The sequence below is a fragment of the Cucumis sativus genome, chromosome 3 (genome assembly GCF_000004075.3).
Source record: "Cucumis sativus cultivar 9930 chromosome 3, Cucumber_9930_V3, whole genome shotgun sequence".
NCBI classification, from domain to species: domain Eukaryota; kingdom Viridiplantae; phylum Streptophyta; class Magnoliopsida; order Cucurbitales; family Cucurbitaceae; genus Cucumis; species Cucumis sativus.
In genome coordinates, this window is record NC_026657.2 from 37,017,544 (window position 1) to 37,079,749 (window position 62,206).

At 31.6% G+C, this 62,206-nt stretch overlaps 6 protein-coding genes across 6 annotated transcripts; 3 read left to right on the plus strand and 3 right to left on the minus strand.

Moving 5' to 3' along the window:
* Positions 1–9,880: 9,880 nt before the first annotated feature.
* LOC101221326 (auxilin-like protein 1) lies at positions 9,881–16,245 on the plus strand. The gene is made up of 8 exons (XM_031882905.1): positions 9,881–10,528; positions 10,963–14,452; positions 14,548–14,614; positions 14,716–14,813; positions 14,896–14,961; positions 15,056–15,145; positions 15,230–15,406; positions 15,827–16,245. The coding sequence occupies exons 1-8, from the start codon at positions 10,179–10,181 to the stop codon at positions 15,860–15,862; spliced, it is 4,374 nt and encodes a 1,457-aa protein (XP_031738765.1). The 5' UTR covers positions 9,881–10,178; the 3' UTR covers positions 15,863–16,245.
* Positions 16,246–16,865: 620 nt separating this feature from the next.
* Positions 16,866–20,867, minus strand: LOC101222023 (ornithine carbamoyltransferase, chloroplastic). Its single transcript, XM_004147810.3, has 5 exons — positions 20,339–20,867; positions 19,583–19,917; positions 18,446–18,577; positions 18,066–18,341; positions 16,866–17,237 (listed from the first exon to the last, which is right to left on the minus strand). Exons 1-5 carry the CDS (start codon positions 20,547–20,549, stop codon positions 17,055–17,057), a joined length of 1,137 nt encoding a protein of 378 aa, XP_004147858.1. The 5' UTR covers positions 20,550–20,867; the 3' UTR covers positions 16,866–17,054.
* Positions 20,868–25,602: 4,735 nt separating this feature from the next.
* Positions 25,603–28,440, plus strand: LOC101221789 (mannan endo-1,4-beta-mannosidase 7). The gene is made up of 5 exons (XM_004147809.3): positions 25,603–26,075; positions 26,155–26,349; positions 27,153–27,275; positions 27,469–27,662; positions 27,754–28,440. The coding sequence occupies exons 1-5, from the start codon at positions 25,764–25,766 to the stop codon at positions 28,205–28,207; spliced, it is 1,278 nt and encodes a 425-aa protein (XP_004147857.3). The 5' UTR covers positions 25,603–25,763; the 3' UTR covers positions 28,208–28,440.
* LOC101221562 (glucose-1-phosphate adenylyltransferase large subunit 1) lies at positions 28,229–32,655 on the minus strand. The gene is made up of 14 exons (XM_004147808.3): positions 32,076–32,655; positions 31,875–31,997; positions 31,580–31,753; positions 31,356–31,448; positions 31,185–31,268; positions 31,032–31,087; positions 30,824–30,917; positions 30,468–30,653; positions 30,269–30,349; positions 29,830–29,916; positions 29,658–29,762; positions 29,278–29,384; positions 29,102–29,162; positions 28,229–28,655 (listed from the first exon to the last, which is right to left on the minus strand). The coding sequence occupies exons 1-14, from the start codon at positions 32,319–32,321 to the stop codon at positions 28,554–28,556; spliced, it is 1,599 nt and encodes a 532-aa protein (XP_004147856.1). The 5' UTR covers positions 32,322–32,655; the 3' UTR covers positions 28,229–28,553.
* Positions 32,656–39,141: 6,486 nt separating this feature from the next.
* LOC101221085 (50S ribosomal protein L31, chloroplastic) lies at positions 39,142–39,951 on the plus strand. The gene is made up of 2 exons (XM_004147806.3): positions 39,142–39,316; positions 39,411–39,951. The coding sequence occupies exons 1-2, from the start codon at positions 39,239–39,241 to the stop codon at positions 39,735–39,737; spliced, it is 405 nt and encodes a 134-aa protein (XP_004147854.2). The 5' UTR covers positions 39,142–39,238; the 3' UTR covers positions 39,738–39,951.
* A 5,039-nt stretch (positions 39,952–44,990) lies between these two features.
* LOC101220850 (jasmonate O-methyltransferase) lies at positions 44,991–46,863 on the minus strand. The gene is made up of 2 exons (XM_004147805.3): positions 46,048–46,863; positions 44,991–45,532 (listed from the first exon to the last, which is right to left on the minus strand). The coding sequence occupies exons 1-2, from the start codon at positions 46,816–46,818 to the stop codon at positions 45,176–45,178; spliced, it is 1,128 nt and encodes a 375-aa protein (XP_004147853.1). The 5' UTR covers positions 46,819–46,863; the 3' UTR covers positions 44,991–45,175.
* Positions 46,864–62,206: the final 15,343 nt, after the last annotated feature.

The window sequence follows — 62,206 nt, forward strand, 5'->3', positions numbered from 1 at the left end:
TATTTAAGCTCTCTACATTTTGATTTCCTTTTATTTATATTTTTAAAAGCAAGTTGTGTTTTTGCTAAAGGTTGCTATTTTGGAGCCCAAGCAATTTTGAAGAATTTTTGGGTTTATCTTTACTTGCAAAAGCGGACTTCTTTTACGTTTTTAAAATGTAAAAAACTATTATTCTTGGCAGCTGTCATTGAAGCTCTTCAATAATGTCAAACTTGTTAACGGTCGATATATTTATTAAGGAGTCAGAAGGTCACGTGCCTAAATTTTGCTTATGCTGTAGTAGTTGTGCCCACTGCACAACTTCTTGTAATAATTGTTCTTTTAAATATCAATAATTTTTTTCTTCAAATATCAAATTTCTTCCTAGTTATTACAAAATAGATTTTATTCAAAACATCAATAAATTTCTTTTCTCAAATATCAATAATTTGTTTTTCTAAATATCAAATTTCTTCCTAAATTTTAAATGATTTCCTAAAAGAAAGATATCAAATTTCATCCTAAATTTGAACGACTTTCTAAAAAGAAAATAATTTAATTTCATAAATGAAAGATAATTTGATTTCCTAAAAAAAGATAATTTGATTCCCTAAAAGGAATTTTTTTAAAAAAAAAGAGTAAAAAAACTCATATATAATTCTAACTTATCTCCTAGACCTTATTTGTTATCTAACACAAAAAATTAAAAAAATGCAACAAAATCAAAGATCCAAACTTTCACTCCTCACCAATATTCCATGAAAAATGTATTATTGTTTCTTTTTTCTTTTCTTTTTTGTATGCAAATTTTAAATTCACATATTTACATTACAAAAAAAATCGCGTGAAAATTGTCAGTCTTTCTTTATTGCTACAAATGTAGTTAATGTTATTGGAGCATTAGTGAAACGTCGAGATAGTATTTTAACATTTTTAGTGTGTTTATTATATAGTGCCCGATGCTCCTCTATGTAAAATTTCTAGATCCGTCACTGATGTTAACGTTTTATAAACGTTAAGGATACAAATTTTCATGACAGTTAAAAACCGTCAAGAGTATGAATATTCATAACAATTTAAAACCGTAAAAATTATGAGTGTTTATGACATGATGTACTTTTTTATGACATTTGAAAACCGTCAAACATGTTTTGATTTTTTTTAAAAAAATTATAATTCAATTATATTTTTGTTCGTGTATTGTGCTCTCATAGTCTTGTATAATGGTCAAATAACAGTTTCATAAATATATATGAACAACGATATTCATCAAATATACCTTCAAAACTCAAACATATATAAATAAAACCTTTTTACATATATATGAATATTTCACATCATTTACAAAAATAATATAAATAATTTCATCAGTTGCCATGAATTCAACTCAACATCCTAATTAACTTAACTTATCTCAAAACTATCTAGCTATAATAAATCTAATCTCAAAAGTATACTAATTATAAACATTTTTTGGAGCTTGATTGACACCTCTTGTTTCACCTTCCCATCGACGATGACGACAATGTTATCATTTGGCTTCAACCATTTTTCGATCTACATATTCAAGCATTTCAAGATTTGGATTGAATTTTGAAAACACTTTCTAAGATATAGACAACAAAACATATAAATTAATATGTGGAAGTGATGTTTATAGACTAATTTTCAAAATCCAAAAAAAAAAAATGGTTAATTACCAAACTTTTCACTTATAAAAAGTACATAGAAGGCGAGGTCTAAAATTATTAGATTGTGCAACTACTAGCAAAAATTTGCAAAAGCTTAACAACTTTAAAGGTCCGTATTTGTGAGGAACTGAAAGCATGAGTTTCTCATTCCAAACTAGATTCAAGTTACTCTTTATCATCGTTGTTTTAGTAGTCTTTCAACAACAAAAATAATTGACATATGTAAATCTATGTGATTAAGAAGTTTTTTTTTGCTATCATATAGATTTTTATTGTGTTTTCTAAATCGTCTTCATGTTCACTAATTACTACCACACTTCGAGGAAAATCTAAAGTGACGATCAATCACTAATTATCGGATCTCACACCCCTCCAAGAGGCGCTATTAGACAATAAGTTTTTTCGTGTATTAAAATTTTAAAATTGCAAAAATTAATAAATGGTTTAGTAACTTATATGGTCAAATTCCTTCCCTAAATGATAATTTTTTATTATTATAATTAGAATAAAAAAAGTTAAGGCTTTTAATTAGTTTCAATATAAAATGGAAAAACTCTTAGGCTTCTGGTGGGGATTTTATTAATAAAGTTGAACAAACAATAAGACTAAATTTTAAATTATGTGAACCAAAAATTTTCATTTAACCAAGAATTAAAAAAGGTTGAATTGTTGAACAAAAATTCATGAAATTGTCAATTATTTGGGTGTTGCTTCTTAGTGGGAAAGTTTCCATTTTCTATGTGAAAAGCAGGATAAGGTCCCTCACTTTCAACTTCTTTATAAAATAGAAAAAATATCTAATGCTTCTTCTCTCCATTTTCTATGGTCACATAATAATCCAATGTGATATATAGTATTCCAATTATTGACCTAAATAAGAAAATACATTTTATGAAACAGACACCAAAACCATTTCTCAATTGTATCTTCCTTTATATTAAGATTCTCCATTCCTCATGTTTACTTTTGAAAATTATTTTTAAAGTTATCCCATCTAATTATCCAAAAAAAGAAAATTTTGAGAAACAAAACCCAAAATATGAAGAAAGTTAATTAGTGAGATAAAATTTGAGTAAGTCCATACTTAGAATGGACACGTACTGTAAAACATTATCCTTTTACAAAAATATGTCTTTCACTTGCATTCACTATTTTGGCACTCCACCTCCTAATACTGCTTAAAAAAAATAAGAAAAGCTTGTGTGTTGCACTTTATTATACTTGCAAAAAAAGAAAATATTTCAACTCCACAAAACTTGTATTTGAATTGGTTTTAGAAAGTTAAATTGTATTCTGTAGGAGGGCGGTTAAAAAAAAGTCATTCCATGTGATTGTGTAAGATGCATACATTTTACCAATTTGTTATGCTTTAGTATACGTGTTTGTTAAATTTTATTTTATTTTACCGAAAAAGGGGTTAAATTTTGGTTATAATCACTCTCGTGCTCCTAAAATCAATCCAAAAAGCAGCCGAGTATAGACTTGTTAGTGTTGATTCCGAAAACAGTTGGGCCTAGGGGCCCATCCAACATTCTAAGTGCCCAGTCATGGGCTCGGCCCTAAACATTGGACTACAACACCCATGTAGGTCAGTAGGTGTTACCTTAGCGAAAAGGAAACCCACATTTTTATAATGAATAATAACATAAGAATAAACTACACCAATCTTTTATTCCACTAATTATTAGCATAGGGCTCTCCATGAATAAAATACACCCTCATGATTAACAAATAATAATAACAATAATCTCAGGTCTCTCTCTCTCATAAGCATCTGTTGAAAGACTATATGAACAAAAGAAACAACTCCAAAAGAACATATTCATTCTCACCCTAATTGACATACTCAAAAGGAGAAAGATAAAGATATTGAAGAATTTTTTTTGTCTTGAATGATAAAACTTAAAAGGTTGTGTCTTTACTTAAAGCTGTCACCTAATTGGCTGCTGAAATCCCAATGAAAGCCATTGGATGCATATATCTATGGTGTGTGTATGAGTGCAAAATGATGGTCAAATAAAACATGTCACTTTCATATTCAATACCTTTGTAAAGTTAAACACACACAAAAATATGGAAGTATGATAACAAAAGGTTGAAAATTTGAAGAAGGTCTTAAATCACCAAATCAGTCCAAAAACATAAGGTAATGGATAATGATAGATTTAGTATAATACATAACACTCCCTATCACCCCCAAATTTGAGATACAAAAGAAGAGTTAAGTAAGTATAAATCAAAATGGAAAGAAAACAAGAAATGCAAGAGTTTGAACATATGACTAATAATTAATTCCCCTCCTTCCTCCTTCCTCCTTCTCATCATTATTTTCTTCCTCTTTCACCATTTCCAATTTCCGTTCTTTTCCTTTTTCTTTTTTCACGATTAGATGTTAATTAAGAGTTAAGAGTTAGAAATAATAATGGAAGAGAAAAGAGGGACAAAAGCTGATTCAGTCATCCCGAGTCCCCACCCACCACCGCCGCTGCCTTTTTTTCCCCTTAATTTCCTTTTCCTTTTAAATAGAAATAGAAAAAGAAAAACATATAAAGGGTTTAAAATTAAAATATATAATTTAGTTGAAATAAGGTATTTTAAAATTGATGGTGAGGTCAGGGGCTATGGCCGACCCCATCCCCTACTGGCTACTCCCCACCAAGTTCTCTTTATCAAATATGTCATTTTTTTTTTCATTTAAATATTATGACGACATTTTGTTCCACTCTCTATTTTACACCATTAAATTAATTTAAAGTTTTTTAATTTTAATTTATTAATAGAATAAAAGTAAGGGGTGCAATAGCATGGAGCACGCAGTTAGAGAAGAGGTGGCATTATATTGATTGTGAAAGAAAGTATAATATGAAATGATTGGTGATTTGGAATGAGAAGGAGGATGGCAAAAGTTTGGTATAATTGAAGCATTGATAACTATTTTGAACACGGTCTCTGGGTCCCTTTTGTTTGTCTTTCCAGATGTCCAATTATTGTGTTTCCATGGCTTCCTCCTCTCAGATTCATCTCCACTCATAAACCTTATCAAATTTATGTATCCCATCCCAAACACTTCTTATCACTCTTTATATCCACCCTTTCTTATCTCATCCCCAAACACCCTATATCTCTCTTTTAATTTTGAAAATAAGTCTGATTGGAAAAATTAGGATCCTCACGTAGATAACTTTTTCAAAACCAATCTTTATAAAAATAAGTTAGTTTAGGATAAACACTTTAAATGTTTGATGTACTACCACTTACTAACATGTATAATTCTTAAAATGGTTAAAATACTTTCAAAAGTTATCTACCTCACTTTTGTTATGTGTTGTTGTGACTACCACTGCCCTTCAATAGTCCCCCTTGACCTCTATCACAAGCGGTTACCTTACCTTCTCTTCACAAACTTTAACTTTAACCATACGAACTCCAATGACTAATATTATTTTAAAATACCTAGTTCATAACATTTTATAATTTTCCTTTACACTAATTTGACATTAATCTTCAGACGAGGGTTTATCTCAAGCCTTAGCCTCTCTTGTCCTCAAATTGCTCATAATGATCTCATTGATGACCACTTTCTCGTCGTGCCGGTAGGAAGTGTCCTTTTTCATGGATTTCACTCTAGCAAATGACTAGGTCATCACTGGTAGGAGGTTGGAGAAAACATATGGAGTTGGGTTGGTTCACCAAGCCTTTGATAGGGTCTTTTGCAGCTTTTTGTTTCTTGTGACAGTATCATACTCGAGTCATGTGTGGTCATGTACTTCAATGGTGGCTTCCCTCATTAAGTTTGAACTCTCCATTGCCTACCTCGGCTCCCTTGTATTGGGCTTTAGGTTGTGTGTAGTTTCATCCTCCTCATTTAGGTTTTTCCATTTGAATGCACATCTTGGAGCCATCAATAAGGTAGGATTCATTTATGTGGCACACATGCTTAGCCTAGTTGGTTATTGTCAACCTCAGTAGCTTTAAGTTGACAACTGTTCCCTGTAGATGACACCAAATGTTGGCACTCGAATCTTGCATGTTCCTCACATTGTCACGAACCCCTTGTGGGGCTTCATCTCAGACTTGTTTTTTTTCCAGTCTAGTTTGGTTCTTGCTTTCTAAGCTACCTGTATGAAAGATTCTTACACTGGTGTGTTGTTGAGCCCTATACTTTGATACTTGTATTAGTACAAGAAGAACTCAAGTAAATACACTAAAGAGTAAGATCATAGCTCTCATTTGGAGATTACTTGTGTTTTTTTTTTTTCATTTTGGTTGGGGTTGGTGAATAAGTGTGTTTATAATTATGACATTCCTTTGATAGTTTTATAGCATTCAAAGCTACAAGAGACTATTCCTTTGATAGTTTTATAGCATTCAAAGCTACAAGAGACTAGAGTGACACATCTCATTAATTTACTTTCTTTTGATATCTATTTATTAGTTCTACTGGTCAACCTAATTTCTGAGACTCTAACTTTTCCTTTTTGGAACACACGTTCTCCTATGTCACCTCCTAGTTTTCCTTAGGCTTGGGTCACTCTCGTGGATTTTGAGTTATATGTCTAAACCAGCCCTCAGAATACTTTGTCACCCTCAATCCTTCACCTATATAACAATTTTATGGTAATAGAATTTTCTTTCAAAATTAAATTTAGGTTAATGTAAGCAAACCTTTTAATTCATTCAAAATGTCATAGAAGGTTGTTGTCTTTATTTATGTCTTTTTCGTTTCTTGAGAATAATGGAATACATAAATTGTGCAAATTATGATTTACGAGGTTGAAGCTTAACTTTACAATAATACTTATCAGGGCAAAGTGCACTCTTGGTCTCTTAAGTTTCAAATTGATATCTATTTAGTACTTGATGTTTCAAAAGATACAATTTAGATAAAAAATACATCATCATGTTATTCAACATGAAGAAGATGAAAACAATTAAACGTCGAATTAAAGAATTCAAATAGATTGAATCCAACAATAGCCTACTTCCATGTTTAATTTAATCCAAAACTAAAATTTGGACGATTATTATTATTTGTGTTTTTTTGGTTAGTCTTTTGAATGAACTCTATTGATTGGATTTGGAATGGAATTGGTGTGATGCAAAATTTTATCTCTTCTCCCCTTCGATAAAATCTACCAATTTTGGATCTCAGTTCTAAAAGTTTCCTCAACCACTAACAAAAAATTGTATAAGCTAAGTGATTTCTGGTTCAAAAGTCCATATTTGATGTGTTAGCAGAAAAGTGGTAAGTGCTTGTCCAAGAAGCAAATAACATGGATGAAGCCAAAGGGGAAGATGAGGTGACATTGTCGATAGCAATGCGATGGCGGATGAGCGTATGCGTTGGAACACGATTCGAATTTGGGACTAAATATTTTTAATTATTTAACTTTTAATAGATTACTTTTGCTGTAAATGACAAAGGAATTTTGGGGTTCCTTTTTCTTCATCTTATTTTGATCCATTAAGAAGGTATATATAACCAACTTAAATCCCACAATTAGAGGAATTTATAAAATTGAAAAGTAAATTATACAACGGTTAGATTCCTAAAGTTCACATACAAATTGAAAATGCTCGACTTGGTCTAGTAGAAACTCAAACTGCTTCCTTAATTGCATCTCAAACAAAATGACAATCAACTTCAATGTGTTTGGTGTGTTCATGAAACACTGAATTGTGCGCCATATGTAATATAAACTTGCTATCACAAAAAAGAAGAATCACTTTCAACTATTTTAATTCACATGTAATGGAAGTCATAGAACGATATTTGACCTCGACAAAAGAACGAGCGACCGTATGTTGTTTCTTAGCCTTCCATGAAATTGAGGATTTGCCTAAAAACACAAACCAACAACTGATGGATCATGCTACCCAATCCGATCACACCAACCAGTTAGAGCCAACTCATGGTTGAAACGTAATAGAATTCTTTGGCCTAGAGATTTCTTCAAATTCCAAACAACTGATCATAAAGCAACATCTCAATGATCTTGCCTTGGTTGTTGCAAACGTTCACCAAGTAAGCTAAGTTCGAACGCGTGACTTCCAAATAAATTAAATGGCCAACCATTCGATGATAGGGCTCAATATCCGAGAGACAAGATCCTGTAGCACATGCAACTAACCTAATAATCCAGTTTCTTATATGACATCAAGAGCATATTTTCAATCACATAAAAACATACTAGAAGGTGCATACATATAGCAACTTCAATACCAAAAAAATATTTGAGCTCGTTGAGATCCTTCGTATGGAAGCACTTGCTTAAATATGACTTGAAATTTGTTACCGCAGAAGAATCATTACCAGAAATTATTAAAGCATTAGTAAACACTAAAACATTTAGTTGTATGGTCCTTTTAGTAGAAGTGAATAGTGAATAGTGAATAATCAAAATAGAACTGAACCAGAGAATCATACCCTTTTAAAGATGACACAAGCTTTGTGAGCTAATACGGAGGAGCTTCGCATAAACCATTTAATGATTTACAAAGACATCAAACTATAGTGGAATTAGTAGAATCCATAAGAGAGTTTCATATATACTTTTTCATCTAAGTCACTAGGAAGAAAAGCATTATGAACATGCATCTATAGTTAGAAAAGTTCAACATCTATAGTTAGAAAATTTTAAACTGTCACCAATTTTGCAACGGGAGCATTTTTTTCATTATACTCAATCCCTTCAACTTGATGATTTCCAAAAATAACTAATGTAGCCTTGAATCTCTCAAAGACTTCCATCCGAGTTATATTTAATCTTGTATACCCATCTACTTCCAAGAGCTTTCTTATCATAAGAAATTTTTTTCGTGGCCCCAAGTGCCGTTATCTTCTAAAGCACGAATTTTTGTTTGCATTGCAGTACGCCATCTAACATCCTTCATAGCATTTTTTGAGGATAATGGTTCAACACTTGTAGATAAATGTGCAAGGAAAACTTGGTCTTGTACTGTAAATTTGTCACAACTAACATAATGTGCTATAGGAAAAGGAACACTCGAGGGAGCATGATAATTATGTGGTGAGAGTGAAGTGAGAGATGGACTTTTCTTGATAATTGTATGCAATAATCTTGCAATTTTAAATTTAACATTAGTTTTAACAAGAACCTCATCAACCAACTGTGCCTCGTTAACATTAGTATCATTAGTAACCTCATCAGTCAATTGTGCCTCATTAACTTTACTATCAATAGTAACCTCACCAACCCCCTCGAAAGATATGGAAGGAAGTTCCATATCTATTTTGTCACTGTCGGCCATGGTGGATATTTTATACCGTATAGAACAATTCTATAAACGAAAAAAGTCCATAGCCCACAATGAAAAATGATTATTTCGATCATGGACTTTTGCATTTTGTTACACGAGACATAAATATTTTACGAGTTTGTTACATTTATGAAAATGACTGCATTATGAAATTGGCAACCTAAAACAGATTTTAAATGTTCGAATTCAAATATTAAAATTTTAAATTGGAACAAAACAAGTTATAGAATACATAAAAAAAAAAAAATCATTTTTGTTTTCTATCAAATTCTTTGTCTTGTAAACCAAAATTTGGATGACAAACAAAATTTATAAAATTTTGGGTTAATAATTACTTTGGCCAAAAAGAAGTATATGTTGATTGTAGTTAGTTAATTAGGAAAGTTTTATAATAAATATAAAAGGGTATAATAAAAAATAAATAGATTTTGAAAATAGGAAACAATAATAAAAGCAATGAATGGTGGTATGGTTTCGCCGTTTGGGTATTTATTTTTTATGACTTTGGTTGTGGTATGTGAAGATATAGAAATTAACACCAATATCCATTTCAATTTTCAAAACAACCCCACATCCCCTCTTACTATACCCTAATTTAATTATTATTCTCATTATTTTATATTCAAATGCATAATTTCTTTCTCTAATGTTTTCTCTTTTTCTTAAAAGAAAACAAAATATTAATTTTGTTCCAAAATACTAATTGGTAATACGGCATCGTTTGGTGAGTTGTTGTTTTTCTTTTTTGACAGCTATGGATGAGTTGGAAGTAAGAGAGTAAAATTGTGAGGTTTCCAAAAAGGTTCGAAAGTGATAATTGTAATTACAATTGTGCCACTGTGTGTATCGATTTGCGTGAATTTGGTACACGTTCCACAGGAACAAACATCCACGGTGAATCTTCACAGTACAAAAGCCCAATTAAATTCCACTTAATGACGTTTACTACCTCCGCCTGCCCACCACCTCCCACCTCCCACGCCCACCGCCGCTCACCATCCACCCCTTCCCTTCTTTACTCACCAACTACGTGGCCTCTTCACCCTCAGACCACATTTCCTTTCCCCCCCCCACTTTCTTGGCAACTTCTCTCTCCCTCCCTCTCGCTTTCTTCACTCTCTCTTCTTTGACTATGTAAACTCTGCTGCACAGTAACACCCGAGGGAGAAGAATTTCAGGAACTCGAATATCTCATCGGACCCGACCTTCCACCTTCTGCCTTCCTCTATGGACTATCGAGCCTCCTCAACTGTCTACAACAAGTTTTCTAATGCTCGTAGTTTCAACGATAAATCGGCCTACGATGGCGTCTTTGCTGCTCCGTCGAAGCACGGAGCTCCGGTCTTCTCTGCTCGAGTTGAGGACTACAGAGAGATTTTTGGCGGTTCCCGAGTTTCTTCGATTCCGATTCTCGATGTTCCGGCACTGAGCGATAAGAAGTTTCCGGTTGATGTTCGTACTTCGAAAGTTGAATATTCGAAGATTTTTGGTGGCTTTGATGAGTTAAATTTCGCCATACCTTATGAGGAGCTTCTGGTGGAGGCAAACAAAACAAATTCGTTTTCTCAGAAAACTCGGTAAGCTTCTGTTTTCTTTCTTAATATGCAAGCTATTTTGAAAATGAGGAACTTAACCTTTAGCAGAATGCTTTCCATTTAATTACCTGTTTGTCCTTCAATTCATTCATTTAATTTCCAAAATTGTTTCGTTTTGTTGAGGGAGTAGGTAGAGAGTGAGATTTAATTAGATATGCTTAGGCTATATCGTGCAAATAGAGAATTAATACAAAGAATTGTTGGATCAAACTGTACTTTGTGTTTTAAGTTCGAGAGAATTGGTTTGGAGTTCTTGGAACGATATTTTTTTCCCCAATTTTTGTTGGTGGGTTTTGATACCATTTCTTTCTGTTGCCCTCACTTCCAAGGACAAGAGAAAACAAACCATTAAAGAACAATGAACATGGTGATTTTATTTGTATTAGTGAAGTTTCTTCATTGTTGCTATAACGTAGGATCTCTGCTGGAAGAGGATCCACGGCAGCTGAAAATTCTTCTCAGTATGAAAAGGAAAGTAACTTTTCCACCCGTGAAGCTTCATCTCAACCACTTGATAGAATGGAGAAATTCAGCGTGTCATATCAAAAGATCAACCAAGGAAACAAAAGTTATTCTGCCGAGACAGCTCATGTAGCTCTTCCCCATGCCATTCCAGGTTTTTCATGTGTAATTGATCAACAATCTCCTGTACAGATGTCTGGAACTGGTATGCCATCGTCCGAAAAATTGAATAATATTCGCCCAGAAAACATTGGGAATACTGAAGCGGCAGATAAGTCTTATCTTCCAATTTCTGGTGATAGTGAACAGGTATTTAAGTCTAGTAATCCAACCAATTCCCAGAGCAGAACTGGGTGGTTTAGATCAGATTCAGCTGATAAGTTATTCAATGGGTATGAGGTGGATCAAGGGGTTCAGAATCCTGACACTCCACCAAAATGTAATTTTCTGCCTAAGTTTGGTATAGATGCGGGATTTTCAGGGAGAACAACTGGTTTAAAGTCTGAAGCTTTTGAACATTCTAAAGATCCTTGCGACGGTTCTTCACCGCCATATTTTGGTGAGGATGTGGAGGTGAATCCAGTTGCTGCTGCCTCTGTTGCAGCTTTGAGAAAAGCAATTGACGCTGCTCAGGAAAGTATAAAAATTGCCAAGGAGTCGATGGAAAGAAGGAAAACTGCCGGACTTCAAAAACATAAAAAAGCAAGTTCTTCTAGGAGGCTAACCTCTGAAGAGAAAAGGGTAGTAAAAACTTCAAACAATTCGGGCACATGCCAAGAGAAGGTGGCTGGGGAAACTTGTCGAAAAGTGGATACTTTGGAGCAAGCGGTTGCTGAAATCAGGAGACAGAATTCAACTACAGAATGTCCTGTCACTCAAAGTGCAGTGAGGGAAAATTTAAATGCCTCAGGAACAAATAATATGGAATTTAAGATGACAGAAGTTGAATGTAGGGAGGAAGAGGGTGAAGAATTAGATGCAGAAGAACAATTTTATGAACCTAGGTCTTTTGGTGAAGACGAGGCAGAAGAACTGGAACCTGTCAAGGAAGACAATGCAGATGGATATGAATGGCAAGGAAACAATGGATTGAAGAAAACATTTGAGAATCCTGGAGAGTCTGGTGATAGCTTGGTTGTGGTCAAAGAGGCTGGACCGGAGGAAGGTGGCATAAACTTAAGTGTAGTCAAAGGCATCCTTATGAGCAAATTAAAGTCAGTTCTAGGTGTCGTTGAGCATGTAGAAGATAAAATGAAATTTGGCCAAAACCAAAATCAGCTAGAAACGAACATGAAAGTTGAATCATCAATGGAGCATAAGAAATGTGTGGAATTGCTGGAAGAACTTAAAGTAACAAAAGATCACGAGGAGTTCGCAAACAGGGAGATGGAGGAAGAGAATGATATGGAGACCCATTTTAAGGCCCATCAATGGGGGGTGGAGGAAGTAAGACATATCTGCCAACAAGAAGAAAAGGAGATGGAAACAAATACTGTGCAAATTGAAAATAATGTTGAAAAGATATTAGACAAAACTAATGAAGACGAAAGAAATATAAATTTGATTGATGACTTCCATGATGATGGCAAAGATTCTCATGTCATGGAAGAAAGTGGCGAATTGAAACTAAGCAGCCTTCAAGAAAACAAACAGGATGATGAGATAATTGAAGGGATTTCCTTTCATTTGTTCAATCATGAGATTGAACATGTTCTTAGACAAATAAACATTGGTGAATGTGGAGTACCAGAGAGCATTGTAAAAGCAACGCTAGACAATCGGAATACCGAGAGTAAAATTGAATTACAAGATGGTTCATGTAAGCAGGATGAGGTTAGCAAACTCTCAGAAGATCAGGAAGCTAGTGATTTTATAGAAAGTATGGAAGAAGTGGAAGTGATTCTTGACCAACCTGCATACCGAGACATTGATAATTCAAAAGATGTAGAAAAAGTTTCCTTTGAATTTGAAAGTAATGAATCTGAGACAATTACAGAGGGTGACATGGAGGATAGGTTGCCTTTTGAATTGTTTTCCCTGGCCGAGGATGCACTTAAACGTAGAGAATTTAAAATTAGGATGGATCATTCACACATAAGCCCTGTTATAATCCAAAATGGGGTGGATTTTGGTGTGATCGATATTAAATTGGGGCAGAAATATAAAGAAGCTTTGGCTCCAGAATTTAGAGAAATTGAGAGAAATATAGAGGAAATTGAATTCTCAACAAACAAAGAAAATGATGACAACAATTCAAATGAAGAAGTGACGTTCCGAACTGCAAATAATATCAATATTGAAGCAAGCAATGAGCCTAGTACATCTGAAGATAACAAGAAAGTCAGTGAAGAGGCAATGGAGGAAATGGTCACGAGAATAATTGCTGAAGCAACTCAGGAGAACTATCAAGCAACCATCAAAGTAGAAGAAAGTGAAACTGATTATGTATTGAAAAAGGAAATGCAGTTAGACTCGAATGAGAACAATAATAGAGCAGGTAGCCAATCTGGCACGATTGAAATAGATTCAGGAATAATTCATATGATCAAAACAAGTCAAAGTTCAAGAGAAAGTGAGGAGAGTTATCACGTGACAGAGGATGAAATGGAAGCTAGTGATTCCTCTGACGAAGAGTTGGAATATGCAGCTCACTTGGAAAATTTAGAAGTTAATTCGTCTGGAAGTTCTGAAAGTAAAGAAAATTTAGCTGACATGGAACAGGAAATTAGTACTAGCCAAAAGGTTACAAATAATGAGGATCATCAAACGACCCCAATCCTGGGTGAAACTGAAACTAATGCTGACATGCAGACAAGAGAAGCAGGGGTTGAATCCAAATTCAACAGTGAGACAGCAGCTCGTGGTTTGTCTCAAGCTAAAGAGGTAGTAGAGAAATTAGCTGAGAATTTGGCAAATCAAAGTATCTTAGAAACTGGGGAGAATGATCAAGCGACCCATTTAATGGAGGAGGAGAATGTATTCCATGAAACATTTGAGAAAGAAGCTGAAGTGATCAAGGGACGGCAGAGAAAAATTGATGAAGCCAAAGAAAAGGAGAAAGAGAGAGAGAGATTAGCTGTAGAAAGAGCAATTCGTGAGGCCCGTGAAAGGGCATTTGTAGAAGCCCGAGAGAGGGCCGCTGCCGGGAGAGCTTCTGCTGACACCCGTAGAAGAGTAATGGCTGAGGCACGTGATCGCTCAGGGAAGGTTTCCATAGAGACCAATCATAAGCCTTCTGCTGATAAGGTTTCAAAGGAAGCCAAATTAAAAGCTCAACGTGCTGCTGTTGAAATGGCTACTGCTGAGGCTAGGGAGCGTGCTTTAGAAAAAGCTATGTCTGAGAAGGCCATTTCTGAGGCACGAAATCTTGCTGACAAGATTGTTGCCGAAAAATTACATGGTGCCGCTGGAGATAGCAGAGTAAAGAAGAGTTTTTCATTTAGTGTGAGTACTATTTTTACACTGCGTTTTTTATATTGTTCACAAACAGTTAAAAGGGCACCTAGTAGTGATTAACGTTGAAAAGCACTTATGTTCAGGACTCTCAGCCAAAAGGCCCAGGTTCTTCCAACAATTTCAGGCATGCGAATTCATTTAACCTTGGAGGTGAGTATGCACCAATTACTTTTTTTAGCAACGCTGCCTAAAGATTTCACTATTATAACAATAAAAACTTATTCTTCTGAACAATTTGTCACTTGATAAAGGCGCTGACTCTTCAGAGAGAGAGGTGGGATCTTCTGGGGAATCAGCTCAAAGATGTAAAGCCAGGTTGGAGAGGCATCAACGAACCGTTGAGCGTGTGGTAAGTCCTGTTCAAGTTGTGATCTATTCAAAATTTTGACTGCAGAAACCACATTTCATGCTATTTTCCTTTTCCATTTCAGGCAAAAGCTCTTGCAGAGAAGAACATTCGTGACATTCTTGCACAAAAAGAACAGGAAGAGAGAAATGTAAATTACACGTTTTTTTAACAGTTTGAAGGAGTAAGTTTAGCTTCTCATTAGATAGTTCGTTTAACAGTTCCAAATCTTTTAACTGGAACAGAGACTTGCGGAATCTCTAGATGCTGAAGTTAAACGGTGGTCAAGTGGGAAGGAGGGAAATCTGCGTGCATTGCTCTCAACTCTTCAATATGTAAGCTAACATTTTGTGCCTTGTTATTGTTCTTCTCTCATTTGGATATTATAATCAGAACTTAATTGTTTATTATATCGACAGATTCTTGGGCCTGACAGTGGGTGGCAGGCAGTCCCTCTAACAGATATCATCACGACTGCTGCTGTCAAGAAAGCTTACCGTAGAGCAACTCTTTCCGTTCATCCTGACAAATTGCAACAACGTGGTGCAACCATTCAACAAAAGTACATATGCGAAAAGGTTTTTGATCTTTTGAAGGTATGCACTAAATTTATCACATTAATGAATTTATGCTGGCATTTAGGTTAAGTTAATTTTTTTTATTAGGAATTTGGTAAAAAGTTAATGAACTATACAACAAAAGGTGATTAATTGTCACCTTTATACGCCAAAACCCTTAAACCTCAAGTGGCCTTTTTAGGAGTGAGTTTCTCTTGCTCTCACGTCTACTGTCCAAAAAATTTAACAACTTAGGGTCTGTGTTTGTTATCAGTAGACTTGAAATGATTTTAGAACATGTTAGATCTCCGAATTACACACCATATCAATTATTATGGGGCTTGGAATGATGTATTATTGAATTTGGTGTTCTTTTTTTTAAGTTGATTGGAGTTTATTTTTGGACCAAATGAAATAAGTTGTCCAAATTTTGATGAACTTGGAATGTGTTGTGAACAGGCTGCATGGAACAGGTTCAACGTGGAGGAAAGATAGCAACATGATCGGTCGAGTTACTTCCTAAATTTCATTTTAATTGCATCATTATTCATTGTTATGCCTACTAACCATAGCGTATTCTTTGAAGGCAGTTACAATGGGAAACGAAATGCAACACAATTCTTTCAATTTGTAATCTATATCTGTTAGTGACCATTTGGTCATATGGTGGAGGAGGGGAGATAGGGTGACATTTCTCTTTAGTTTAAATCATTTTAGTGGAAAGAATCCGGTGGTGGTTGTTCATCACTTACATTTGCCACTCAAATTTTATTTTAGATGGTTGGCATGCCAATTGAGCTCTATTTGCTTTGGTTTCATAATGAAAGTTAGTTGATGTAAAATATCGTTTTATTGCTAATATAATCAATATTTTTATATTTTAAATGTTAATATATGTATTTATATATATATACCCATTAAATTGTTTATTAAACTCATTTTTTTAAATCACATTTTTGAAATTAGATGTTGAAAGAGATTAATTAGATGGTTAAGCAATGAATTTTGAATATTGTCCACATTTCTTTAGGTGTAAAGATGCTATAAAATAATGTTTTGGCCAATAAACACTACTGAAGATGGCTGCCAATTAGCACAACAAAATGTTAAACATCATGGCATTGAAGGGACTACCATTATTTTACGCATAATCCATATAGAATGAAAGATAATCGATGAAACAGACATGAGTTTGGATATCAAACAGACAGCAATGTCCAAAATTAGTTTGGTTATTGATACTGACGTGAGATATTTGAGACTCATTGTCAATACCTCAGTGCAATTCGATGAGTCATGGATTCTCTCAAAAGGCCACAATTGCTCAAATGTATTCCTTCTTATTGTTCTACTAATATACTTGTATTTGCTGGGAGAATTATGGGGCATAAAAATATGTTTGATTAGTGTTAGGAGGTTCAATCCCTACGACACTAATATAATTTAATCTAGAGGGTGCATGTGAAGAATCCAAATGCTTAGGTCATAACATTTTGACTAAGGAAGAAAAAGCAAAAGGGGAGGCTCGTGACAAATTCCAATTGCAAAAAAGTGGGTTCCTGGTTACGTGCGAGAAACAAAATAGACAGTACAAAAAAAGTAGTAGAGATCAGAAGCCAACTTTGGCATATGGTATTATTGAAACATAAATTGGCAAAATTGCATGATTAGATGCTGACTGACACAATCATAAGCCAAGAACATGAAGCATTATAGCATTCTGCGCATGCATTCGATTCTCAGCTTGAGGAAAGACAATGGAGTTAGGAGCCTCAATTACTCCATCTGTTACCTCTACGCCTCTCTCTGCTGGTAGGCAATGCATGAAATAAGCCTTTGAACCTGCTAAGTTCATCAGCTCTTCGTTAACCTACAACAATTAATGCATATAACAATGTTATTTCAGCTTCCATTAACTAACTATACCACAACTTATAGAACACATCTTTTTCAAGCAAGGTCATGGTCTCCAATATTTAACATACCATATGCATCTTAAATATCACAAAATAAGAAATGGAAGAATAAAAGTCTCCAATATTTGTGTCCAGTGACTATTCTGTATTCAAAGAGCACAGCAATGTTTCGATCTATACGATATAAAAGAGACAAAATGGGAAGAAGCTGAAGTGATTCTACACTGGGGTGTTTGGAGGGAAGGTTTGAGTTTGGTTGGTTGGACACGGCATCCATTTGAGCAGAGAGTTAATTTGCAACAAACTTCAGATATGAAACTTTATTGAGCCTATAAGTTTAAGCTGAACTCAAGTACGATTTTTTTTTGTGATCATTTCTGCATTTCGTCGATTGAATTTCACTGGCTAGAAAAAGTGTTTTAACATTCCTTCCACAATTGTTTTCACTAAATTAATTTGTGCAGACCATGTTGCATCAACTACATTTTTTCATCAGTGCTAATATTACTTCCAACTCAGGTTACTGCTAACAGAGATACAAAATGAGGGATGAACATGTGAACTAGTTGTTAGCTGTGAGGTATTCGACATGGAAAAAGGCAGACAAGTGGCAATTTATTTAATATTCCATCCCAAAAGATAGCATAAAAGATTAAAAAAAATCAGAATAATTCAGTATCAAGTCTAAGCATGTTCATCTCTACTAACATTTTTTTATAGCATCGTCATTGACAGTTAATTAGCTTGAACTGAATTCATTAGAAAGATAACGCTACAAGTACCTGGAAGCCTTGAAACACTTGGCGCCGATAATCAGCCTCCTCTTTTTGTCCCATGCTGGCCCAGACATCTGAGTATACAACATCAGCTCCTTTCACTGCTTCCTTGGGATCATTGGTAATCTCAATCTTGCTAACTCCAGCTTGTCGGGCCTTTTCAACTGTATTCTTATCTGGCTCAAAACCTTTAGGACACGCACAAACAAAGTGGAGGGGTACAACTGATGCCAGCAACAACCATGAGTGCACCATGTTATTTCCATCTCCAACATACACGACCTAAATTTTCATCATCAGCCGTTCAGTTTATTGGCACAAAATACAAATATTATAATTGTATATTTTATATCTCCTAGAACGAAACATAGAGGGAAAAGCCAAACCTTAGTTCCTTCTAACTTGCCAATGTGTTCAATCATAGTGAGTGCATCAGCCATTACTTGACATGGATGGTTGTAATCCGTCAGGCCATTTATTACCGGTACGGTGGAATATTTAGCTAAATCAAGAATATCCTGCAACAAAATAGTAGTATGATGACCAGTATAGAGACATCTGGACTACTAGATTACTAATAGAAGACAATGGATTAATGAAACAGAAGAAATTACGGCCCACTAATATATGTCAATGCTGACAATATGCCACTAGTTAAAACTATCCCTTTTCCTTCATTTCTTATGGTAGCTTGGAGTATTTGCAGATGATTAAAAGCTCTTGACTATGTCTTGAGTTGTCCCTAAATAAAAGCCCACCAATGAGAGAAAAAAAAAGTCCAAATAATAAGATTATTTCCTCCTCAGACATCTTTCCAATTGGAATAGGCCACCAACTAGATGACCAAAGAATCAGTATCTGGCCTGTCACGTAAGTTTTTCTACTAGTAAAATTATTTACAGACAAACCAATATGTGACTAGTTCTATACATACCTGAATAGATATGCATCATAGTAGTCTTGTGGCTAAATGCAGATTCTCATACACTAACAGGCCAAGATTCCCACCTTAATGTCCCACAATGCAGTCAATATCATAAAACAAGTGACTTCATCACAATAAATACATAAACTTCATTAAATCATAGATGAATAATTCTACATAGCTATCTATCAGAAGAGAAATCTTAAGCATACTTAAATTCCTTCAATTATTGAGTCAACTGAAATATGAAATAATAACTAATAAGGGTCTGTCACAAGGAAGACTTAAGCAATTGTTGCCTGTGTTTCATTTTCATTTAGAAATTCAATCAACAGGTTGTCTATAGAAAACAGAAGGTAATACAAAAAACAAACATCATTAAGCCATACTTGGCTTGAAAAAACTTTTCACAAAACACCACTAATATGCCCTAAAGTCAACCGCCTTTATTTTTGCTTCATTAATATTGTGACAAAACAACAATTTCGAGAAGGCAAAGGTAGCTTTGATCAAGTACACACATAGCAGATATTATCCATGTTCATAACCCAACACGTTGTCAGTAGGAACTAAGAAGGTACTAAACTGACCACAATACCTGGTGACCAAATACACGAGCCATGATGACATCATTATAGCGAGACAAAACACGAGCAATATCCCTAGTTTCCTCTCTTTTACCCATTTGGATAGTGTCAGGCCCTAAATATATGGCATGGCCCCCTAGCAAGAAGAAACCAGTCTCAAATGAAACTCTGGTTCTCATGGATGGTTTTGCAAAGATCATCGCCATTGTCTTCCCTTTAAATGGGAGAAATGACCTATCACCAGATTTCAGTTGCGCCTTAACTTCAACTGCACGGTCTAAGATCTTCAAGAGGGTGGATTTATCAAAATCGCTGAGGTGAAGGAAATCCTTCTTCTCTGTTTTCACTGTGATAAACAATACAACAGAGCAAAAACGTCAGACAATTTACAGCACACATCCGTCGATTAATAAAAAATTACATGCATTTACAAAAGATAAAAGAAGAAGAAAAATTGTATCCCTTGAGGAAAACTTGTATCCAGAAACACTACAATAATCTGTTCTCAAGCAAGTAAGAGAGCCGATCTTGACAATCATTGGAGATAAATTGGCTGCAGAGAAGTTTGATTATGTAGTGTATGCTTAATCCAAACTCATAAACCACATAAGAACGGTGATGGAGCAATATAGATTGTATGATCGCACGCAGTCCATAAACCCTAACTTGTAAGTGAATTAAGCAAGAAACGGAAAGAACTAAGTGGAAATGAAAATTATAGAAAGAAAATGGTAAAGAAGGAAGTGGAATAAAAGAAAGAGATGCACCTTTGGATTGGAGGGAAGGAGGTGAAGTAGCAGAGGCGTGGCAAGAGATAGAAGGAAAAGGAAGAGGAAACCTAGAGGGAGAAGGGAGAGGAAAGGCGGAAAGGCGACCAAAAAACTTGAGGGGTGGCGGAAGAGAGTTGGTGGAGCAGAAGTGAGTAGAGAGGGAGTGTTTATGAGATGGAATAGTGGAGTGAGAGCAGAGGGCTGCCATTGCTTCGGGGTGGGAAATGGAAATGGAAATGGAAATGGAGGGTTATGGGAAGTACCGATTCCGATTAGCGGAGGAGTATAAGTATCGGAATCGGAGGAGGTAGAATCTGGTAGGTTTGATTTTGTAGTTTTTTGGAAATGTATTGAATCAACCGATTTTATATGTCAAAGTAATTTCGTTTGGGAAGTCCAATATAAAACAAAATGAAAATGAGGCTTTCCCTTATGCACTCCTCATTCGTTCCTTCCTTCATTCACTCACTCATTCATTCATTGTTGTGTGCTTTTGTTGATGGCTTTTCGGCTTCGGAACCAACAAAGCAAAACGGATGTTTACATCAAAATGACTAATCAAAATAATAAAAAAAAGGAAGAGGAATTTCATCCAAACAACAATAAGAAGAAGAAGAAACTAAAAAACAAAAACATAGTGATGATTTGGTCCCAACCAAAAAAATAAATTAAAAAAAAAAAAGTGAGTAAAGGGGATATGCACCTCAAAATTTTTAATAATTGGAATTCAAGATTATTGAGTTTCTTCATACAAATAACTTGTATACTTTTCTTTGGAAAGAAAACTTGTATTCAAACTCTTTTTTTTATTATTATTATTTTTCACTTAATTGGAGTCCAATGTCAATTTTTGTTTATTTTAGTTTAGTATTTTCTCATATATGGTAAAATATTATTTTGGGTTGTTTTCCATAAGGAGAAAAATACATCAAAATACTTTTAAAATTTATATATGTTGGAATTTATGTCTTAAAACTGGTGGTTTGTAATCATATTACATTTAATAAAATCGTTATTATACTATAATCTTAAAGTCAATAAACTAATGATCCGAGGTTATTATTAGGTAAACATGAGCTTTATGTAGAGACGAAAATGTGGATCCAGTTTGAGTATATAACATAAATAGTCTATAGTATACGAATACGGTTGGATACCTTATTCCGGAGACACTATAGATGTGGCCCGTTTTGTAGTTAGTACAAAATGATGTGTGATCGTTTATGTAGAGATAGGGAAATGAGGACATCCTATGTAAATAGTTTACATAAGACTAGAACCATAGAATTATTCTTAGAGTGAGGGCAACTCAATGGTGCTGGCTCAATAAGCGACCATGTGGATAGCTAGGGACATATGGTGCAAGACAAAATTCACTCTTATCATGATTTAAGGATAATAGATAGGTTGTTCCATTAAAGACTGAATCCAAGTCTTGAACAAGGGGCCTCACCCTCTCATTGGCTCGATATGGATTTGGTTTATGGGTTGGACCTAAAACCAATTGTTCCATAGTAGATCAATGGAACCTAAGGAGCAAGATATAGTCTCGAGGGTAAAACGGTACTTTGACTTAGTCGAGATTATGAACAATCTATGAAAGATTAACTTACTTATCATGGTTATATCACATGAACACAAATATATTTACAGTGAGGGGATTGTAACTTTGACTGACTTTATATTCAAATGTGATTTGAATTTCAGAGAAATGAATGCGAATTCATTCTCGAAAAGTCGAAATTAGTCAAGACAGACAAAATGGTAAATAGTCAAAATGTTAACTTTGGACTTGAAAAAGACAAACTTTAAATTTGATTTAAATGTTAAATTATCATATTGCCCTTAGGCTAATTGAAATAATAACAGTTGTTGAGATTTGAAAAACTTATCTCTTGCATGTGGTATACAAGTGACGTATTGCATGCAAGACACCTACCTCACTTAGAATTCAAAGTGGTGAGATAGAAAAACACTTGCATTTACTTTGCTTGTAAGAGTTTCTTTTGGAAAAGATGATAGGACTCTTGTGTTTGAAAAATGCAAGGATTAAGTCTTGCTCTAATTTTATATATATATATATATATATAGTTTGGCAAGATGTGAGTTGTCCTACCTTGATTATTTTGCAGAAACTTTTTATTTATAAATGTCTTAATTCAATACATTATAGGCTTTATATTGATCTAAATTAAATTTTAGTTAAAATATTTGGAGAAAGTGGTTTTGTAATTGAGTCTAAGAGTTATCGAACCTTCCACCCTTAAAATGATGTCCAGTATTCAAGATGATGAAGCCATCCAAACAACCACTAATTCCAAAATAATATGACATACCTAAATTTGACACTAAATAAAAAATAGTGAAAAAAGAAAACCAAATATTAACATGAAAATTTAAAACAATATATCTTACCTTTTGCCACAATATTTTTGGAGAATTTCATTAATCTTGAGTCTTCATCTGTTTTTCTCTTTCTGTTCTTAATTTTGGTTAGTGTGTATCAATGACTGGGCTTCTCTGGCTCTTAGGCCCATTGTATTTACGCTTCACAATTAGGGCTCCTTGCACTTTGTAGAAAAAAAATACCAATTAAGGATACCAAAATATGGGTGAGGCACAAAATTTTCAATCTACTAGTGATAGACTTCACTAATCACCTGCTATCACGTGTAGAAATCTAAAACTGTTTTTATAAAAGTCTATTATCGATGCTCTTTTTCCTTTGAAGCTAATTGCAAGTATAACAAAACTCATGGAAGACATGAAATTTTTATAAGTCTATCACTAATAGTGATGATAACAACATATTATTGATAGACTCGTCTTATAGAAATCTATTATTGGTACCATACTATCATCATCAATATTTTTGTATAAAAAATAGGATTCTATCAAAGAAGTATATCAATCTACTAGTGATAACAAACTATTGTTGATATACCGCTATGACTAATATATTTCTATCACCGATATCTATTAGTGATGGCACACTATCAATAATATAATTTAAAAAGTGATAAAATTTTATCACCCTATGTTTTTTATCAACACAAACTAATATGTTGATATATAAAATAAAATATGTAGCATTAAAGTTAAAATGTGTTTTTGATAAAAGTCCGTCCACGGTAGATTTCTATCATTGATTGATGAATATGTTGATTTTATTTTCATCAAAAAATAAAAAGAAATGTGAGTTTATTATTGTTTAATTGGTATTTAGTTTATGTACTATTGTTAGTGTGATTTTGTGTTATTGATTAAAAGTATATGATCTGCAATTGATTTTATTTACTGATAGTCTTGAAGTGATATAAGTCTATCATTCAATCACAACGTTTATCACTAAAAAAACTTTAGTATTTATTATTATTTTAAGAGGTGGACAAGGAAAAATAAATTATGAAAAAGTAAGCAAACACAAAAAATGGGACACGACATTCTTGTGACAACATCTTTAATAGATTAATATATCAATCTATTAGTGATAGACTCATATCAGTAGAGTGAAACAAGTCTATCAACGATACACTAACATCACCGATAGACTAAAATATGAAAATTTTAGTGATAGATTTAGACTAATAGAGTGAAAATGAGTCTATCGATGATAGACTAACATCTCTAATAAAATAAAATATAAATTTATTAGTGACAAACACACATCAATAGAAGTGAGACGAGTCTATCAGTGATAAACTAAAATATAAATCTATTAGTGATAGATTCATATCAAGAAAGTGAGACAACTTTATCAGTGATGGACTAACAACATTCATATACTAAAATACAAGTCTTCGACGATATAGACTTGTATAAGTAAACTGAGTGAGCTTATCATAAATTTATATTTATGAGAGGAGAATTACCAAAATTTAAAGTTTGAATATGCAATTAAAATTGTAAAATATAGATAGAGAGAGAGAGGAAGAAATTGATATATGACATAGTGATGGGGCGAAGAAAGTGAAAGGGTGTGGTTTTCATAAAGCGACTCTTCTACAAATTTTAGGGTCGTTAGGGCACAAAAAACGTCCCATGCAGATGCAAAGATAAGTTGATAACCCTCTTCATCTAATAAATCTCACATCCGACATGTCGGCCTGGAAATACGTGCACAATATTTTAAAAAACGCTATATCGTTCTACCTCTACATGCCCCCTTCCCAGTTCCCAACAACTTCCCCTCTTCAGAGTCACGTGCATTGTTTCCTATTTCGTCCCTTATCCCTCAGACACCCCTACCCCCTCCTCACGTGCCTCAACCATGCCTTGCTTTTATTCATTTCTACCAATATTTTGTTTCGTTTTTATTCTATATTTTTTTTAATTGTTCCAACTTATTTAATGTAGTTTTAAGATTGACTTAAAGTATATAAAAAAAAATGAAGGGGAATGAATGATATAGAAAATGATATTTGTAATTGTCATGGAGGACCCAAATTAGGGAAGTGTATTAAGCATTAAATCATGGGCAACACGTGGCCGGGAGATGTGCTCCTAAATGTAATTGGTCTCACTTTCGGTGCTCCTATATCCATCACTACAAACACTTTCATTTTTTTTTCTTCAATTGTTATTATTATTTACTTTAATAACGTACATATCATCAAACGTTTATATTTATGGTAGTTGGAGAGATGTTAATTTAGAAATTCATCATTTGCATTTTTAAAGATCCGAGAATTATAATGTTACATGGAAAGAAAAATAAAATTTGTGTGTTTATACTCTCTTTGCTACCATACAATGAATCACACAATCACTCTCAGCCACAAATGTCCACTTTGCCACGTGTGAGGCTGTTGTTCTTTTTGTTTTTAATCAATACTTTTCAGTAAAACACATAATTAAACAAAAGAAGAATAGTTATGAGATTAAACAAACTATTAGATGTTTAAACATAGGCTCCATAACCAATTAAGTTATTAGCTATTGATTTTAGTAAAACCAAAATCACTTTTGCACTAGAAATTAACTACACCTAAATATTTTCTTCTAAAACTACTACTCCTAATCACGATCACTTTTTCAAATATAGAGAGATTGATGTGTAAGAGTAAAAGTATATAATATGGGAAATGGAAAGAAAGTTAAACAAAGAAGGATTGTTTTTATTGTGAAATCCAATTATTTGTTAATAATAATAGATTAGAAGAGCATAAAGGAATCCAACCTGATCTCTCACTTATGGCAACAACATAACCGTCGAAATTAAATAATAAGACTCTAATTTTAATATATAATAAATAAACAATGACAGTTAAAGTTCAAACACAGACTCCGTTCCCTTCTTCACTTTCCATGCCGCCCTACAACTCCACCTTTTCATTCTATAAATTCCCTAAATCCCTACCACTTAATTCTACCCTTCCTTCTTCATCTATAAATTACTGCATTTCCATTGTTTTACAGAGAGATGAAGCTTGGGATTTCCATTTTCATTCTTCTTCTTCTTCTTCTTCTACCTCTAGCAAAACCAGATGAAGGCTTTGTAAGCACTAAAGGGCAACAACTGATTCTGAATGGATCTCCATTTTACGCCAATGGGTTCAATGCCTATTGGTTAATGTACTTCGCTTCAGACCCATCACAGGCACCTAAAGTCTCCTCTGCTTTTCAACAAGCCGTCAATCACGGTCTCTCCATTGGAAGAACTTGGGCCTTTAACGATGGCGGATACAGCCCTTTACAGTATTCTCCAGGACAATACAATGAGAAGATGTTCCAGGTTCTTTGATTCCATTGATTTTTTTTTGTATTTGCGCTGTTTTTCATCTTTTGTTAAGTGAGGAATGGGTTTTTGTTAGGGGTTGGATTTTGTGGTAGCGGAGGCAAGGAAATATGGGATTAAGCTGATTCTGAGTTTGGTGAATAATTATGCAAGTATGGGAGGGAAAAAACAGTATGTGGAATGGGCGAGAAGCCAGGGGCAGGCTATTTCTTCTGAGGATGAGTTCTTCACTAATCCTGTTGTGAAAGGGTTCTACAAGAATCATATTAAGGTAAAAATCAGAATGCCTGATCAAATTTTTTGTTCTGATTTCTAAACTTTCGTTTTGGATTTTTCTGTTCTGTTGGTTGATTGAAGCTTTAAAATGGGGTTGTGAATGATTTTTAACTTTTATGCACTGAGCTTGTGAGGGATTGGCGGATGAAAAGTGGAAATGGAGTGGTTGGAGTTCTGGAGAAGAAAGAAAGAGTGGTTGGGGATTGGAATTAGGTCATTTACAGAGGAGAGTAATTGTGGAAGTTTTTCTGAAACGATTTCCATTGGTGGACGTTCTTTAATCATTACGTTAGAAGATTGAGCTTACCCTAATTTTATTTTCAATTGATTGAAACATAAAGGTGAAGTTTTGTTAATTTGATTTATATATACTTTATTAGTTGAATTTGGTGATGTTTATCATTTGTTTGTATTATATGTAATATTTTAGGATGAAAAGTGACTTTATTTACGTAGTTGACCAAATTGTGATTTCCACCTTTTATGACTTTATTGTGATTTCCACCTTTTATGGAAACTTTTTTTAAGTTTTTCTTTTCCTTTCTTTAATTTTCAAACTTGACAGGTAATAAATTGAATTAATAGAAATTGGTATGAAATTCAATGATAAAGTGCATTTGCTTTATAGTCCCCCTTCTTTGCACCGATTACCATATCTATCAAATGGCAAGCATGGCATAGCTATTTAGTTACAAAATCTCTCTTCGATTCCAAACCCTTTTACTCAATATGGAAAAGAAAAGCATGATTTATAAATACTGATAATTTCGTTTGTAAAATACTTTAAAATGTATATAGAGCATTTTGACAAGAGTCAATAGCATTACCGGAGTAGCTTATAAGGATGATCCAACAATAATGGCTTGGGAACTCATGAACGAGGCCAGGTGCCCTTCAGATCCTTCAGGAAACACCATTCAGGTTCTCACTACCAATTTCCTCCTTTCTCGCTTTTAATTTCAATTTCACTCGTTACAAAAACAATTTGACTTTTAAAGTGATTCAAATAAGTGTTTATAAATATTTAAAAAATCAATCTAAAAAGGTCATTTTAAGTTGACATAGCCATAGTTTAAAAAGAAAAGTTGTATGAATGAATTGAAATGATGGCCAGGGATGGATTAAAGAAATGGCATCATATTTGAAATCAATCGATGGGAAACACCTATTAGAAGCTGGTTTGGAAGGTTTCTATGGGCAATCAAAGTATCAATGGAATCCAAACTTTCAAGTGGGAACAGATTTCATTGCAAACAATCAAATACCTGAAATTGACTTTGCTACAGTCCATTCATATCCTGACCAATGGTAAAAAGAAAATTCCCCTATTTGCTTCTTTTTGGGATCTTTATTCTCCAACTAGCTAAAATGAAATGGGTGATTTCTACTTATGTTGTAGGTTATCTGGTTCTAGTTATGAGAATCAGCTTTCATTCCTCAACACTTGGCTTAATGATCACATCCAAGATGCACAGAACATTCTGCATAAGCCTGTTCTTTTTGCTGAGTTTGGAAAATCCACAAAGTATTCTGGCGCTGATCAAAGGGATCAGCTTTTCAATGCTGTTTACTCAGCTGTGTATTCGTCGGCTCGAGGGGGTGGTGCAGCCATTGGTGGAATGTTCTGGCAACTTCTAGTTGAAGGGATGGATTCTTTTCGAGATGGGTATGAAGTGGTACTAAGCGAGAGCCCCTCAACTGCAAATTTGATCACCCAGGAGTCTAGAAGGCTGATTCACATCAGAAGGATGTATGCCAAACTTAGAAACATTGAGAAGTGGAAGAGAGCAAAGGAGATGAAAAGAGCACAGTGGGAGGCCTCAAGGGGAGGCAACAATAGTCCTGGAAATTAAGTAAAAATAGAGCTGAAAATAGAAATGCTAAGCAAATATTGACAACTTAATATAACTTGAGTTTTAAGAGAGTAACTCTTTCACAGAGATGAGATTTGCTCGTCCAGAAGCTAATGTCAAATGGCTTTGAAAACTGTTCCCTAACGATGTATGGAGTTGTTATTACTCAGGATGGAAATGTGCTGCCTTTCTACTTTTTACATATATGAAAAGAAACTAGTATTTTACATCAAGGGAAGTTGCACTATTACTCGTTGCCGAGCATTGTAGGTTGAAAGCCTTGAGCAATTGCTTCCTTTCAACTCTCAGCTATCTCCAGACCTGAATGAGAGGCTGCCATTGGATTTTAAATAATGGTTCCATCTTTTATTGTTGCATTCTTCAACGTGACTGTGATACCGGACCTTATATAAAACCCTTCTTCTGGTCTTTCTGCTTCTTGAACGTCCTGAAAAGTTAATAAGTACACTTTCTTAAGCATAGGCACTATGATCAAATAACATTACGCGCTTATTTGGTTTAAATTGAGGTTGCAAATTCTTAGAAAGTGTTCAACTTTTGGGCTAAACTTATGTAACTTGTGCTTAAAAAGTCAAAATTGATGTTTGATAAACATGTGCCTTTTCTCATCCCAATTGTTAATCCTACCAATTACATGGACTCAAATGATATATTGTTCATCCTACCAAACCTAAGTATTTATTGTTTATTTCTTTGCACATATTAATCATAAATAAAACAGTTTGAACCTTGTAAATTCAACGTATTTAAATTGTTTTGCAATAACCAATTTAAAACTATTGGCCAAACATCCCTTGCAATAATAGATTGCAGATAGCTTTTGCTCTTTATTTGCAATAACCACATTTCTTCAAGAACAGAAATTATACTTACATCAGTATTTGCAATAACCACATTTCTTCCGATCTTGGCATTCTTGTCAATTATGCAATTCCTGCAGGGAAGTTACAAAACATCACAAACGAAACCAAACCCTAATTTGTATGTTAATATTAAATTAATAAACGATTGCACATAGCTTTTGCTCTTTATTGGTAGCTGAATATTACCTGATTTTGGTGTTCTCGCCGATGCCAATTGGGATCTTTCCTTCAGCAAGGAGAGATGCAATTTCAGATTCTGTCTGGTAGTAGTCCGCACCCATCATCATAGTATCCTATAATGCAAAACCAACAAATTCAAATATGATTTTAGCTTTTTTCAAGAGATGTGGCAACAGCTAGTAACAAACATTTATTACGTATTCAATTTGGATTGATCCATTTACTATTATAAGTCAGCATGACGGACTCTCTAACACAATTAAAAAGAGTTTAATCTGTGGAAAAAAAATTGCAGCATCTACAAAGCTAGCTTCTGCAACTGCATTTAGCCTTCTTGTACTCCCCTATGGTATAAGACGAAAATCCAAAAGAAAACTATGGCTCACCTTAAGCTCCACACCATACTCCAGTCGGGAGCGCACGCCAACAATAGAGTGTTCAACAGTACACTCTCGGAGGAAGCAACCATGGGATATAATTGCATCTACAATCTGCATACAGCTTCATTTAAGACACAAGAATAAAGCAGAGAGAGAAAACTTGAGTTTGATGTCTTACCTTGCATTTTTCAACTTTAGAAGGGGGCAAGAATCTAGGTGAGGTATAAAATGGAGTCTTGGGATCATAAAACTCAAATTTTGGGGGCTGCATGAAAGACACAACAAACCATCAGCTTGTGTAAATAATAGTGTTTGGAGAAAGACCTTGCTTGATTACACTTGATCATCTGTTTTTTCTGATTAGTGGGAGGGGTTGGGTTGAAATTTTCACAGTGCCGTTAAGGTACTTGATATTGATTAAGGGTGGTAGTACTTAAGGAGAATATGAGCAGAAGTAACATGAGAGCTTATCATCTATGTAAATATCTAACTTAATGAACAAATAAGCATGAAAGCCGAAAGAAGTGGTGTAAGATGTTTCTTGATCCCATAAAATGAAAAAGAAAGAAGACCATCGAAGGCCTGAGACACAATTGCTTGTATGATGGGATACATACCTGCTCCGTTAGTGCTAAGTTGGCATCAAAAAATGACTTTACTGTTCCAATGTCCTCCCAGTAGTCATTGAACAGATATGCCTACAACAATATGAATGCATTGGGAAACTTAGTTGTGGTATTGTCGAAAGTCTTCCTTTTCTGAACTCAAGCATATAAAGGAAAATGATAGACTAAAATTTCTCAAAACGGATCTCACTTGAACTTTGTAGTCTTTAACAGCCGCAGGAATAATTTCTGAGCCAAAGTCATTGCACGCAGGATAACTCCATGTCAAAAGCTTTAATAGAAGATCTGTTCTGAATACGTAGACTCCCATTGATGCAATATAAGGATTCTTTCTAGCATCTTCATCTGAAAGTCCTAGAACCGTAGTGTCAACTTGCTGCAGTACAATATATGACGATATAAAACAAAATCAGACATCGATACAGGTCACTGTAAGGAACACGAGTCAATAAATACATTTACGCTAAAAAACTAACCAAACAAATAAAAAAGAGAAAAAACAAAAGAAGTTCAAGAAAAATAACTAATTGCATCAATGCTACCAACCATTGCTTCCAGGTCAGATCCCTTTGGTTTCTCTGCAAAATCTAAAATACGTCCTGTATCATCTATTTTCATGAGACCGTAGTCTGATGCTCGGCTGCATAACAGCAAAACATGAATGAAAATTTAAATTTTTTTAAGGAAATAAAGAACAAGATTATGGTTTCCATGCACTTTATCTATGAAAATAAGGATTAAAATGGATGCCTACCTATCATCCATGGGTATGCATGAAACAGTAATATCTGCATTTGTGTCAATATGTCTCTGCAAGTACAAAGCCATCGGAAAGTCTCATTGACTCACAAACAAATATGCAAAATACTACAAATACAATTACAAACTAGTCATTTTAACATTATACCTGCACAAAATCCATGTAGTCCATCCGGTAAAGGTGATCGCCAGACAAAATTAGAGTGTGCTCAACATTTTTGGTCTTGGCATCCTGTACAAACCCAATGGACAAATGTTCATTACAATTAAAAAGTTCACTGAAAATTCTAATCATACTCAGTAGATTTTATGCACCCACCTCAAATAACCATATAAATTGCCTGACAGCATCAGCAGTTCCTTGGAACCATTTTTTTCCAGTTTCACCCGAAGTCTGAGTGGCAGCTAGAACCTATTTCTCAAACATGAATCCAGAGATTGAGTATAAGAAAGCTTCCTGTTTCCTAGAACTTGCCGTCTGTCTAATTAACACAATTACTAGGCAGGGTCAGATTGCAACAATGAGAAGAACATTCATCATACCTCCACGAATCCATCGCCAAAATTGACTCCATTACCAAAATTATAAATACGAGCAAGGTGACGATTTAGAGAAAATGAGTTAAACTGCGTTAAGACGAATATCTTTTCGATGCCACTATTGATGCAGTTACTCATGGGTATGTCGATCAACCTATAACAACCTCCAATTGGAACCTGCAAGCAAATATTATTTACTTAAATTCGTGCACTAACTCTTTCTCCTAGATTAGATCAATAGCTTATGTTATCTACTACGGAATCATCCTTCTCTTAGCAATTTGGTAGAGTTGGTTACCGCTGGTTTGGCTCGCTGACTGGTAAGAGGAAACAAACGAGTTCCAGCACCTCCACCCAGTATAATCGAAGCAATCTTTTTCGGATCAGCTCTTGGAGCTTCAAATATAGGAGCCTGTAAAGTCTGAGAGATAAAATTTGAAATAAAAAATCATGTAAAAGTTTATATACTTTTGAACAACAAAGCACAAAACCCATTTACCGATGTTTCCTCATTAATTTCTGACATGAGAACAGAATAAGCAACACCGGGTGCAAGCTTCCTAGCCCTGCTAAAAGAAGAAGAATTAGAATTCTTGAGCGAGTAGGCATTCCTCTGTATCTGTTTGGACCTTCCGTTTCTTCCAATACCGTCTCCCCAAAACCCAGAGCATTGATTCCTAACACACTGACTTGTGATCCTAAATGGCATCGTATTGGGCTTCAAGGCCACACCAAAGGAATCCATTGTTGAAATGAAGTGACCCGAAAACGGGGTAGATCAGTGGGAAACCTAAGTAAGAAGAAGGTGTGAGAGAAATGTAGAATGAAGAGAGTGGGAGGGAAGAAGAAAGGCGGGAGTGGGAGAAAGATGAAAGATCAAATGATGGTGATGGTGACGAAAGGTATGGAAAATAGCGTCATTAAATTATTTGGGGTTGGGGTGCCATGGAAAAGTCTGGGGATCTTGATTTTTTTCATGAGAGAGCCGGTCTGGGAGTTGAACACGGCGGCATAAGACTGATTGCAAATGGTATGGGACCAAACCTTTTTCAGCTTCTCTCTTGGCCTCTACTACTCATCTCTTTCTAACAAATCAACGAAATAAAAGTTAATAATAAAGATATTTTTATAATACCTTTTTTATTTTTATTTATTTTCTGAAAAGTAAGTAACCTTCTTTATATATATATATATAATTAAAGATGTGTATATTGGAGTTGTGCTTGATTCCAATGTGAATACTATACTATAATGCATTAAAATACAAGACTATGATTCACCCTCTCGAGATTTGTTTTTTGTTGTTTTCTATTGAGTTGATGACTATCACCATTTCATTTCATCAAATTTTAAAATAAAATATTGACAAAGCTTTACTCTATCCATCAAAATATCGTTATATTTGAAAATTGTTTCCAATTATTTAAATGCATTTTTGTTCTATAATTGTTGTCATTTTTTTTTTCCATCACTATGATACTCATTGTCTAGAAAAGTAGGATTTATAAGTATCTTTTTATTTGTATTTTAAATGCCCCTAAGTGGTTATTATAACTTTAACTTAGAATTATTTAGTTTTTACATTATTACCTTACAAAAATGTGTTTGGTTGAAATAACACAATGTAACCTTGATATTTGTTCTACTTTTCTAAAAGAAAAAAATACCTTTACCATCCTTTCAAACAAATAAACCTTTTTGACATTCTATAAACAAATCTAAACTACTTTTAAAGTATAAAGTTTCATCTTCGCAACACCAGTTTGATTTTTAGATTAAATTTGGACCAGTTCAAAAATAATATCATAACTGCCTTTTATTGATAATATTTAGATATGTCTTAAAGAAAATGTAAAAGATTTAACAAAAAGAAGTGAGACCGGAGATCACGTGATCCCCAAAACAGAATGTGAATTTTCTAAACCACTCTCCGGGATATGCATGACTCTCCCTTTTCTTTTTCTGTTTTTGGGATCATTCGGTGTATGCTTTGTTATCGTGGGTTTGGGGAAGCAAAAGAAAATGGTGAGAAGAATAAGCAAATGAGAATTACCTCAAATAAATTATTCTTTTTAATTTTTAATCCAAAATACACCCAAAAAAAATTTGTATTAATTTTTATTTTATTTTATATAAATATTTTAAACGGAAAGTGAAGCTATTAAATTTAATTTTAAACTTTTCACAATATTTGGTTTTTGTGCGTGGCAGAATGTCTTTTCGTAGACGCAACCAATATTGTATCGTCGAAAGATAGTCAACACCGATACATTTTTTGCCGACATTATTTATGGTCCAACCTATTGTAGTGACAATTGAAAACAAAGTTGGCTTGGGAAAATGGCTAAGCATTGTGTGTTGGAGGGTAAAATAATTAAGAGATGTGACCAAGTTCAAAAAGGTATATTTTATCCTTGGGAAGTGATTGAATTTGATTTAGTATTTCATCATATGATGCAAAAATCTGAGGACTTTAAAAGGTAAAATAAAATGCTTTGAAAAGCTTCATGTCTTTTTCTTTTAACTATAAAATAATATTGACTTGCCCCGCACGCGTGAGAATGTTATTATAAGTTTCTTAGTACAATAATTTCGAATATGAGAACCAAATTTTTGACTTTTAGAAAAAAAATTATTTTAGTCCTTTAATCTGAACTTAACAAAATTATCATAAATTCCAAGAATTTTAAATAAATATATTTTGTAAAAAGACAAATGTTTTAAATTATCAAATATATTTATCATAAAATTTACTGAATATCTTTAACTACAAATTTTTCATTCATTCAACAAAATTAAAAATTCATTCGTTTATTTTTAATAGTGTGTGGGATGTTGGGATTGAACCTCTTGCTTCAAGAGATTATTATATACATACTTAATATTATAGATTTATGTGCATGTTTGAAAAAAATCATCCACACTTAATAAAGTAAGAAATAGAATAATTTTTTTCTTTAAATTTTTTTTATAAATTCATTAACAAAGTAAGAAATAGAATAATTTCTTTTCTTTAAAACTTTTTTATAAATTCATTAACCATGCATGAGACTATTTATAGGAAATATTAAGTTGGATATTTCAACCATTTTTATGGAATTTAAAATAATTAATAATAAAATATCTCATGTATTGAGTATCAAATCGTATAACATATTTATTTATGATGTTAATTACAAACCACTTATGAACTCATATTTTCTAGGTTATGAAATTTGAAAATCAAACATATTTTGGTGGAGTGTAATTTATTTTTCAGATTAATTACAAACAATTTTTTAGAGAGAAATAATTTATTTTACATGTTTCAAAAAAAATTATTCACAACTGTAACCATAGCATACATGTTTATAAAATATTATATTTAATAGTAACTTTACTAAATTACATGTTTATAAAATATTACTAATTGATAATCAAAGTGTGTAACTATAGCATGCTGAAATGCATGTTTTTAAATATTCTATTTAACAGTAATTTTACTTAAATATGTGTTTATAAAATATTATATATTTAATAGTAATTTACAATAGTAAATTTGTTGATATATATGTTAATATCCAGTGTTCATAGTAAATAATTTGATAATCAAATAATGGAACAAATACATGTAGGTGACAAATTTAGAAATTGAAGCCATCTCTAGAATTTGGTAAATAAAATTTGTAAATTTACAATACATATGACAATATTGTAAATTTAACATTTGACAAGGAGTAGAAGCGTTTATTGGAAACATTAATGCATAGGACACAATATTGGTAATATTAGAGGTTGGTAATGGGTATAATCATCGAAAAATTATTCTCTCCTTAAGCCACTTTTTATATAGTAAAGATATGTTTGTAACAATCTTTAAGCACACTCTTCTACTATGTGGTTTTGTGATGTGTGGATGAGTTAATCTTGGGAAGAGATTGTTATAAAAATTGCACTTTAACAGTCTAATAGGGACGTTTTTCAATTGATTTTCTTAATTTAGAGGACATAACATCAATTGGATATAGTTGTTGATCATCCAATCCAAATAATGTATAAGAAATGTTAATAGTGAGGAATCATGTTTAAATTTAGGTTATAAAAAATAGATAAATTATATTTCATTGATACTATTATGCAAACAATATCCAACAATTTAATCATACTCTACTTATATGTTGTCTTCTTTTAATATTTGACATGCAAGATTTTGTCATGTTAATAAAAGACCAATTAACAACATGAGTAGGTTGAATCTTATTCCTAAGTTAACTTTGCATGATTTAGAGAAATGTGCATGTTGTAGTTCAACTAAGAAAACAAAGACTTCACATAAGTCTGTAGCTAGAGTAACAAAGCGTTTAGAATTAATCCATTATGACTTATGTGAATTCGATGACACTTTAACTAGGAACACTAAAAGGTATGTAATAACCTTTATAGATGATTGTTCCAACTACAATTTTATTTACCTGATTAAAAATAAAGGTGATGTCTTTGACATATTCAAGGTATTTGTAACTGAAATAGAGATCCAGTTTAACAAAATAATTAAGAGACTTCGTAGTAACAGAGGAGCTGAATATGATTCAATTGCCTTTATTAATGAGTCCTATAATTAAAAAAAAATACACGAAATATAACTGCACCTTATTCTCCTAAAATGAATGAAAAAGCAAAAAGTGAGAATAGAACAGGGTGAAGTAATTAAAACTGTTATTTATGTCCTTAACAGGATTCTCAAATCAAATAGTAAAACTTACCATAGAAAATTTTTAATAATAAAACACTAAATTTATCTTATCTTAGAACTTGGGGTTGTCTAGCCTATGTTAGAATACCTTATTAAAAAAAAAAAAAAAAACCAATAGAACCTATGAATGTGTTTTCATAAGATACATAGAAAACAGTAAAGCCTATAAGTTCTATGACTTAGAGAACAAAGTAATCATAAAATCAAATCGAGGACAAATTTCCTTTTAAATCTAAAACAATGGTGGTTTAAATAGTCAAACTAGTGGGAGCTGAAGTTCAAATAATCTACCTTCAATTAGGATCCAAACCCAAAAAAAGGAAGCAATTCCTGAACTTAGAAGAAGTTAGAGAGTTAGAATAACAAAAGACTTCAAAATGTATAACTTAGAAGATCCATAAGATCTAACATAAGCCTTATCCTCGTTTCCAAAGAATGAAGACGACACATGTGTAACTAATATATAAAAGAAATGCAATTAATTTAACAAATAACTCAAATAAAAGAGAACGTCAATATAGAATTGTTAGTGTTGAGAATATTGATATTAAAAGTAAAAATTATTGGAGAAATTTCAAATCATAAACAATGAAATAGTAAAGCTGTGACTTAGATAGTAAACTTTGCAAGTTTTATTTGTTTAATTAATTACTAAGAGAAACATAGTGAACAATAATTTTAGAAATAATAAAATAAATGGTATGCCCCAGGAGAGAGAGAGACGTTGTTATACTCAAATAGTTATTCCAAAGAAGAAGAACAAATAGTTAGGTGTAGACGGCTATCTTAGTTGGTGACACGTGTGATGCAATTCTTTTTCTCTGTCCCTTGATGTGAAGGTTAGTGGACTCCTGACCATACACGTGGCATTCTAGTTGAATATGTTAAATGAGGAGATTTTACAAATTTTGGGAATGTCGTTGTTGGTTTTATGCTTAGATAGGTTCTAATCATCTCACAACTCAGCATCGATAAAGACAATCCTATCAATTTGGTTCAACTAATCACACTGTTTCATTGATGAGCTCAAATACAATTATTTGAATCAAAATAATTTTAAAAAGCCTAAATAATCTTAACTTAAATAAAATCGTTAGATGGTTGAATCTTCAAAAGTGTTGTGCCTGATAACTCAATGCAGTGGGTCACTTCTTTGTTGTACACACCCTATAGTTTTGGAGTGAGAAAAAATCAAAATGGATTGTCATACTTGGAAGAGTCTTATCAAAAAATTTAAAAAGAAAAAGAAGAAAAAGAAAAACTTTTGGTTAGTCAAAAGAAGAATAATTAAGAAAAAATAAACATGCAGGCACAAATATGTGATATATATTTATTATAAAGAAATTCAACTAATTATTCAGTCCAATCCAATTGGAATATAGTTAAAAAGTCTTTGCAAATAAAATTCAAATCTTTATCTACATATTTGCTCAACTAAAGAATAACACTCTTAATAGTTTGGTCTTGGACATTAAGGTCGTTGTACTCGTCTCCTCTCAAGAATAGTGTTGTAGGGATGCTCTTGTACTTTATTGATTTTCTTTACACTATAAGGACGTTTGTATGTTAAAATATCACATATTAGAGTGAATAAGAAGAAACTAAAAAACAAATCTTACGCAATGAAAATATCAGCTTGCGTATAACTTAGATCACATTAAAATAAAATAATAAAGAACGTTAACCTAGGCAAAATATATAAGTAATTTAAATTAGAGTAATAAGATACAATTTGAATATATACTTTATATGTTTATCTATTTCGGTTGGATCATTGTATTGTATATAGGGAAAAATAAGATATCCATATTGTAATGTAAACAATCTCACAAAAAGATTTTAATATAACATTTGAAAAATTAAAATCTTAGATATGTTTTTTAAACCGTACTTCAATATCTGTCGTGTTGAAACAGAGTCAAAGATGTCAAATATTTTTTTATATCGTCTAAATTAATTTTGAATGATTAAAAACATTATTTAGAGTGAATTTTAAAATGTTAAAAGTAATTTAAATCATTTTAAAACCAATCTCAACATCCCTAAAAAAACTGTTCTTAAACATATTATTATTAAGCAAGAAAAGAAGCTAACTAGTGGTTTTGTGAAAGAATTGTTACTACCAAATGTCATTTATTGCTCTTCAAAGTTGACACAACCTCCTAACTTAAATATGCACTTATGGGAAGAATGAAACCAATGAAAAATATGCTCAGAAAATAGAGATCTAGAGAAAAAAAGTCATACATGGCATAATTTTATGTCTCTCCAAAAGGGAAGAGCTCTCAGATAATTGAAGAATTAAAACTACAATGCATTTAACATAAATTAATGTTTTAACTTTAGTAGCAAACAATTAATTCTTGAAATTAATTTTAGGGATTTTATCAAAAATAGAAAAAATTGATAAATTATTTACCCTGGATAGAGCATATCTACTAAAAGACAAAATCGTAACAAAACATTTTGCCATTTTTTTAAAATTTTGGTAGGTTAGTCATTTTCAACAAAAATGTAGGTGCTTAAGGTAGGATGTAATATTTTTTGAGGAAAAGGAGAATCAAATTGGATAGGCTTAGTGTATTCATTTTTCAATCAAATGAAAGTGCAAGAGAAAGGGATACATTTGGGGGTGGATGAGTGTTGGTTGTTACATTACACCTTTCCCAATTGACACATTATCTTCTTCTTCCTCCAAAGGGCCATGTGGATTGCTATACCACACACTTATATAGCTTCTTCGATTTGGACCGAGAAGCAGGTTTTCACCAGAAATTCACATTAGGCCCATATTATCATAGGACAAGGCCCAACATTAGCAAGCCCAAAAAGGGAAAAAGAAATGAGTGAGTGGAGACGCGACAAGGCCTTGAAGACTCAAGAGGAGCTCATCTCCCTCTTATCCTCACGCACCACAACCAAACGCAGCAATGGCGCTCAACCTAACCAATTCCTTCCTTCAACTTCAACGCCCAATTTCCCCCGCCGTTGCACCGCCCAAGCGCAAGGTACTTTCACGTTTCACCCTTCTCTTCGCTCCTCTATTTTCCAAGACCTTGATTATTCATTTCCCTTCTCCCCCATTTTTTGCATAATTTCCAGGAATCTGGAGCTAGAAGTTACCGGCCGGTGGTGACCTGCCGGAAAAAGGATCTGCACCCCCAATTTTACGAGGATGCTAAGGTTTATTGCAATGGAGAATTAGTTATGACGACCGGCGGGACCCAGAAAGAGTATTCAGTGGACGTGTGGTCGGGAAACCACCCGTTCTATTTGGGAAGCCGATCCGCCCTGCTCGTCGACGCCGATCAGGTCGAGAAATTCCGCAAGAAATTCGGAGAGCTGTCGCAGTTGATGGAGATTCCTGTTCTTAAGGGCGAAATCATTCTGCCCTCAAAGCGTAAATCCGCAAAAGGGAAGAAGAAGTAGAAGATTCTGAAGATTTCAGTTGGCTTGGTAATCGGTTAAATTCCAAATGCATATTGAGATTTTTGGTTCTTTCAATTACTTTATATATCCTCCATGTAATTTAGCAAAATGGACTCTAATTTGTGTGAACCAAACGATTTGTTTCTTTGCCTCGCATTGCCTTTGCTAATTATCCTGAATGCTCAAACTGTTGATGAAGTTCTGAATGCACCAATCGATTAGTGTTCGGCGGTGGGTGAGAAAATTCATGAAGGAACAGAAAGTTTGAGAAATTAGAATACGAATTGATTGGTAAGCGACGATTTTGGGCGTTTTTTAATTTTCTTCAATGGATCTTTGGCTCATTTGTCATTAGGGGATTTCCTAGTTTTAAAACTTAGGTGATGGTAAAGATACAAACTATTTGAAGGTTAAAGACAAAAGGGGCTGGTCTTAAATTATGATGGAGGGGAACAAGCTAGTTCATGAACTAAGTATGTAGATTACTAAGGTTTTGTAACTGTGATTGTTTACCTATCTTGATTAATAAATGGATAACACGAACTACAACTATATTTTCATTGAAGATACCAATTCATGTAATCAAACAATCAGCAACAATAAGAACAACCATACTAAAAATGTAAGCAATGCTAACTGAAACTCAAGATTCATATACATACATGACTACATTATATCCAAACACAACATCTATAGTTGTTCATTGCTTTCTGATTCTCTCAAATACTCCAAAACTCTATAGAATCTACTCCAAGACTCACTCTCTCCCCCTCTCGGAACAATATTTTCATTTAAACTTTTTGGATTTACTTGAATTTTACTTTTTTTACTTTCTAAAACTTCCATTTTCGATAAACAAGATTTCAGAAAAAAAAAAAAAGAAAAAAGGAGAGAAAACTAAATGGCATGTTTTAATCTCATTCAAATATTTTATATTGATTTATCACTTTGTTTCACCTCAATTGATGTCAACTTTGGTTCTTTTCTGCAAGGGAGGATCGGAAGTTAACTTTATTCAATTTTTGCAATGAGATCTCTCATTATTTCACTCTAATTATAATTTGTGTGTTTAGTTTCTTTTTATACTTTTTAGCTCATACAATATGAGGTTGAGAAAGTAAGATATGATAGTTGATAACAACCAAAGATTATAGAAAATAGGAAGGGTGTGTTTGGAAAAGGATTATAGAGGAAAGGGTTATTATAACCCTCCCTAAATCCCATCAATCCTACCTTAACCTTTTTTTTTTATTTATAATTAATTCATTTAAGTTTGAATATTATTTAATCTATTTTTTCTCATTTATAATTTATAATTTCTACACTTATTGAGTGGTTAATTTTAATCTTTTTATTTAAAAAAACATAACTTATTTTTATGACATGAATCTGGTACAATTACGATTTAAAATTTTCATTTTTTCTTTTACTCTTGAATTAGGTAATTTATCTTGATCACACCATTTGACTCATATTTTATTTTTGCTCATACGTTATGAAAACTATGACAATTCGGTAAATTAAGTATATAAAATTTGTATATTGAATTTAAAATATGATTTTTTTTTTTAAAAATGATAATTTAACCACATGTAACGATTACATAAAAAAATGTTGAAAATAGATGTTGTATTTAAAGAAATTACTGTATATTATTTTACGAAAACTAGAACGATTTAGTAAATCAAATATATAAAATTTGTGGGTTGGAGTTAGAATATAAATTTTTTTAAAAAAATTAATAATTTACTTGTACATAATAAAAAAAGTGTTGAAGGAAAAAGGAAAGAAAAAAATATTTGCCACCATTTTTACAGGTGTTAAGGGGTGCTAATACCTTCCTCTTACACATTTAACTCTTGAACTCAACTCTAGTTTTTACAGATCATTTTTTAAATATTTTATTTAAAAATTGTTTACTTTATTTCGGTGTCCAATCACACCGTAAAAATGATTGGTGATGACTTCTATTTTGTTTTAAAACAAATAATTTTGAGAATGTCAGTCGCTCCACGTCGTTTCGAACACGTGGTGACACAAATAATGATGTTTAAGTTGATGTAGAGTCATTTGTTTGAGATATGGAGGAATGAGTTTGAATAATCAATATTGGCACTTATATGTCTTTAAAATTAAAGTAGTAATTATGCATAACTATCCATTCTAACCCGTATAGTAACTTGACCTATTGAAGACATTAAAGATGTTAGTTGGTTTGGTTTTGTAGTTTTTTGAACCAACGAAGAACCAAAACAAACCAACCAGTTTTACAAAGAAGGTATCCAAAACCATGTCCAATTAGTAACAAAACCAATTGATTGATTTTATTTGGATCATTTTTGTTGTTTCCACTTTGTTTTAATCGGGCATTTTTGCTAATTTTAAATTAAAATTCTGACAATTTTGTTTTTTTTTTCTTGCCACTTTTTTTTTTAAAAAAATAAGAAAACATACACGCTCCATAGTAATTAAAATACTAAAAGAATACAGATGGAGACTTTATTTTCAAGGCATTTTAATTGATTGATTTTTTTAATAGAAAATTGAATTGAACCAATACTTTTTTGTTTTCCTCAAATTCAAACCAATACATCTAATTTTATATGAAAAATTAAACGATGCCATTAGATCGATTTTGATTTTTGATTTTTCGGTTTGAATTGAACCCAAAAAGGAAACAATACAACACATAATATAAGGAAAAAGAGCACATATTATGTTTATAACTTAAATCCATTGTTCTATAAAAATTTGGAGTAGAATCAATTTTATTATAAATTCGACTTCTCTTTCACACATAACCAAATAATATATGGCCACACTCTGACTCTCTTCTCTTCTTCTTCTTTGTCTTTTCCTTTTAAAAAAATCAATAAGAATGCAACCATGTTTTAAGCTTTCATGACGTATACAAATAGTTTCAGTAAACGTGGCTAATTTGTTATGACACAACACCCTCTTAAAAAACAAATAAATTGGTCACCACACATCACATTCACACCCTACCAAACATATTATTTCTCAAAAATGATATTTAATCTCAATAAAAACATGGGGAAAAAACCAACCTTTTATTTTAATTTTGAATTTTCAAACACTTTTCTATTTTTTTTTTTATTCAATCACATCTTTATTTATCATTTAGGCTATATTTAAATTTATCAATCAAATTCCACCTTACAATTTAATTCAATGTTCATTTAAGTTGGTAGGTTATAAATACATAAAATGATGGTCTTTGTTTGTATTGTGCGAAGGAAAATGTGTCATTTGGCGCAAGATCCTCAAAAGTAAAAATAGAATGGTCTCGTATATGGGTCAAGTAAATGTGTTGCATTTAAGCACGTTATCCACATTCACAATGACACCTCGTTTTAAAATTAATTTCAAACAATTTTTTGTATCTTCCAAACGTGTTCACTCCCTAACCTCCCCATTCTTCCCTTAGTTATAAATAAAAGAAGAAAAGAATGCATTCAAGGCCAACGACAACGACAACCACAAACCTCCTCCATCATTTGAGGTGGAGGAGAAAGAATCCCAAATATTACAAACAAGTTCACTCATTGCTTAAGAGCAAGAAGACGAGTTGGCTACTCAACAAAATATAAATCCCTCCCAACTACCACAAGCAACAGAGGGCCAAGTGATGCTCCAAATCATTTGACTAAAAAGATAACTCTTAACAAATCCCTACACTTAAAAGAATAACTGCATCAATGAGCTCACCATAGTCCGACTCAATGACTTAATTAGAGGGAAAATCACAAGAAAAAAAAAGCCAAATAAAGAGCTCAAACCACATAGCAGGACGAATGCTTCAAGGGATTTAACTAGCCACTTGACATTGACTTGGAGAAAAAAAGTTATAGATAAGTAAATAAGGAAAATAATTTTTCTTATAAATACATTGGGGTGTTTAGAGCGTTTAATAAATTATTATAGTTTGTAGTTATTATAGTCTGTGTTTGAGGTTCAGACTATTATAGGCACAATTGTGTTTGAGTGCATATTATTATAGCCCAAATTGTAGCGGTTTGTACTATAAATATTGTTTATCTAAGATCCTATCTATTTTTCTTCTATTATCATACATATATTTAGGTACATTAAATAGAATTTTTGAAAAATATAGTTAAAAACCTATACCTTCCACCAACTTATACAAACTAGTTTATTACTAGGTGAAATGCACGTGTTATACAATTTTATAATATAACCTTTTTTACCGAAATTGATGTGTTATTTTATTTAATCTTGTTAATTATATTATTCATTTATTAAATTTAGGAGTGGAGTGGATAAATTCTCTATTATAACCCACTCTACTCCTAATCTCAAACATGTCCCTAGGTAATTGTATAAAAAACATATTTATCACAAATACAAAAGCACGTAAATGATCTATAACAGCAAAATAACAAAAAGAAAAAAAAATTATAATGATAAAGATGGCTCTAATCATTAAACAACATATACGTTGGAGCAACTAGAACTAAATGCAACATGATCTAAGTTGTTTTTTCAAACATAACAAAATGAATCAAACTGTTTATAAATATAATAATATATCACAGTGTATTTGCATGCAATGGACCACAATAGATTACTATATGCACTAGATTACAGATAGTAGTCTATCTAAATAATTGATATATTATTTTAATGTATAAGAATTAGCGAATCCATCGATAGATATAATATAGGTTTAAGAAACTTCAATTTTATAATCTTTAAATAACATATATAATAATAATACTATTAGTTAGCCTAATAGTAAATCTATCTTCTACGATTTGCTTTAGATCCATTTTTTTTTTTTACTTTTTGCTGTGGATAAATTTGGACTTACCAAATGGGAAAAAAAAAAAAAACAAAAATAAATGGTAAACTAAAGCAATTTAACTAATCATATCTAATTCTAACTTATTAAGATTAGGAAAGATGAATTTCATCCTTATCCTACATTCCCTCTGCAAATACATCATTATATTTTGATATGTGTGTTTATTTTTGACTTGTTCTCTGTTCTTTAATTCTCTTACTATTTAGGTATCAAAGTCATTTTTATTTGCTTTTCAAGTCCTCCTTTCTTCGAATTACATATCATTATTGTTGTTAGTACACATGCATGGAGGGATTAATTATAACACTTTTTAAAAATGATCACTCCTCTAAGGAGTTTGTTTAGAAGGAAGGAATCTCCTTAAACCTAATTTTAGTTAAGGTATATATTCACGCATGGAACAAACGTTTCAAAGAAAAGCTTTCCAATGATAGCAAAAGAACAAAAACTACAAATATTTATGAACTTTTGGTTTACATAAACTATAAATTAGACAAGAGACATAATAATTATGATTTAACTTTGCTATTTTTGGGTCTAATCTTATCTCAACAGCAAAGTTAACACAATTATAGAGAGATACATATATTCATTATTTCTTTACAAAAGAAACAACCAAATTGGTATACTTAGTTCTATTGTTAGACAAATAATGTTGAACAATGGTCCCATAATGTTGAAACAAAGCATCCATAATATGGCCACCAAAATGAGACTCCAACATGGTTTCAACCACTGCTCTTATTGTCTTAGCCACTCGTTGGCCTCTGGTTAGAATTTTGAGGCCATTCTCATCCTCACTGGCAAACCCATCCCATTCAACCTCGAATGCTTCGAACCGTTCTATCATGAATGAACCTTCTTTCTCTATCTCTTCCTTCACTTCTTCCATGCATGGCGCATAGTATGGTGCGTTAAATGAGTCTATTTTGTTCTCTTCAACTAATCCCTGTAAAAATCAAACTTTTATTTTACAAAAATATTCAAAATCAAGAGTGGAAAGAGTACTAGTTTTTTTCTTTTTAAATGTTATAAAATCTCACTATTAGAAGTCTTTTGGATACAATTAGGTTGCATGCATCCTCTTTAATAAAAAGAAAAAAAGAAACTATACATATATATTTTTAAAAAAAACTGTCATTTTGTGCTTGAATATCTCTAAAATCTATGATATTTTTCAAAAGAACAAATTATTGTACTTGTACTTATTTCTGTGCACCCAAACAATTGAATATGTAGCAATATACATACATTTATGTGTGTGTGTGTGTGTGAGCTGTTTTTTATTTTTCTTTGTGAGTAAAAAAAACATGATCATTGCTCTTTTCAGAAAATATCTTTCAAAATTGGTTGATCAAAATGGTCTTCTTAATAACAATAATAATAATGATATAGTTTTTTTCCCATTATTTTTAAAGATAAGAATTTTGAATATATAAAAAGAAAGAGAGATTAGAAATTTACCTGAGAAGCCAAGGTGGTTAAAGCCTGAGCCAAGAGCTCCCAATGATGACAACTATCAGGAGTCGTAGGATCTATAGATTTCCTCCCCATAAGAGATAAAACCATTCTCCCACCACTAACCATTTCTTCAGATCTCGATTTTATAAACTTCCAAAAGTCACTTTTAAACTGTCTACCATAAGCCTCCAACACACTCCTCGGACTCGTTGGAGATATATAAAGCTTCCCTTTATTCATCCTTCTTTTCTCTTCCCCTTCCAATAATCCTTCTGGAACCGTCGAAAGCCAATGCAAACTAGATGAAGAATGTACAAAATTCAAGCTCTTTTTTGGAAACAACCTTCCATAAAAAGTCCCCGGCACCCCGGATATAAAACAAGGCCCGACTTCCCCACCGTTCTCGACCACAAGACGTCGATGGAACTCGGGGAGCGACCCAAATATGTAGTTGAAGTCATTGCTGAAGAGATCGTTGAGGAAAACCTGAACTTCGGGTAGTGGGTAGGTGAGGCGTTTGCATTTAGAGTAGATAAGATTGAGCGTATCGGAGACTAGAAGTAATGTGTTGGGCCCAGATGAGCAGCCCAAATCAGCAATAGAAATAACGCTGGTTGTGTCGTTGTTATTGGAGAAAGTGATTATCAGGGATTCAACTGCTTCTTCAGTGATTCGCTTTGAATCGGATATGATTTTGCTTTGAAGAGATGAGTTTCGAGCGTAACTCGTTTCTCCCCCTCCTTTGTTCATGCACAGAATTTGTGCAACTTCCATTTTAAAATTTTTATTTTTTTATTTTTAGTAATTTTAAGAAGTGAATTTGGGTATTGGATTTAATTTGTGAGGATATATTTATAGGGTTTAGATTAAAAGAAAACGTGGAAAACGGATTCGAAATTATTATGTTTGTTGTGTGGATGGAAATTGGGAATTGGATATGTGGTATGCGGCCGGCACCGACGAACATCAATTTTTTCTTCTTCATTTTTGACACGTTAAAAATTATTGCGCTTCTGCTCTTAGTACTTTGGTTTAGAGTGGTCTCAGTTTACCTTTTGGTCCTAAACATTAAGTAGGTATAGTCAAAATTATTCGATATATCGTTGATGTGATGGACAATTTTACATTATAAAAAATAAATGGTATTAAAGTTATCGTATGTAAAGAAACTATTATGGAACTATAGACTCATTTAATTCATTGAGTGTTTTGGAGCATTGAGTTTGACGTTAGGAAGTCTATGGATAGATTGTTGAGTGGAACGTTGAAGATGAAGTTTGAAGTAAAATAAAGAGAAGAAAATACGGAGTTAATAAATATGCAAAACTCGGATGGTGTCTATTATTGATGTGTACTGTGGTTTTGTTTTGTTGTTTTTTTCTTTTCCATTCGATTGTTTAATTCGTATGGTTTGTTTCTTGTCATATTATATGGTTATTAATGAGCAAAGATGATATTATTGTAGTGTCTGATTTGAATACTTGGCTTTTCAGAAATCAGACTATGTCTGTATATGTTGACTGTTTGTTTGTTTTTTCTTTTCTTCATCATTTTATGTCTGGAGCATATGGCTTTGGGTATGAAGGAAAAAATCTCTTCATATTTACCCTTAGGATTTATGTGGATGTCCTTAAAGAAGCCAAAGCACAGTGGTTGAGGAGAGATGCGTAATAATTCTACCAAAAATCTGTCATTTGTAACCATGATTGGAAAATTTTGTGAGATACACGAAAACGAAATTATCTCGGAATAGATTTTAAGATATATTCACTAAATAACTTTTTGAACTTCAGATGTTTTTAGTTGAGGGTCTAAATTTTCGTATCATGTCTATGTAAAAAGAAAGAAAATAGTCTCTGTTTTTTTTTTTCCTTTTCTTTTTAGATTATGAGGGCTCTCTTAGTACGTTAGATAAATGACTCACTCATGTCAGTTTTCGACTACAGGAGTTAATAGTATTTAGCTAATAATAGATGTACCAGAATTTATATGTTTCTTAGAATAATTGAATAATAAATACCAAACTTTTAGTTTTGTGGGTTTGAAATTTTAATATCTATGTTGAAGTCTATATGCACAAAAGTATACAGTGTCGTATGTTTTTTATTTTTATTTTTTTTGTTAGTATAGGATGCATTAATATTGAATTAGGTAAATTCAATTTGCAAGGCACCAAAATGGAGATTTATTGAACATTACATGAAATGTGAATAACTTTTAAAACAATTTTTATACATTATGAAGAAAAAAAGATTTAATTAATTAATACAATAGAAACTGTTTTATTTTAGACAAATAAAAAATAGGGGAAAAAAACATGGAATAAATGAATTAAGCAACTTGAAATTTGGATATCACATCAGATTCACAATGGAAGCCAAAAGTTTAATTACAAGCTGTAAAAGGAACATTTTTGAAAAGCCATAGGGCACTGCCCTCTAAATTAGTTCTTTTTGAAAAAATTAAACAAAGCACCATATTCTTCAACTGTCAAATTCTTTTCATGTCTACTTTGTTCATACTTATATTCTAACTCTAACGTACCCCTCAATTTTAAAGAATACTTCAATTTGATATCCTCCTTAATAACACTCATAACACTCACTTTTATTATTATTACTGTCCCATTTACTTTACATTAGAAATTAAAACAGTTTAAATCACTATCACTATTGTAGTGAATTCATTTTTAGATGAACATAACATAGGCATATATCTTTTTCTCTTTATTTGATAATAAATGTTTGAAATTCCATCCAAAAACACATGGTGTTATCAAATATCAACAATTAAGTAATACAAAGAATGTATATATATATAGTTACGTTCACGAATAAAGAGAACACATATTATTAAAAAGAATATTTCAGAATACACAATATGGTACCACTAGATCAGAGAGTTTATACATCGTACTCTCCTTTAAATTAACTATGTACTAGATCATTTGTAGCATCAGGTAATGAATTCAAATTCAAGGTCTTCTTCCAACTCATGGTGTGTGAAGTAATAATTGGTACTATACAGTAGGGTTAGGTTTAAGTTTTCAAAAATACAAAAATATTAATAGAACTGGATATGTGGGTTAGCTAGACCCTGTTTCTAAAAAAAATTCATTTAAAAAGATCTAATTACGTGACTGCTAGTGATAAAAGAAATCACAACTCCAACCCAATTTGAATTCAATAAATAAAAAAATTATATGACTTGATTTATGTTTAGGTTTATAAAAAGTAACCAAATATATATATATATATATATATATATATATTATATGCTTATAAAACATGAACGTGACGTTTTCATGATATTTTATTAAATTTATAATAGTTTTATTTTATGTTGAAGCTAAAATATTAGATTGATTATACACTTGCAACATACTATAGATTTATAAAGTAATATATTAAAAGAACAACACAACTTTTACAAATGCAACCATATATTACTTTCTCATTATAATGAAAAGAGAAAGGGTGTTATCATGATTGGTGGCCTTTATCCAAACACCGATGCGCATAAAAGCTTTTGATATACATTCTTAACAAGGACTTATGGTTAATATGTTTGGAAAAGTAGGAAGTGGTTTTGTTCGAAATGTTTTGATCTTTGCATTTAGAAGACAAAATCAAAGGAATAAGTTATGAGGAAAAAAATAATAATAAACAAACACACTGGTCCATGTAATAACTCAGTGTGCATGTTGGTGAGCACTTACACACTAAGAATCTATCAACTTTAAAACCAAACACAAATCTTTCATCTGTGTAGAAACAATTTGGATGATAACTTTATTATTATTATTATTATTAAGTGTTAAGGAAGGAAGATTATTACAAAAGAAAATTGAAATTTCATACTAAAGTTATAAATTAATATTAAAATATAAATTTTATAATTAGATTAAAGAACGATTAAATTCAAGATTGTTTAATTAAGAGTTTATTTGGTTGGATTAAGTGATAATGAAAAGTACTTAATAAGTGAGGAAAATTTATGAATGGGTTAAAGAGAGAAATAGGTGGAATTGAGATGAACACAAAACTAGTAGAGAAAACTAGAAAATAATGAAATAATCTTGATTACAATACATCAACATTTGTTATAACGATAGATTCACAATCTAAATATGTTAAAGAAGAAAATATAAATATGATCGGGAAAAGAAACATGTTAAAGAAAATAATAATATAAAAAGAAAAGTTGATGATCTAATGACTCTCAAATAAAGAGATCTCTATAATAATTGGAAAAAATAGTCCCATAAAAGTAAATAAAATATAACATATATGTGTGTATATGTAAAGAAAGAAAGAAATATAAAGAGGAAAGTGATTATATGCCTCTCAAACTCTTGGTCGAGAATGAGTAAAACTAAACCCTTTTTGTGGTTGTAGGATAGGAAATGAAAGGTTTAAAAACTCTTGATTAGATTAAGTTTGCTTTTTAATTTATAAAAAAATAAAATAAAATATTGTTATACAATTAGATTAAGTTTAAGTTTGCTTTTTAATAAAGAATATTTGGGTTGAGAAATTTAAAAAGCCCCGTTAGATGTGATGAATAATAAATGGAAGACTTTTAGATATAATTTGTACAAGCAAAATATTGTGTACCACACGTATTCTCAAAGTAGGCTTTGATTGATTAAGAATATTACATATGTTAGGGAGGTTTTTCAAAAGCACACCTGCTCTAGATTTTGATGAGTTTGCAAACTTCATGATTCGTCCTTGTTCTTTTTTTTTTCAGCAATATCGCCCAATGATCCACAGCATGCAGTGTGAACAAAATTACTACCATTATTGAATGAATTTTCATGTTAACGTTTGAGGTATCTTTTTCTATATATATACTCGCTCTCTTTCACATAATTAATGGTGAAAAACTATCCGTCCACGTGGGATACCAAATACCTATATTATCTTCGAAGAATAATAATTTCACTTCATTGTCAACGGATCTTATCGTTATAATTATAATTGGTCACATTTTTCATAATCAATTTTAAATATATGTGTAGGAAAAAAGATGAAGAAAATGTGTGAAGTTGAAAAGTATATTTTATTCCATTTCTTCATCTCTTCTTTTCATCTACCGTCATTGTCACATTATTATATTGAGCGTAATTTTTAATTTGTTGGACTTCGCTCTTCTTTTGTTACAAATTGGTTATATAATTCTCACAACAAAGTTAAAATGATTTTTGAAGATTCAGATGGTCATTCCTTGGTTATATAAAAGTGTGTTTTAAAAGTGGTTTTAATAGATTTGTATCTAATATGGGTAAGTACAATAATAATAATATATCAATATTTTTTTAATCATTTTTAACTCTTCGTATCAACCTCAAACATATATACCCTTCGCTTTAAAATCAACCCCACACATACCCAGTAGGATTGGAGTTATTTGTGACAATGGAGATGACAGACGTTAATATTTGATTCAAACCTCTTCTATTAGGACAATTCTTTTTCATATGCTTAAAGTGTCAACATTTTCAACGACCTTTCTTCTTGTTGAAGACTCTCTTCCTTGAACTTCTACTAGAATCACTCTCAAACTGCATACAAACACTACACTACTTAACTTGTACCTGTTTAACCCAAAGTTGAAATAGCACATCATTGACTCTTGCTATAAGAAGAATTTGATATGCTTAGCTTCCACCAAATTTCTTCAACATCAAACTTTATTAAGTTCATGCAAATTGACGCACGCATATGTTTTAGTACGCTTTAAGGAGAATTTCCTTTTTGAAATTTCATGAGATTTTCTGGAATATATCGAAGTGTTTAATTTTTTTAAAAAAAAGAAATCAATTAAAGTAGTAAATAAATATTTTATTATTTTTGAATAAGTAAACATGTCTCTTATTTATATTAGTGTCATTTTGATGTTTATTTTTTATATGATTTGTGGAATTTGTACGATGTAATGGAAATGTCAATTCACTCACTCTATTGATATAAAACCAATGAAAATGTGAAAATATCGATAGAAATATCAGCATGTCAATGAAAATTTAAAACTATGGTTTTAACTTAAATTTTTTATTTTTATTTCGGGTGCTAAGAAATTTAGTGTAAATTTTGAATTAATGGAAGTATTTAAAAAAAAAGTCTAAGGGTATATATTTATGAAACATTTTCAATAGTTTAGGGATATTTTTGAAAGAATACTTTAACACTCTCCATCCAAAAGCTAAGGTAAAATTATTTTTTAACCTTTGTCCAATGATTTATTAACCTTTTTTGAAAGTTGAAAAATATCTTTTAAACTTTTAACAGTTTAAAGGATATTTTTGAATTGAAAGTTAGCGAAATCTTTATTTATAATATTATACAAATAAAAAATTATGTTAATTTATTTTTATAAATACGAAAGTTACTCTCTTCCCTTCCTTCTAACCTAATGGAGTTGGAATAATGTAATAAATCTTTTCGAATATAATTAAACTATAATCTTTTATGTAATTAACTAGAAAATTTATATTCTTCATCTTTCAATTTTTAGTTTTAATTATGTTTTTTTAGTATAAAACTATAACGGAAAAAAAATACCATTAGGGTACTTTTTACCCAGATGATTGAAAGCTTTATAATTATACTTATTATTGATTATTAATAATTAGAGTGTATGGTTTATGATAAATAGCTATTATATTAAAAGGTGGAAGGTAAATAAAATTAAGTCCATATCACCTATATGCAGTATATATTGCAAATATGGTAAGAATTATTAATATATTTTTTTATAAAAAAATGATACATTGGGTCAGTAAGTGTACCCGAACATCTCCATTAGGTGAGCATCTCCTTAGCACCCTTATCATTCTCGCTTAATTATAATAAAGAGATCGATAAAAAATGTAAGAATGTAACCAAGGGCGAGAGAAAAGCCCAAGGCATGTAGATTTAGGGCAATAGAGCTAGTGCTATAATTTGTAAAGAGTTTAAATCTACTAGTTATAAGCCTATAAGATTTTTGACATCCTCCCAAATCTCCCGTTAACTTCGTTCCTCATTCTAAAAGTTCCTTTTGTTTATCTCCAGTCAAATGATCCACAACGCAGCAACAATCAAATTGAAAATGATGATGCCTTTTCTGTTTTTTTGGTTTGTGCTACAAATATTTTGGTATAAAGGAAGATACATTAATAAAGTGTTGTGCCAATTGACAATATATTTGATAATTTATTTTATTTTGGATATCAAAGTTACCCTCTTTCCTTCCTCCTAATTTTATCGGATAAAAAATGATACACATCGTCTACGTGTTTTGAATGCCTCTTCATAATCAAAATATGGATTCTTATCTGGATGCAACAGGAGAATGAGCCTCTTAATTATATATTTTTTTAGTGTGTTGGTGTGAACGAATGGCCCCACTTGAAGAATTTGGTACCAGTTGTCAGAGAGTCCGCAACAACTCAAAGAATCTGAAAGGAAGTGAGGATTTTGGTGGCGCCGTTAAGGTTTGGATCAAGGAAATGAACTCGTTTGGTGTACTTGAGAGCAGACTTGAGATTGAAATTTGTGAACCTCTTCTCTGCCAGTTCTTTGAGACTTCAAGCTTCTAATTTCTCTTCGATTACTCCATTTATATATATGGGCAAAGCGGCGGCAGTGATGGCAGAGAAGGGAGTTCCCTAATCGAAATTTGTTGCCTTTAGAATACAAATTAAACGAGAAAAAAGAGAATGAGATATCACATGGAGCTTTGATCCACTTTGTTGGACTTGGAAATTTCGTGACAACCAAAAGGTAATTAGATGACAATCAGAAGACAATCAAATTAAATGATTATTTCAAAAAAACTAACTAAAATGGAAAAAAAAATTAAAAAGTAGAATGTAACAATCAGATGATAATCAAATGTCTATTTCAGAAAACTAACTAAAATTGAAAAAAAATGTAATCAAAAGGTAATTAAGTAATACTATCTCAGCATTTTGTCATTGTGGTTAAGTTTCCAATTGTCATTTTTCATAGTGGCAATGAGATGATTCACGATATTTTGTAGATTACAAAAATAAAGAATAATAAAAAATTGCATAGGAATTAAGAAAAATGAAAGGTAAGGTAATCAGATGACAATCATAATGTAATAGAAAAAATCCTTAGCAATTTACAAAAAAAAAAAAAAATGGAAAGTAATCATATGATAATATGATGATAATCATAAACTACTTAATAATTGACAAAAGATGGAAGATAATGAAATGATTGTCGTTAAACTACTTAATAATTAAAAAGAAAAAAGAAAAGGGTAGTTGATGGTAAATGATATCATATTAAATCAAATAATAATGAGATGATAAATCAATATCATTAACGATTAGATAATAATGTACATCAAATAGCAATAAGACAACAATCAAATAGTCTTCCATATAATTGATAATTAGTGGTAATAACATGACAATCGGATAGCAGTGGATGAAGTTACACACTTTCAAGTATGAGAACATTTTGATCATTAATGTCAATTGCACTAATATTGATAATTTGTCATTTCTACAAAAATTTAAAATGTTAGTTGATGAACTTAATTTTCATTTTATATATTTCCACAAGTTGAAGTTCCTTACTTATAAAAGTACAGTCATGAAAAATTATATTTTGAAAGCCACAATAATTTTATATATCAGTTAAAGGAATATTAAGCAACAATAGAGGAGGAGACAAAGCATATAGCCAGATTCGCGCAGGGTAAGTGTCGGCAACCCTAAGGAATCAATTTTGGTAGCACTTTGAAGCATGGCAAGAAAGAAGGACATGTACCCATTAATGGAGTTCAACAAGTTGGTGATGGATTTATTTTCTCTTTCTTTTTTACTTTAAAGGCATATATCTTTAGTTTCACCATACCACAGAATCGGACTATATAATCCATACTAACTGTAGTAGCAATGCTGAATGATGTCAAAATTAGTTATTCTTTATTCTCATGTTGATAACTACTGTACTCCAACCCTAATCCCTATCAGTTTATATGAAAAGTTCAACTAAAGTGAGTCTTTTGATATGATTTCATTTTCTAAACATCAAAATTTGATTCCTCTATCTCTTCAACGGTACTAAAAGAACGTGTATGAGATAACTTAATTAACTTAAAATATGTACTCTTGATTTAGAAGATAGAGAGAACCTAGTTCACCACCTTTAATTATCCTCCACCTCATGTGTACATATAAATAAAACCAAATCTTTTTTGAGAATTTCATAGGTGTCGACATAATGATAATAATCAATAGCATCAATACCGTTTTTCCTCATTCGAGAAAATATACTCTCACATAACTTTCATTTTATCACAAATTTAAACTAATTAATAATAAGAGTTGATCTCACATTCTAAATGGCAACAATTACCATTCTTTCGAAGTTCAATAATCTTTATTGTAAAATATATTATAATATAAATATGATATGAAGACTCATACTTTCTGTCCTAAAAAACCAATTGTGTCATTCCCTATCAACCCATGTGTCATTCTCCTATCACCTTATAATTAATTACACACAGTCTTCATATAGTTTGACCTCATACTTACGAAATTGCATCTAAAAAACAGTACTTAATAGATCTTGAGGAGATGCACATGACCAACGAGAACTCAGAAAAGTTTCTCATAATGGATATTTTGCGGTTTTATTTTTCAATTATTATCTATCTTATATTATTTCAATTGTTGTATTGCCATGTTTCATACTTTTCCACCCTTCTTTCTCTAAAAATCCAAAATTTAATTTAATCTTGTTTGTGTGTGGGATGAGAGGAAAAGTGGTTGCATCATGTCATATCATTTTTTTTATACATAATGATAAATAAAACCACAACCGACCTTGTTTGGCTAGGTTTAACTAGATCAACCACAGTCCACAACGTCTCCATTGGAATGAAATATGAACAAAATAAACAAACGTCTCAATTGTTGCCACGAAAAACTTGGTCTTTAACGAGGGTAAAAATTGATTAACGAAAAAATTAAAATGGAATTTTCTTTTCTTTATTTGTGTGTATCTTTCTTCTTTCTTTTAAATATAATTTAACTTACATATATCTAAATGGAATCATTGATGAACAGGTTTAAAATGAATGTATATCATAGTGAATAGCAATAGTCTGTTTTGCTATTTTTTAATTTATAATTTTCTATTAAAAATTTTCTATTTTTTCAATTAATTTCAAACCAACACATTATTTTTGTCAATTTCTTTTAAAATATTAGTATTCATCAAATTAACCCAACTTTTAGAAATTTATATGAAAGTAGTTTTGTCACTGGTATTATTTTTAAAAATAGTTTATTTAAAAAATTGTAGCTACAATGTATAATTTTTTATTCATGTCAAAACTATCTTTATAGATAACATAAATAGTGAAAATGTTTAAAAGGAAAAAAGGGTTGGAGTGATGAATATATATGAACTACATACACTAGAGAGCTTACTGATTATATTTCAAACTATAGAATAATACAAATAATGTATTATATTCGAACTCAAATTACAAGTTTGATTGAAGATGAAAATAACTAAAGACTTGAAATACTCTTGAAACCTTTATAAATTACTCAAAATGTAGTTGAGATATGCTATTGATAAGCATGATCATGGAAACAATTATTCACTCTCTTCAAGCTTGCAAGCAACCACAACAATCATTCCAACAAAATGCAATGAGCAACTTTGACAAAATTACAGTTTCAGACTACTCAAATTTGATAAACTCAACTCAAAAACAAAAGGAAAAAAAATAAAATAAAGAACTCTTCGATTTGGAATGAGACTGTAACAAATGAACAACTAAGTTGCTATTTAATTATATGTTAGCAATTTAGTAACTCTTCAAAATAAAAAATAAAATAAAATAAATACGAAAATATTGAAACATTTTTGTTGTTATTTGTTAAAATCAAACATATAACCGATAGTTCAAATTGAAGAAATTACAAAATTAGCTTTCCTTAAATTGGTACACATAAAACATCATTTTAATTTAAAGTTTCAACACAATTTGAAATTAATCTACATAATTAAATCCATTTTTATTTTTCAACTATTTGTCATATTTTCAATGTTTTTGTTATATTTTCAATTTAGTACTCACCTCATGTTTCGAGAGAGAGAGAGAGAAAAAAACGTGTCAAATTTGCAAACTTCATGTGTATGAAGTAATACCACCAGACATCAATAAGATTCTTTTGATCACATCGCTAAAGTAAATAAAATTTGTCCACTGATTTTGGAGTGAAGTTCATATAATCATTTTTTTTTCAAACGAATAATATTAATATGTATACTTTTCACTTTTATTTTATAAAAATGTGTCAAAGATGTGCTTTGTTTCAAGAAAGAAAAAAAATTCATTAGCACTTCGTTTGTGATTAGTTTTTTTGGGTGTCCCAGTTTCTTCATCAAAATAGTAAACATTAATTTGTCACGGTGGAATTGAAAAGGAAATAAATTATTTTAATTCAACTCAACTATTATATAGTCTACGTAAACAAATATGTTCGAGGATAGAGTAGTTCTTACCGAATGTTAGAATTGCAAAGAACATTTTTTAGGATAGATTAGTTCTTATAGGATACTAGTTGCGATACCAACAAAAAATTAAGATAATTTTAAATTTAATTATTTTAGCTTAATTTAATTATGTTAGAATTATTTATATATTATTTCACATAATTGGTGAGATTTAAGAATTTTAGTTAATTATAGGTTGATATGTATAATTAATTTAGGGAAGTGAAAAAAGATAATTATATTAAGAATAATATAATTATTAATGATATTATTATTGGTTTTGGAAAGATAAAAAGAAAATTTGATGGAAAGATTCAACGAGGACAAAGATTATAATTATTGATTTATTTTGAAAATCTTCTTTTGACTCTTTCCACGAATTAGAGTCGAACTGGTACTTGCTCTTTTTTCGGATTCAAAAGAAAATCCGATCATTTTTACAAGTTAGGATCCAACCGTTACAATATATTGAAGTTTTAAATCACACAAAAGAAAACTCTCCAAAAGAGTAAGTATACAATTTGAAGCTCTCGATAATTAATCCTCACAATACAATAAGAACTCTCTTAAGAACAATATGAAAAGAATAAAAATTGGAAACTTTAGAGAATAACTATGTTGACTTTTGCACTTTTTGAGGATCGTAAAGATTAATAATGTTGTTCAAAATTTTGGAAAAATGAGTATTTAAAAATAAAGGAAAGAGAAATTCAAAATCATTTTGGGTCATTGGATGTAAGTAAAATAAAAATAGATGGTTGAGATTTAAACTCAATTAGTAATAGACACAATACAAATAATAATATAATAATATGTCTTTTCAAAATACTTTGTTTAAAAAAACTAATATTAAAAGAAAAACTAGCCGTTAGACACAAAGATAAATAATAATATTAAAGTCATTTTCTTTTTATATTTATTTTTTTATAAAAGCCAATAAAACAAAACCAAAAGCCATATTTGTTACTCCTCCATTGCTTCAAGTGACTTTCTCTAATTGGTTCAAATTGAACACTTGGCTGCTACATCACTATCTCGGGTACCTTTTCGTTAAGCGTTTTTTAACAATATTTTCTTTGTTTGAACTTCGATTTGGGTAATTCAAGAGGCGTCAGAATCATTGTTTCAATCTCTATGTTATGGACTATTCAAAACAATAAAATTGTCAATAAAAAATCAGACTTGTTATCATCAAAACATTAATTAATTAATTAATATGATCAAGATGCCTGCTTCACTTCCAAATTCTGGAGAGGACTTCAGGTTGTCATGGGCGCGAAATTAGATTTCAGTACAACCTTTCACCCTCAGACCGATGATCAAATAGAGCGTTCAAACCAAATTTTGGAAGATATGTTGCGAGCTTGTGTGCAAGAGTTTTCAAGGAGTTGGGACTTCTGTTTGCATTTGATAGAGTTCGCTTATAATAACAGCTATCAAGCTACCATTGACATGACACCGTTTGAAGCTCTATATGGTAAGTATTGTACGTAGATCTCCTGTTTGTTGGGGTGAGGTTGGTGAGGAAAGGATGTTAGGCCCCGAGCTAGTTCATTCCACCAATGAAGTCATATAGAGGATTAGAGCCCGTATGTTGGCAGCATAGAACAGACAAAAGAGTTATGCTAATGTACGACGTAACAATCTCAAGTTTGATGTAGGGGACATGATTTTTCTAAAGGTAGAATCTATGAAGGGTGTTTTGAGGTTTGAGAAGAAGGGAAAGTTGAGTCTACATTTTGTAGGGCCATTTGAGATACTTAAGTGGATTTGTCCCGTAACTTATCGGTTGGCTTTGCCTTCATCCTTATCTATGATTCATGATGTATTCCATGTCTCGATGCTAAGAAATTATGTAGCAGATCCAACACATATAGTCGATTATGAGTCATTGCAAATTAATGAGAACTTAATTGTGAGGAGCAATCAATTGAGATTTTGACGAGAGAGGTTAAGCTGCTCCGTAACAGAGGTATTGCACTGGTTAAAGTTCTTGAGCAAAACCATGAGGCTGAAGAAGCTACTTGGGAAAGAGAGTATGACATGAAAGCCCAGTATCTCGAGCTCTTCGAGGATTAGAACTTTCGAAGACGAAAGTTTCTCAAATGAAGGAAGATTATAACATCAAAAAATTAAGGTATAATTTAATTATGTTTGAATTATTTGGGTGTTATTTTAGATAATTTGTGAGATTTAAGAATTTTGGTTAATTACATACAAATATGTATAATTAAGATTTTTTTAAAAAAATAGTAGATTTTACTAAATATTTACAACTTATAGCAAATTCTATCACTCATATAATCTCGTGCCCTAAACCCAAATTCTATTACCAATAGTTATTGATATGCTATGAGTGATAGAATTCAAAATTGGTGATTATTGGTCAGATGTGGCTTCACTTGATTGATCTTGATTTGTCTCTGGAGCCTCCACAGTTTTGGTTCTTCCTCATAAATATGGGTTTAATACATAATAATGGAAAATTTTCATGCATGCATGTGCCATTTTGTTTTTGGTATATATTGTTTTATGGTATAGTGATTCAAGAGTTGAATGTATTTGATCTTATAAAATCCAGCGTTTGGATGTTTGTTGGTTTATTTGGGCCAGGCTCTAATTTGGGCTCTCAATATTCGGCCCCATTACACATTTAAAATTCCAATTGGTATTGGTTTTATGCCTCTGTTTGTTTCACCCGTTTCTCGTTGGAGAGAAGAACCGTCAATATATAGTTTAATAAATTATTAAATCAATATTAACTAACCATTGGTATTAGTTTTAATTAATCAAATAAGTTTTTATTTGAGAGTTAACTATATGAACTACATGGGTTGATTGTGTTCGTGCTCTATCACCGTGTTAATAGTCAAGTAAAATTCAAAATATGGTTTTAACTTAAACTTTATATCTTTATTTTGATTGGTGAGATTTGAGAGAATTGGTGTAAATTTTAGATCAATTGAGTGTAATTTTTTTAAAAAAATTTAAGTTCAAGAATATTTATAAAATTTTTACGATAGTTAGATGAATATTTTTAAACAAAGTTTTAATGGTTTCTATCTAAAAGTAAATTTTTGAACCACTTTCAATCGTTTAAATAATATTTTTTAAACTTTTAAAGGTTTGAGAGTATTTTTTTTATACAAACCACAAAATTTAAGGTTATATATAATTGTTTTAAAATGTAATTTCAGTATATCTTCCTATCATCCAAGTGGTGATTATATTGTAGCCACCAACATTGAATGATATGTATTTCATCTGCTCATAACTATTGAATTAATAAACAATATCTTCTTTCTTGCTCCTTTCAAGTGAGCTTTGCCTTTGGCATCAAAATGTCTTTCTTAATATGCGATAATATTAAACCGTTACAACTGTGACTATTAAATTCAAAGTATTTGCATGTATAATAATTTTTTTAAAATTTCATTAAAAAAAGGTAAAATCTATCAATAATAAAGTCGTTTAACATTGATAGACTAATATTAATAAACCATATTACAAATATTAGTCTATCATTGATAGACATAAAAGTCTATCGTTATTAAATTTTGTTATATTTATAATTTTTCTAAAGTGTTGTTACACACTTAATTATTATTTCTATTATAATTATCTAATAATATTTAAATGATTAAGTCTATCAAATTAATTTTAGTTAGTATTCTAGTGAGGTGAGTACTAGTTCAAATAATAAAAAAATATTAATTAACTTTAAAGTTAGAGATTTGTTTTCATATATGTAAAAAGAAAAATGTGTTTTTCTTATTCGGATACGTTCCTATCGAATATCTAATAATAAATTCTTTTCAAATGATAGCCTACCATTACTTTCTTTTTCTCTAAAAGAAAAGGATCTACTGGTAGACTTTTAATTTTAATACTTTATATCTTGATTCTATTTACATCTAAAAGTAATGAGTTTGTTTGAAAATGAGAGATTCTAGTTTTGAAAATCAAAATAGAATATAGAAAACAATAGAGAAATGCTAAATTGATGGTTACCAACTGTTATGCTATGCTATGGTAGTACTCAAACAAAATAATAAACATCATTTTACCCTTTTTGCTTTTCTATTTTATTCTATATTCTTTTCTTTATTTTCAAAGTAGAATCTCTCATTTTCAAACAAACTTATTAAGACAACCAAATAATAATAATAATAATAATAAAGAAATTAAAATAGCACCCAATAGCACAAATTAAAAAATAAATATAATTTGTATAATGAGAAAATATTTGAAAAAATGACAATTTTTTACCACTCATAAACGGCCAATTTAGCCCTTTAGTTTGTTTCACATTATGCTACAGTTATGGCTTCTATCAATGAATCATGTCTAATATGTCAATATATTTTTCATGAATTTATCACTATAACTCAAACGCTGAATTTATGAATAATATACATATTGTTATCATAACTTAAAATCAATAATTTATTTCAACAAAAGTTGAAACTATATCAATTTATTATACCCTCAGCGATAGAAGCTATCATATGGGTAGTAGGTTATTAGTGATTAAAAGCTATTACCAATAACATGCTAATTTGATCTCTTTTCTTTCTCCATTTATGCTAAAAAGAAACAAAAACGCTATCACTTTAGACTAG

Excerpts from the sequence above, each read along its gene's own strand:
- LOC101221562 (XM_004147808.3), bottom strand. The coding sequence starts at position 32,321 with ATGGATTCCTTTGGTGTGGCCTTGAAGCCCAATACGATGCCATTTAGG. Across the intron at positions 31,998-32,075 it reads AAATTAATGAGGAAACATCG|ACTTTACAGGCTCCTATATT; the intron begins GTAAATGGGTTT and ends TTTATCTCTCAG. Across the intron at positions 31,088-31,184 it reads ACTACATGGATTTTGTGCAG|AGACATATTGACACAAATGC; the intron begins GTATAATGTTAA and ends TTGTACTTGCAG.
- LOC101221326 (XM_031882905.1), top strand. The coding sequence starts at position 10,179 with ATGGACTATCGAGCCTCCTCAACTGTCTACAACAAGTTTTCTAATGCT. Across the intron at positions 10,529-10,962 it reads TCGTTTTCTCAGAAAACTCG|GATCTCTGCTGGAAGAGGAT; the intron begins GTAAGCTTCTGT and ends GCTATAACGTAG. Across the intron at positions 15,407-15,826 it reads AGGTTTTTGATCTTTTGAAG|GCTGCATGGAACAGGTTCAA; the intron begins GTATGCACTAAA and ends TGTTGTGAACAG.
- LOC101222023 (XM_004147810.3), bottom strand. The coding sequence starts at position 20,549 with ATGGCAGCCCTCTGCTCTCACTCCACTATTCCATCTCATAAACACTCC. Across the intron at positions 18,578-19,582 it reads CTCGTGTATTTGGTCACCAG|GATATTCTTGATTTAGCTAA; the intron begins GTATTGTGGTCA and ends ATTTTGTTGCAG. Across the intron at positions 18,342-18,445 it reads GCAAGTTAGAAGGAACTAAG|GTCGTGTATGTTGGAGATGG; the intron begins GTTTGGCTTTTC and ends ATGAAAATTTAG.
- LOC101221789 (XM_004147809.3), top strand. The coding sequence starts at position 25,764 with ATGAAGCTTGGGATTTCCATTTTCATTCTTCTTCTTCTTCTTCTTCTA. Across the intron at positions 26,076-26,154 it reads ACAATGAGAAGATGTTCCAG|GGGTTGGATTTTGTGGTAGC; the intron begins GTTCTTTGATTC and ends GGTTTTTGTTAG. Across the intron at positions 26,350-27,152 it reads TCTACAAGAATCATATTAAG|AGCATTTTGACAAGAGTCAA; the intron begins GTAAAAATCAGA and ends AAATGTATATAG.
- LOC101220850 (XM_004147805.3), bottom strand. The coding sequence starts at position 46,818 with ATGGAAGTTGCACAAATTCTGTGCATGAACAAAGGAGGGGGAGAAACG. Across the intron at positions 45,533-46,047 it reads TAACCACCTTGGCTTCTCAG|GGATTAGTTGAAGAGAACAA; the intron begins GTAAATTTCTAA and ends TGATTTTTACAG.
- LOC101221085 (XM_004147806.3), top strand. The coding sequence starts at position 39,239 with ATGGCGCTCAACCTAACCAATTCCTTCCTTCAACTTCAACGCCCAATT. Across the intron at positions 39,317-39,410 it reads TTGCACCGCCCAAGCGCAAG|GAATCTGGAGCTAGAAGTTA; the intron begins GTACTTTCACGT and ends CATAATTTCCAG.